Genomic DNA, 72,089 nt, shown 5'->3' on the forward strand with positions numbered 1-72,089 from the left:
GTTTGAGTTGATAAGGGGAATTATCAGTGAATCAACACATGAACTGAATAGTGATATGAACCTGCAAAAGTGAGTTGTAAACTTACAGATCAAAACTCTACTATTTTTTTTCAAATAATTGTAAATAGTTTGTATTGAAATCCTTTTAATCAAAGGTTAACTTAAAAGTCATTTGAAGGACTTAGTAGTCTATGTAAATAGTTTAGCAAGGTTACATTCTAAATGGAATAATCAAATTCCTTTGACAAGGTCACTCCTAATTGGGTGATTAAATCCTTTAACCAGGTCACATTTAACAGTGTGTATTGTAACCTTTAATAGGGTTGGCTCCTAACAAAGCTCACTTCAAAAGGGTGAAAAAGTGGTGACATATCACTAGTGGTTTTCCCCAAATTGGGTTTCCACGTAAAATCCTCATGTCAAATTTGAGTTGAATATTTTGTGGTGTTTTACATTCAACTAAGTTTGTTATCTTAGGACAGTGAAACTACTAGTAATTTTGTTTATCAATATTCAATAGAGACTAAGCTACAATAGGATAAGCATAATAGTGAATGATTAAATGTTTGATTGTTCAAATGGTACTTATGGACCTTGAATAATTGATTCACCCCCCCTCTCAGTTATCTAAACAATTCTAACACTTAGTTCAACTTGTCTAGCTCAAGTTAGTTTGCACTTAGTGTACATATATCTACTTGGTGTTTTTACTGCTTGATTACAACTTGATTCATACTTAGACTTTTTTTTTTCCTTGACTCAATTAATACTATGGCTCGATAGCAATGTTTATGACCATCATCTTCTATTCTCAATAATAACCTTTTTGTACTAATGACAATAATGCATGTGTATAGGAGTAATAATGAGGATGCAATTTTTTGAGGATTTCAACAAGATGAAGAAATATGGAAAATTCAATAGGAAAGGTAAAATCCTATGAACTGGGCCAACTTATGGCTTAGCTAGGTATAAGTAAGGGGTCTTGTAGTGTCTTTAGGCATGAGGAGGATGGGGTAGTGGTTATTCATTCTAGCTTGGAAAAGTGGATGAAGTGTAGATGCTAATTTTGAAGAGCTGGGGCTATGGCTTAGAAACCAGAGGAATACTTGGTGGACCTAAAGGTACAAGTGTGGATTCTTCTTGGTGTTCTTATCCAGGTGTGGATTTGGACTAGCTAGAATTGGCACGTGGTAACTGGATCTTGCAGAACTGGTATTGTAATTATTTTTTATATCTGGCACTAACTTAAAAGGTCTTACAAGCGAGCATAATGCATGTAATCAGTTATATCTATGAATAAAGAGTTGTGAATTGGTATCAAATATTGCATTGTTGTTGCTTGTTGTTAAGTCTCCATTGTGTGGTTATTTGCTGAGGTTTTGGACATCTCCTCTGGGGATTCTCCTACCTTACACTGCGTCAGATGCTCTCTATTCTGTTGGAATTACAATAGGAAAGGTAAACTTCTTTGGGTGGGGGGGGGGGGGTGGGGGTGAATCAACAGTTTAAAATTGGACCCATAAAACTTTCACCATACATCCATCTCATGCATTCAATGAGTAAACTAAAATAGCATGTAAAGTACATAAATCTAAATCATATAAGCAAATAAACATTCACACACACATAGCACCAGATATGATTACCCAAAAACCCTCCAAGTGAGAAGATAAAATTGGGGTGGGGATGACACCCACAAATCTTCACTACAGCAGTAATAAAGTGTATCCAATGAAGGTTACAATGTTTTGATCATGAGAGATGATCTACCATGTGAAAGGTCTACCCTGTTAAAGGCTCACAAAGACTGTTAGGTCTCACCTTGTTAGAGAATTTCAACACCCTGTTAGAAGTGTGCCTTGCTAAAGGACTTTAACTTACAACTAAGTAAGCACCTTGTTAAAGGATTTCAATATAGCCTATTAAGACTACTCTATTAAGAGATTTTGATTGGAATCACCTGTTAAAATGTCTTAGCTTTGATCCTACGGTTAGCACTTGATTGCTTGATAACAAATCACATCTAAACACTTGTCTTCTTGATCCTTCTTAATCAAATGTCTCTTTGTTGTATCATTTTCCTTTCATCTATTCTTCTCTAACTGATTCTACAATGTGCTCTCACTTCATAACTCTTAAACCACCATGAATGCTTTGTTTGTGAACTTCTCTATTCGCTCCTTCAACACCTTACACACTCATAAAGAGTTTAGGGTTTTTCCTTCTTAAGAAGACTTTGGTGACTTAGGGTTAGGTATGAATCTATGACTGAGATTCATCCATTTTGCCACGTAATCCTTCCCATTTTCTGATTGACTACATGTAATTGCATAGGAAATCCAACTTAAGATTTGTCCTTATCTCCAAAATATCATAATTCATCCTTAAGTCAGCTAAAAAAAGGTTTACATAGTTGTTTGTGCCATTACAAACAAATATGTCAAAATTGTCTTTCTTGGCATCTGAAGTCTCTGATGCTCAGCATACACTAATCTTTCTATTGTGACTCGACATCTATATCACTTGGCATCCACTGTTCACTAGGCTCCTAAATCACTTGACATACACTATCTGCTCACTACTTGAGTGAATCGGCACATGAGTGGCTCGACACTCACTATGAGCTCGACATGGTCTATGTTTTGCTTGTCATATAACACTTGTTTGATATGAACTAAGTAAATAGCTTAAGTGTGTTGACACTCACTTGTCAAAACCAATCTAAGATCAACAATCTCCCCCATTGACACGAGTGTCAAAAACACTTGAGTATACATTAACATCCTTAACCTCACAAGCATAACATATCTTAACTCGGCTTGTATATAAAACTTTCAAATTTTCAAAATTTTGCAATAACTTGGATACCTCAAAATTTGATAACTCCCCTTGAGTTGATATGTTTGTTCTAATACTCTTTGACTTCATACTTTATTTTCTGCTTGCTCCCCCTTAGCTTGATTTGTCTTGACTCTATCCTTTTTCTTACTCTCCATCTTTATTTCTCATAATTCTTATTCTCCCCCAAAATATTTCTTCCCCCCCTTTGTCTGATTCTCCCCCTTTTTCTTATTCTTTGCCTTTTTAACACTTATGTCAACAGGCTATACACTTATAGTGTGTTTGTCCAGAAAAGACTTATGGACATCCAATATTATCTTGAGAGTTGCATTCCAATTCTCATATGCTACATCCAATGACTTTATTTGGATAGCTAGCTCATCAACAAGGTGAACTAGACCATCTAAGGTAGAAGGATTGGGGTCTTTATTTATTAGGGTTTCAACATAGCCTAGCTCCTTGTGCAAAAGTCCATATGGGGGGTGAGATTTGCTTGGATGCTAGTTAGTTTGGCCCTTATGTTGGCCTCATCTACTGTCAATACAGCTAACTGACTCTAGGTTTCAAGCAATGACCTGAAATACTTCTCACTCTTACTTGGATTCATAGGCAACTTTGTACCTAATGCATTGATGTGGCTCTCCAAGCTCAAGATGTGACTTCTGGTCTCTTGGATGAAGAGTTAGGGATTGCTCAATTTAGTGTACAATGAGAATATGTTCTCAAGTACCTTCTTAATGTCCTCAACCTTAGTTGCCAATGCAACTTGTGTCAGTGCTATATCACTAGATATCTTTTTATTGACTTTGTTTTGAAACTTCTTTTTTGACCATTCTAATAATTTAGCATTAGTATCTAGGTCTTCATTACTAACCTTCTCTGCTATAGATCTGTCAGTTATTCCATTAGTGGCTTGGTCTCATTAGAAGTTGGCAAATTGAATGCATCCAAAAAGATGTCTTTTATATCTTGCAGTGCCTACTTCTTCCTGTGGTCCCTTCTAAGCATTTCTTGATGCTTTTTCCTTGCTAGGGCTTGTTGGAGGATGCACATATGTTCTATAGTCATGGTGTCATAGTCATATTTGGGTAAAATGATCTCCTCATCAAGGCTCACATCTCCATACTATATAACTTCTTCTGCCTTTGATGAACTTGGTCTCGGCATGGAGATTTGTAATGCAGTTGCATCTATGCTCAGCTTCTGAAGAGTTTGGGTGGAAGGAGTGCCAGATGCTGGTAAGGTTACCAAGGCTTGGATGGCAACTTGCTCCTTCACCTTAGGTGTTAATTCTGACTCTTCAGGTTTGTCCTGCTCTGCCACAATGACTTGACTTGCACCTTGATCTTGTGTTGTAGGTGTAGATGACTCTATCTGACCTATTTCATGTTGTTCTACAGTAACAACTTGTGATTCCATTATGCTCTTCTCTATTGTATCAACTTTGGCAATTGTATCAACCTTGATAGATGTATCATCTGATATTTGGAACCAAGGTTGTACATTAGTGACTATAGGGATGATAGAAGGTGGTTCTTGTGGATTCACCTTTTTCCTTTCAGTATCAATCACTATCTTTTGTAGTTCATCCACACTGACTAGTACATGATCATTACAAAGTTTTGTTTGTAATGTGGACTAATCTAATATCTTCTTAAAATATTCTTTATTAAGGGGATTGATGTTCTGTGCTATGACATCAAAAACATCCTTAATAGTTACTATTTCAATGTTCTCACTTGTGACATGTGGAGGATTGACACTCAACAATTGTGTGTCTTGCACACTCTATTCTTCATGCTACTCTTTCTCAGTTTTTGCCTTGTCATCTATTTGCATTCCTATTCCTTCCTCAAGTATGTCATCATTTTTATCATCTTCTTCATTATCCTCGACTTCTATGGGCTCTTCCTCACCTTCCTTTGTTGTAGTCAACCCATAAGTAAGTTTCCACATCTAAGTGATCTTCTTAACCACATCTTCAATATTATTTTGTAAAATGTCGAAGGCTCTGTATTTAGGTACAAATCTAACTGCATGTTTCTTTATAGCCTTAGCAATCTGTGCCTTTATTAGTTTAGGCATCACGTGTGCAAGTGAAGTTTCTCTAATTTGTCCCTCCAGATTTAGACAATAGTGCCATTTCTGCTCAACTCTATCATATAAATTCTTTGGCATAGAGTTGGCAAGTTCTAATGGGGTTGTCTTGAACTTTGCTATCATGGCATATATGGCTTCCTCCACTTGATTCTTCTCTACTTTACCCACTTTATCAAAATCTATATGTGAAAATCCTGATAAGTTTGCAGTATTTTTAACATTTTCACAATAATTTTCAAGATCTAAAAGAGGATTATGACTTACCACCTTAAATTGGTTGTTTTCATTTGACTATATTTTCTCTTCATCAGGCTTAGCTTGTGCCACATACTTCCTTCTTAGTTTCTTCTACACTGGACCTCCTTCCCCTACTGGTTTGGTCTTTTCTTTGGCCTTTTGAGCTATTGCACATGTACTAGCTCTTGTAGTAGTGCAGTAGGCTTGGCTTGGCTTGGTTTTGCAATTTTCTTAGCCCTTGCCATAGGTTGTGCCTTGGCCTTCCTCTTCTTTGTATCAGTGGGTGTAGGTACTTCCTTGGCTTCTTCTTCCTTAGCACCTTTAGCTACTTTAGGCTCCTCTTCTTCTGGCTGATCTTCACCCATACCATGAGTTAATGCAAGAGGTACTTATGCTTGAATGTCTTCTTCCTCTTCATCCTCTTCTTCCTACTTGACACCCTTTCTAAATTTGGCTTTCAACTTGTTCACTATCCTATCCTTCTTGATAACTGATGTAGTCTTCAGTTCCATTGTGATTTTGGAGTTTGCCAGTTCATAGTTTCCAAATACCTTTGCACTTTTGTCCACCTCTTCTACAAGTAATATAGTAATAGATATAGAGGCCTCATCCACATTTATTTCATAACCTAAGGGTCTCAACCATCTCACCCTTGGTGTAGCAGCTTGTACAAAAGTGTAGTCAACATACACTAGGAAACAAATGTCATCATAGTGTTTCTCTACTAGTGACATTTGTATTCTCAATCTCTTCTTCATTGACTGCTTGGAGTCTTCAAAATAAGTTGTCATTAGAGAATCAAAATTCTCACCTAATTGTTCAATAAATTCACCAATCTGCATTGCTACTGATCTTTTTTTTTCCATCCCATAGTGCCAAATGAAGGGAATGCCATTTGAAAATAAAAGAATATGCATATCAATATAGAACCAAATTTACATTGTGCACTCTTTGTCTTTCTGATTGCTCCAAGGTTCTCCATCAATTATTGCAATTGTAGTTCTATTAGATCATATTTATGATCTTTCTTAACAATCTTGTATCCTGTTGGTGTTTGAAAACGTTACCGATTTTCAATTACCCCGATGAGAACAAAACACATCTAGGGGCAGCTAACTCCCATTTTCAACATGCCCATTCAGACACCAGGCCAACTATAAGGCTTGACCCTTCTTCTTCTTCAGGCTCTACAAAACCTAGGCGGGTAGACCTATAGATTCTTTATATGGTACCAGTTGTCAAAGCATACACTGAATCTAATATGAAGCAGATAAAACCCTTATTTCTCCTGATAACTCATGAAATAACATCAATCTACAGTAGCTAAATGCAGATCTAGGAATCTCAGAAGCTGAGTGAGGGCATTCTATTATAGCTCTTCAACATGAAAGGGAAAAGCGTTGATTATTGATGTTGATGTTGAACAAATCATCAAACATGCAACTGATTAGTGCCTAATCCATTGTACAATTTCATGAATCCAAAACATACATCTGTGACATCAGGACATATTCTGTATACCCAGACATCAGATCTATCTAATGACCTTGTCATTTAGACATCAATGTTCATTCAGATCTCATTCTCACAAAATATCCTTCTCAACATAACTAGTAACCCTGTCAAACACATTAAGCATTTACTTGGCACTTTGTTCCAACAGCAAAATATATCAGGCATACAACCTGAAGGGGAAGCAAATTGATCTCAGCTCTTTGTTCCAAGACCACATAAGACTATAGATTATTGAGACAGGAGACGAGAACCAGAATGAAACTAATGAAATGCTGCTCATATGTACTCATTTTATTTGAAAATATACATTCAGATACATGAAATGAAAACATGAAAATACCAAACATATCAGAAATATCTGTACTATACTTCTTAATTGTTGTTCACATGAGAGAAATATGCTGAAGAAAATGGTGTCACAGTCATGGGAATGCAACTAGAACTAGATCCAAAACCTTGGTATCACAGTAATGTGCAGATTTTTCACCAAAAGACTGGAACCAACTGGTTTCTCAGTAACAAAAATTGGAACCCCTCAAATGGAAGAAAGAAAGAATAATATAGCAAGGAGATGAATTCTCAGATTGAAACTGAAACTTACATCTGTCCACTGGGAATTCAATCTTGTGCAACGGAAAACCTCTTTTATCTTTTTACCCATCTGATCTGATTTTCTGTTTCATCATTACACTCTAACTGATTGAAAAATATCTCTGTTCAAATGATGAAAGCCTTTTGATTCACTAAAATATGAACTGAATGAAATGCTAATGAAATTGAGATTAAACTGAATTGAAAAATCCCCAACTGCATTTTTACTGTGTTTTATCCATATTTAGCTCATTACCATGCTAGAAATCAAATTCGAACCTCTATACCTGAAAATAATTACAATTTGGGAACCTGAGAGAAAACTTGGTATAGCTTGAACACATTGATAGCTGTGCAATAAATGACTCCGGAATCAAAAAGTTTGTCTTCTCCCCATTTCGGCAATATATAATATCGCCTATCTGGCCTCTCGAAAACCTCTTGAAAGTCATTTTGAAAATGACTCCTCTACTAGAAATTCATGTCTGCACATCTTTGAATTTTAAAAATCCAAAAAATTTAAAATAATCTAATGTCTTAACATTAGAATTAAAACCCCATTCAATTTTTTTTTAAAAACTGATGTGCACTTTGCTTCATAAAATAATAAAGATTTATTTTCTATTACTTTCACATTTTCCCTATGCTTCCAAACTGTGGTCAACTTTTAGTTGACCGAGCACCACATGGTGCCTCTTGATTCATCCACCTCTGCTTCATCTACCACGTCAGCGCCGCTGGGACCTGTGCTATGTGTCAAAAATTTGCTTCCCCGCATTACTTATCGAGTGCGCACTTTGTTTTTGCGGGGAAGCGCCAACTGTCCAATCATGACACGTGTCACGATCTGGTCGCTTCTCGCTTGAACTGCTCATCCTTGCCATCTCTTCATCCACGGGACCCATGATGCCGCGTTGTGCCTAGGCGCATCCCCGCATTATTTAACTACCCTACATCTCTGTTTTGCGGGGAAGCACCATCCGTTCGATCTGCCATGTGGCGCGATCGTGTTCATCTCCTGCCACATCAGCAAACACGCTTCTTTGTTTAAAAATTTGCTTAGACCCCACGCTGATGTCACACCTCCAAGTGGCATCCACCAACACACGAGCCCACACACAGGAGCGCTGCCCTTCTAAAGAGCATTGTCTTAAGCTCACAATGCAATGGGAGTGCTTTACAATTTAAAACATAAGATTACTTCTCCATGGCAAATGTGGGATAAACTGCCTTCAATGTTTTTTCTCTGCATCCCATGGGTTTTAACCCTTCATCTGCTCTTCACACGCAGATCTTTCCTTTTTACATTGGGCATGGATGCACCTTTTAATACTGCTTGTGGCCCTTCTTAACATCTACAACTTCTTTGAAAATGCATTGACTTCATATATGAATGAATTTCCCATGAAAAATCAAACCTTGTTGTTCTTCATGTTAACCTAGCCGATTTTCTTACATTGCATTGATTGCCTTAACTGTTGTGAACTTCGCCTGTTCTCTCTTCTTAAAACAATAGCTCCCCACTGCCATTTTCAGTGTTGGATTTTCTATTGCATGGGCTGATCCCATTTCCAGCGTGGGAGTTCCTGTTTAATGTGGGCGCTCATCTCAACTGGGGCCTCTGTTCATGCATGGAACTGATTCCACAGGGCATGGACTTCTTGTTTTGACTGAAATGACTTCATTTTCACATAATGCCTTGCCTCCCTTGCTCTAATATGAATCTCTTCTAACATATGCAGTGGCTTTCTACTTCTCTTGGTCTGCATTTTTGTCCATAGCTGCTTTGTTGCTACTACATATGGATAAGATTCCTCACACAACTTTCGCCTCCGTTGTCTTCAATGGCGCTAGTCTTTACTTGATGTGCCTGCAACTTCTTCCTTTCCTTACTGTTGTATTCATGTAAGTCATAATATAATACTGATTTCTCCTCTTGAGAAAGTTGCTTAAAAAATCATCATGAGGTGATAAATTTATGACTTGTTTCATAATGACCAAACTGTTCCAAGATCTGGGCAAAAATTATAAGCAACAAGATACATTTTTTTAAAATTTGAAATTTGGCACCAAACATGCTCACGTATACATTTCCTCCAACTCCATTTTCTTTATATCAATCCTGAAAATGTATGTTTGTCACTACCACCTTCACCATATATATTAGATTTTATGGGCAGACCAAGTCAATCACTCGATAACTGACTTGCATGTTGAGTAGATAATAATAACACATTGATCTGGCAGTAGGGGCATTGGGATATAGAGGAAAACTTATATCTTCAGGTTCTCTTTTCTAGCAACACCCAAAACATTATTATTAGCTTTTGAACTTATGTCACTTCCAATCTTGTTCCAATCAATCTACAGAAATTAGGCGGGCCCAAAGTGGGCCCAGCTAAAAAAAATTTCATTTTCGAATGACTGAACTGGAAAACTCACCCATTCATCACCTGATACTTATTAAAACCAAGTTTGATCACTGAACCATCACTTGAAACTCATTTTATCACTGTTCTGCAAACTTGTCGACTTTGTGTCAGGAAGTACTTTGACTGCCCTTAAAAATTGACCCACATAACTGACCAGGCCTTGAGATTGAACATACTGATTCTTTGCTCTACATTCTTGTGCTCCGCCAAATCTTGTCTCATGACAAATTCTCAGTCAAAAGACATTTGCTGTCAAAGTAGCCTTCTCAGAATGACTTGCAAGTAAACACGTTAGAAAGCAACAAATAGGGTTCGAATTTGGCTTGGAAAACTAGGTAAATGAGCACATGGGGAAATGAAAATTGGTGCGTTGGCTCTTTGTCATGAGGACATTATGAATCTGCAATCTAGGCTCATGACGAATAACAGGACGCAAATGGCAATCAATCAAAGTGGGATACTCAGAATTTGCAGATTAAAAGCATTGACAAAAATATTTTTTACGAATGGAATTGACCTGGAAAAGTGTGCAGACAGATTCCTCACGACTTACAAATTGACACACTTATAGTACCTTTAGAGGACAACACAATGGTACAATCCATTTGATCTTGCCAATCACAAATTTCAAGTTATAATGCCACGAACAAGGGTACTGACAAATCTGCAAGTGCTGACACCAGTAAAACTTTAGAAATCTCGTTTGGAATCGCGTTTGAAAACATATCAAATGGATTTGTCAAAAGATGAAACCTGACACATAACAAGTCTCTGACATGTACAATGCAATGCAAAAAGAAATTCAAGATTTTTGTCAACTGGGTCAAAGTTATAGCACGTCAAACAGGGCCTCCTAGAATTAGGTGCTAAGTGCATCAATCATAAAAACAATAACTGACCAACTTTGATGAATTCAAAACCTAGTCAAATAGACTTGAAACAACTCAAAATCTAAAACATAGATTCTTAAGTATCGACACTAGACACTCTCAAAGTGGAAAGTCACAAAACCTTTCTGGGTGTGAGATATTCAAATGCAAACACAGCCTCCTGTCGTTGTTTGACACTAGGGCAGAATTGCAAATTTGACAAATGCTTGAAACAGAACTTCGCCAAATAGCTCCAAATGATGATTTATCTTCATGGAACAGGTAGATAGGCTGAATGGAAGGTGTTAGAAACATTAAACACCATTTATGCATTAACTCAATGGCGAGGTACATAGGCTTCACAAAGCATTTATAGGCCTGAATTTTTCAATAGTGCTCAAAATTGACCATGCAATTTTGAGCGCCAACATATCCAACATCCACAACTATACATGGCACACTATTTAATCTGCTAGATTGGTAAAATTTGTATGATATAACCCTTATAGAAAAGTCTATTAGAGGATTAATGATTGTGTCAATTGTCATGCCTCTCTTGTTCCATATAGCTCTAGTATTTTTCTCAATCACCTCCTTCAAACCACTTCTCAATGTCTTAGGCCAATCTAGGGTTGGGTAACCAACAACCCTATGGATTATCCTCTTAGTAATTTTGATAGGTCCATTGTCCAGCCATAATGAACCATCATGAATTTGGCTAAGCACTATCCTTATTCATTTTGTTTTAAACGCATTTGGAAAATCTAGGGCTCATGTCAACCCTTTCCTCTCAATGATTTTGAACTCTTCTTTCAACATGCCATTATCACAGAGTCTGCCATATGCTTCCCTAACCTCCATATCACCAATGCTTCCTATCTTATAGTTATAGCATTTTCTTACATCTTGCACCATTAACATGTCCGGAGGTATCATAGATAACGCTCTAGAAGGGTTTTTCTTATAAGTGATATTAGAAATAGCTTTTAAAATGGGTTACTTGACCTATTACTCAGTAATTGAATATTCAAAACTTCCTTTCCCTCTACATTCTTTGAACTTGATGCCATAATGTGACACTAGGGTTTACAAAAATTTAAACTGCATAGCTCAGCTCTTGATAAATACCTTATGAAATTTGATGAAATGGTGTGAAATCATTGTTGGAATCGTCTGCAACTGCTTTGAATGTGTTTTCTAGATTGCCTTCTTCTTTGCTGGCTCTTTCTCGAATTTGAAATGATGTGAAATGAGCTAAAATTGATCAGATACCCTTTGAAAACCCTAAAATAAATGTTGAGTGCTTACACAATTATAAGCTTAGCATCAAACAATTTTAGGCTCACTTGGTATCCATTAATTTTCCACTTACTCAATGTTCACTACGAGTTTGACATCAACTAGCTAGTCTTTTAGCTTGACATCTTCTAGCATTCCACTCGGCAGTCGTAGGAAGTATTTCATACTTGGCAATAACATGAAAAACTTAAAGATTTTTCTGGATTTCTATTAGCATCTTGCATCTTTATTCATGCTAATGTAATTTTTTCAGTATTAACTCCTTTTGGAACTGATGAATAATTTAACCTTAAGTTATCAGTCTCACATACCTCTTGATTGCCTAGTTTGATGAGGTGTGATCACCTAACCCATTGGGTGAAGTGATCCCTTCTCAATTTGATTTATTGCAATCATATTTCTTCTTCCATGTTTTGTTCATTTCATTTCTGACATTTTCAACATTTGTCTTGCCTTTGTCTTTATCAAATTCACAACTTGGTGCCTTTGACCTTGTTGGACAATATCTACTGATGTGACCAGTCTTAAAATGGCTAAAACATGTGGTTTGACTCAACCACCTCTTATAGTCACCTTTGAAGTGTGTCCTAATACAATTCTCAAGAACATGTCCATATTTTTGACAATAATGACAGTTAGACCTTGTATTATAATCCTAGTTATAAGAGTTTCCATTGTTCCTTACCTTTGTTTACCTATTTGATTACCAAATGGGTTTGGATTTGCATTCAAAAGCTCTATGCCCATACTTCTAATAGTTGTAGCCATATCCTTCAAATCTTTGTGTGTGCATGGTCTTGGTTCTCTATTCATGTGCCTAATGACCTTGCTTGTTGCATTCATGGCAGTGAACCATGCTCTTATGATTAACATTCTGATTTACAGTCTTGCTCCTACACACATTAGCTTTATTTCCTTTCTTACCACAATTATGACAAGTAGGTTTGGAGTTCTAAACTTTTTTGTTCCTTTCTTTAGCACTTTTGGATGACTCTCCTTCTTTAGTGCTTGTATATCCTAGTCCTGATGTATCACTATTAGATCTAGGGCATCTCAATAATTGCTCAAAGTATTTAATGGCTTCACTTGGTTTATTGAGAATTTAAAGAAATTCTTTTTCCTTTTTAGGTCACTCTACAATTGCTCATTCTGCAACTTCAATGTAGTTATCTCAATATCCTTGACATTCAGCTCATAGTTGGCATTCATTATTTGACTTAGAGTATTCAATTGCATGTTGGAAATCTTGATTAGTTTTGATGATTTCTCTTCTAGTCTATTGGCCAAAATTATTTTGTCTTCTTCAATCATTGCTTTGTCTTCCATGGCTTTCTTCTTCTATTTAGTCACTTCACATAGCAATATGACTTGTGATTCTTGCTCTAACTTGAGATTTTTGATTTCCTTAGCTTGGGCTCTATTCTTTTCCATTAGATTTGCAACTATTGCATCAAATTCATTGGAGTCTCCATTTTCAAATACCTTAGTAGTTTTTATCTCTCTGTATTGTGTGTCATTCTCCACAATAGCAATTTCCTTCCTTCTCTTCAAGGATTTCTTTAGTTCCTCTCTTGCTTCATTCAATTCACTTAGAATGAGATGTATTTCAATCTTCTGATTCTCAATAGTCTTTCCCAATTTGTAGAATTCCATTTCAAGATCTTTCCTCAAAGCTACAAATCTTCTCTTTCAAAGAACAAGGATCTGATATCAAATGTTGGAATTACAATAGGAAAGGTAAACTTCTAGGGGGGGTGAACTAGTAGTTTAAACTTGGACCCATAAAACTTTCACCATACATCCATCTCATGCACTCAATGAGTAAACTCAAATAACATGTAAAGCACATACATCTAAATCATGTAAGCAAGTAAACATTCACACACACATAATACCAGATATGAATACCTAGAAACCCTCTAAGTGAGAAGGTAAAATTGGGATGGGGATGACACACAAAAATCTTCACTACTATAGTAATAAAGTGTATCTAATGAAGGTTATGATATTTTGATAATGAGACATGATCTACCTTGTGAAAGGTCTTCCCTATTAAAGGCTTACAAAGACTCTTAGGTCTCACCTTGTTAGAGGGTTTCAACACCCTGTTAAAAATGTGCCTTGCTAAAGGACTTTCACTTACAACTAAGTAAGCACCCTTTTAAAGGATTTTGATACAGCCTATTAGGACTAGTTTGTTAAGAGATTTTGATTGAAATCACTTGTTAAAATGTCTCAACTTTGATCCTATGGGTAGCACTTGATTGCTTGATAATAGACCACCTCTAAACACTTGTCTTCTCAATCCTTCTTGATCAAATGTCTCTTTGTTGTATCCTTTTCCTTTCCTCTATTCTACTCTAACTAATTTTGCAATGTTGTTTCACTTCATAACTCTTAAGCCACCATGAATGCTCTATTTGCCAACTTCTCTCTTCACTCCTTCAACACCTTACACACTCATAAAGAGTTTAGGGTTTATCCTCCTTAAGAAGATTTTGGTGACTTAGGATTAAGTATGAATCTATGGCTAAGATTCATCCATTTTGCTACTTAATCCTTCCCATTTCCTGATTGGCTACATGTAATTGCATAGAGAATCCAACTTAAGATTTGTCCTTATCTCTAAAATATCATAATTCATCCTTAAGTTAGCTCAAAAATGATTTACATAGTTGTTTGTTCCATTACAAAAAAATATGTCAAAACTATCTTACTCGGCATCTAAAGTCTCTGATGCTCAGCATACACTAATCTTTTTGTTGTAACTTGACATCTGTATCACTCAACATCCACTGTTCACTTGGCTCTTGTATCACTCAACATACACTATCTGCTCAGCACTTGAGTGACTCGGCACATGAGTGGCTTGGCTCTCACTATAAACTCGGTATGGTCTATGTTTTGCTTGGCATATACGACTTGTTTGGCATGAACTAAGTAAATAGCTTAAGTGTGTGGACACACTTGTAAAAACCAATCTGAGATCAACAGGTTCATTAATTATATATATTTTCTTATTCTTCTTAAATTTTTCCCTAATATAGGCAACATCACATGGAAGAAAGATATGCATAGAAATTTAGATTAGAAAATATTATGTCATGCAAGACAATAAAATTTTCAAAGAAATTATTTGAAGTTATTTGAATACCTTTCAAGATGATATACATAATCAATATAGAATTCCAAGAGGGTTGGTTGAGAAGTATGATGACTCTATTTGCTTCATGGTGGAGACAAGCGATTGTTTAGTGGAAGCAATTATACTTGGCACATATTGGATCATGCCAATGGGTTATGAAGTTGATCCTAATTTGTTGGAGACCTATGTACAAAGTTTTTTTGGTCAATTAGTTGATCCAAATAAGGAGAGGTTTAGCACATTTAAAGAAAAATATCAAAAGGTTAACTTTTAACTGTACATACTAGCAAGAAAGGTAAGAATAATAGTTGAGGAAATGGAAGAAAGATTCAACTTAACCAAGGAAAGGAGCTTGTAAATCATAAAAATATTTGATGTTATAGAGGATCCTATTATTGTTGAGAAGGGTACTACAAAGGACACCATTGATGTTGATGCACCATTAATAAACACTACACCCATTGTATCATCTTCAAAGTGTGTACCAAAAAGTAGCCACACTTCTCTAAACCATTACACTTGAGAATACCCATGATGAAGAGCATCCCAAGAGGCAACTTATAGCTCTCTATCTATGACCTACAAATAGAAATATTGTGGCTCTCAAATTAACCAAGCTATGCAACCCTTGCAAGGTGCACCATACAACAAGAGATTCAAAGTTAAGAGCAAGGATGCTAGTATCCAAGAATCCAAGATGAATGCTATGCAACACAAGCTAAAATAAGATTATATGCAAGATGCAAGCTAAGATAATAAAACATTAAGAGTTACAATCCTTCCTACTTAAGCTATGTGATCTACTCCAGAGCATAAAAAAAGCTAAGCTAAGTATGCCATAATGCATATAGATTGAGAGCTAAGCTAAAATGCAAGAGTGCAAGAATTATCCACGTCTTTAGAGCTCCAAAAGCACCTAGAATTCCTACAACATAATGTTGGTGAAAATCATAAATTTCTAAGAACGAGGAGAGAGCCCTCTCTTTTGAAGATAAATGAACGGTTGAGATTAAGAGGCAAGAGAGGTCTAATCAAGGATGAAGAATACATCTTGAGTGATCCATGTACACAAGCATCTCACCTAATCAAGTTCAACGATTGACTTTTAAGAGGAAAAATATGTGTGGAGGAAAATAAAGATTCCTCTCACATAGAAAAGTCTGCCCCTCGTGTAAGAGAATAAGTCTTTTATTTTATTTTTAAAATAAGAATAATGCTTTATGTGCACACACTTAGGATACGTGGGAATTGGAGAATTTTATTTAATTAAAAGGGAGACAGTTCTTTCAATTAAATAAAAGACTTAGGATATGGTGGCCAAACCATAGGTTATAATAAAAAATAATATTTTTGAGGATTTGATAAAAAATAAGCAAGGGATGAATTATGCAAAAATGCTAAAAAGGGGGCTCATAGTCTAGATGATCATTTTTTGGGTATGATTACATTTTCCCCTCTTTAACTAATGTGTGATTGATCTAGGAACACATTATGTCAAATAATGAAGAAGCCAAGCAAGCAAAAGATAAAGAGATCTAACTCCAAAGGACAACACATAGAGAGATAGTAGATCCTGAATGCACAGTCAGTTAGCAGCATAAATGAGCATGAGGAGAAAGAAAAATACAATGCCAATACCCAAGATGAGCACTAATATGTCAAGACAAGTAGCCAAATGAAGAAAATGAATCAAGAGCACATGGAAAGGTCAAGCATGTGCTCTTGAGAATTAGATAGCCATAGCAGAAAAAGCAATTTGCATTGATGATAGAATATTATTGCCCCCTCGGGATTGAAATCAAAATGAGATAGAGGAGATGCAAAAATGAGTTGGATTTAGATCAAACAAAGATAAATCAAAGTCCATAATGAAAAACACGTAATTAAGACCAAAGAGTGACCAACAAGTGATGAAGATATGCCCCAATTTGACTAAGTTTGACCATAAAGATAAAGCATGAGCATTAGGTCAAAGCAAAAGGAAAAATGAAATGAAATGAATGAGAAGATTAGAAGAGCTTAGAAATGAAGAAGACTAGAAGAAATGATGATTGCCCCAACAAGATTTGAATATTAGGCCTTAAAAGGCCAACCAACTGAATAGAAGAAGTTAGAATTTTAAAATGCAATTTTGATCATCAAGGTGAACCCAATTTTTGATTTTGATCCGGATCTAGGATGTCAAAATCAGGTAGGGATGTAATTTTTGCACAAATTTGAGGAGTTCAAAAATTAGGTCAAAATAGGGTCAAAAGGGTATATAAGGAGTCTAAGGGGTCATTTTCAAATCATTTATCTTATTTTATTTTTGAAAGCTTAGAGAATATATATATAGAGAGAGAGAGAGAGGTGAGAGAGAGAGAGAATGATGGCCCAAAGAGGAGTTCCCATTGAGATGCATTGATTTGAGCATAGCCAGTTGAACAATGGGCCTCTACAGTACAGTCCACCAGTAAGTATCTGACATTTGAGCACTTTTGTTGAGATATTTTGAGAATTTTAGCATGTTGTCCTAGGGTTTTAGTAGGTTTTTGAAAAATATCATGCAATACTTTAGAAAGTATCCTATCATAGTTAGGAATTCTATCTCACAATAGTTCTAGTGTATAGATTGTATTGTATCCCTTCTATGAGCTTTATCATATTGGACCCACCCATATGTCGTACGATATTAGGCAAAGTATCACACCAATAGAAAGTATCACATTGGTATAATAGAAAGTATCGTATGATACTTGTTCAACCACTAAATGAGTGTTATGTAAAAAATAAATTGTTCGTCAGTTTTAAGTCTTACTTTCTTGCTCAAGTATCTAGGTGGAGATGTTTTTAGTTTCATTTTGATGCTCATTTGACAAGTATTGATATGTTTGTTTGTTTTTTCTATGTAGGATGTATTTTCAACACTATTTATTATAGCACCCGAGTGGTAGGACTAAGACTTGTGCATCAATTGGATAATGCCGAGAGAGCCATATTGAGACCCATGGGCTTTAATGGTTTATTGTGGTTGCCTCATATTCAGGAAAACCATGTATTATTGACAACATTAGCTAAGAGGTTGCATACCGAGCACAAGACCTTTTGTATTCCCACTAGAGAGGCTAAAATTACACTAGAGGACATGTACTGCATCCTATAAATGTCATGCCATGGAGACCCAGTGAGTTGAGTTGAGCATATTCAGTTGTCATGTTTACTTAGTTTTATTGGATATCAGTGCTGACATAGAGATTGTGTATCACAAGTGTAATTTGATTAGTCTCTAATAGATGGAAGGGCAACATTATGTGAAGTATTTAGGAATTTCACCATCCCATATAAGCACATAGGCTGGGAGAAAATGATAGCACAATATGAAGACTAGTTTTCAGTGGCATGCATTGTGTGCTCCCTCATTGCACATGCACTATCACTAATAGGAGCTAGAAGGGCTTCCTATACAGATGGGGCAGATTGGTGATAGATCTCATGGGGAGACCAAGGTGGATGGCTTCAGATCTAGCTATATTAGTAGACATGTACCACAAGTTGCATGAGATCATGCATATGGAGGGAAAGAGTTGGGGACATGGAGCTATTTTAGTATAGGAGTGGGCATGGTCATGGGACCATATTGTAGTGATCTGACTGGGATTACAACCATGAGAGGCGGTACCTATATATCTATAGATACTTAGGGTTTATAGCCTAACCATACAATGGAGATGTATCCTTCTATAGGCATGTATTGGATGAGTTGGCCTCTTTTGAGTGGAGACCCTATGTGGGTTGCGAGGGATAGTAGGAGGCACAGGATGAACTAGGATACATTTTCTATAGCAAGCCTCTGTTAGGTAGGTGCATAGGGATAATGGAGTGGTTTGTGATTAGTTGTGTATGGCAACAGTTTGGTTGAAGGAAGAGAGTGCCCACAAAATGATGACCTATGCCAAGTTTTGTGAGGAGGAGAGTATGAGTTGGTTATTGATGTTGAGTTATATAGAGTGTCTTCATGAGACACAACAACTACAATTAATAGCCTAGAAGTATCTCCCAACTCAGACAGATGTAGGCATTTCTCTAGACTACTTGAGAGAGATGAAGAGGAGGTCATTACCATGCTTCATAGTGCTAGATGCCTTTCTAGGGGACAAGGAAAAAGGTGGGGATGATGGGGATGGAAGAGATGGAGGGAGAGACAAGCCTAGTGGCTCTAGGGGGCCATTCTACAACTAGACTAGGTCAAGGAGTAGAGTTAGAGCAAAGGAGGAGGATGAGGATGAGCCTACAAATAAGGAGAGGTTGGTTAGATGACCACTGGTGGAGAGACAACAAAAGAGACAAGAGAAAACGTATGATCCACCTACACCATCTAGGGGAGAGAATCCTATAGAGTAGAGGATCAAAGCATTAGAGATAGAGCTTCAACAGGCACACACTACCATTGTTGTGCGGGACAAACAACTCATAGATGAGCATGCTCATTGTGAGGACTTGAGGAGAGAGAGGGATGTAGTGAGACGAGAGGCAAAGAACTACATAGTAAGAGAAACATACTTCTATGCATCATATAGAATTGTTGTGCCTCTACGATAGGGATTGTCAAATTACTTCGAGTGAGTGGGGAGATCAAAAGGAGAGGTGTAACCACTACATAGGGTCTAGGTCTACCGTAGGCTCTATGTCCTTGTGGCAGTTTTGATGTGTCATTTTGAGAGACATGTATCCAAATTTTGTATCAATCTTTTGTACTTGTCTCTTTTATATGCTCATGTGATGGATATTTTTCTATGTTTTAGCACTGATGTTTGTGTTTCCATGTGATATTGATATGTATGCTCATGTTTATGTTTGTTCTTCTTATGTTCATTTGCTCATGGATGTATTGATTGTCTCTCTCTCATATGTTTAGCTCTATGTTATGATATGGACTCATTATTTGAAAGTTTAGAACTTGGATAGATTAGATATGATGATGAGATTAACCCCTTGTGATGATAAGAATTAAACATGTATTGAGTTGATAAGACCGAAAAAGAGCGAATGACATGTTTGAGAAGAAGCAAGAGGAAATGAATGCAGTTAGCTAACATGTTAAAGGGTTGTCTCTATTATGTCCCTAAAAGGCTATGTCTCTAGTGTTGGAACTTGCTTAAAATGGCTATTTTATCTTCACACTCTTGGTCTTTCCATCTTCTTGGTCTATGTCAACATTCTAGGACCTTCTTTTGGTTGAAATGGTTACCTTTAATTCTTGATTACACTCTTTGATTGGGAAAGTTGTTCACTTGTCTTCTCACTTTCTCTATCTACTTGGCTATTTGGATTCTTACCTAGCTCTTGACTCAAGTTGCTATGGTAATAAATTACTTAGAGACTTTGCTTGACAATTCAAATTAATTTATCTCTACCACCTTGACAAGCGAACACTTTACCTCTCCAGTTTGGACATCAAGTTAGCCTACGTCACATTATTAGCTTTTTCTAGTCTCCTTCATCCTTGACTTTTTATCTACCACTATGGACTCCAAACCTTTTTAATTCCAAACCTCAACTAAGTCTAGATGATTGTGAGTTCCTATAGGCTGCTCAAGAGTTTGAAGACCTATATGTTGAATATACAGAGCTATAAGAGAAAAATGATCCTACTTACTTTCATCTCACTAAGTACATAATGGGAATGCACTCTAAATTTGAAAAAATGATAGAGGAGAATATAACATCATTACATGAATCTTCCTTAAGGCCTTTACATGAATGTGAGTCATCTTCTTTAAGGTCATTAGCTTATTCAAGGTCTACATATTCTACTCTTAAGACATCGATTGTTTTCATCTAAAGACCTCTCTAGAGAACAAGCATGCAATACCTCCTTTGAACCTATGCCAACATTTCATGATGGACCTATCTTTGACCAAGATGAGAATGACAAAAATGATCCTAGACATACTTTTGAGATAAATTTTACTCCTTTGGGATATTTATATGATATGGTGCTTAAGACCTTAGTTACAAACAAGATCATAACTTTACCAAACTCTAGACCTTATGAACCTAAGATAAAACCTCCATGGTAGAATGGAAACCACTATTACAACAACCATAGAAACAAAGGTCATAAAACTAAAGATTGCATGGAGTTGAAACATAAAGTCCAAGATCTTATTGATGATGGGATTATTGATGTTGTAACCCCTAATTACTCATGTGACAAGGATACTTCTCTTGAGCAAAAGATCGTATTGATGAACCTATGTCTAGTGACGGTCTCCCTGACACTCTTACTTCTTCCAACACACATGAAGCTCCTAAAACTTCAAATTTTCCAACATGCCTCCATGAAAAAAATCTAATGCTTTCCACATGTGTATCCTTCATGGATACCTCTAAAAGAAACTCAAGATAATCTTCACTTGGCTGCAAATCTTTTCCATGATACTAAGACTAAAGATCCTCAACTTTCATGTGACAATATGCCTACTCTAGTTAGTCCTTGATTACCTCATCAAAATCCTATCATGCAAACTCCACATTCTCTCTTGTCCTTAAAAGTGGCTCCATCTTAAGAGGAATCTTTAAAAGCTAAAGCTACAAGTGTTTAGAAGGATCATGATCAAACACCCTTTATCTCCTTCAAGATGTCACCTCTGCATATCCTATGTCTTATTCACCTCCTAAGTATGATGAAGACACTACTTCCATTACTTCCATTGAGCTTTTTGAAAATCATGAGAAGACCACTAAGCATATGCTACCCAAAGAAAATTTTCAAGATCAAAGTATGCCCTCTTTCATTTAAAAACTTTTCTCAAGCTTCAAGCACTCCCATAAAAGATGTTTCTCTTATCAAAGCTACTCATAAATCTATTGATGGTCTTAGTCATGTTGCTCACTCTAAAGATGTTGATATCCCTACTCACTATCCATTTGAATCTCCTAAGTCTATCCTTGGTCCTTATCCATCAAAGCTAAAGCCTTTAAACCTCCCTTCCATATTGGAACCTTATGCTTCTCCATCTCCTACTTCCACTCCTATCTCACCCCCCACTTCTCTTATTATACCAAAAGATCAATAAAGTCACTCATCCTTGAACTCTACGTATCTACCTTTCCATCCAAACCAAATATATCAACTCTATTCATCCATAAGTCCTAAGTCTTTTGGAAGCAATTTGGATGATCAACTTAAGAATATATAAAAGAATACATTGAAAATTGAAGATCACTATGTCCTATCTAATCGACATGTGAATGCAAAGAAATAAACAATATTCAAGAGACCACAAAGGTCCACTAACCAAAGAGCTAAATCAAAGCAAATATGAGTTCCTAAGTCCATTATCAAAGATATGCATTCTAAAGCATTCGAAGAAAAATAAAACTCAAAAGTTATATGGATTCCCAAGTCCCTTTTGGAAGAATTGAATCTTGAAAACAAATCAAAGTTGACATTCAAGCTTTCAAAGTTGAATATTGATGATATATAATATAAAATTATGAATTATTAGACAATGGAAATCAATGTTGATACAAATAAATCAATTGTGGTTAAATTCATATGCAAAAAAAATAATATGGTCATTATATTTAGTAAAAAAAACTTTATACATAACATGTAAACAAATTAAAGATAGAAAATAAATACAAAAGTAGCATCAACAAAAATTATACCAAAGTTTTAATAGTTATAAAAACACTCAGTTGCTAGAACTAAAATAGTTAGCTCTATTCCACATTAGTTGTAGGGACAATTAGCTTTGTTCTACCTTGGCTATAGGAGCACTGGAATCTATTTTTCCTTGGTTGAAGAAATAATCATCTCTATTCTACCTTCACTACAAGAAAAGTTAGATATGTTATGCCTTGGCTCTAGGAACAATCATTTATGTTCTTCCTTAGTTGTAGGAATAGTAAGACATATCTACAAAATATACAAGATAAATATGATAGCTAGAAGATGATAAGAAATAACAATAAGATAACAAGAAAATTGGTAAAATACTCTCTAAAGTTTAAGTAGATTCCATATGAAAGAATGAAATATAGATAATGGATCAACCAAGACTACTAAAAGAAACATCTTCAGGTATTCACAATGAAAGGTGACAAGGAAATATTAAGTTTATTAAAGCTACATCAAAATCATCATGATGTCATATTTACAACCAATACAAAGATAACAACAATAATGATAATTGACAAGACATATATAATGTCAAAACATATGTTGAAGACATCAAAATATACATACATCACTATTTAAGCTATGTACAACTCTAGGGAAAAAAAAAAAAAATCTCCATCATAAGACAAATTATGATACAAAAAATTTTTGCTCTCAAGGGAAAACTCCTTGGCATTTTAAAAATTCAAAATGATAAGGCTTTGAGAACACATCAAGAAAACTTAGCTTGTGATATAAGACTAATAGATTTGAGCTAAAATAATTACAAACAACATGTTTATGAGAGACAATCAAGTTAAAAGAGATTGTGAGTAGGAAATAACTTGAAGATAAAATTATCCTACATGATTGGAACATGAAACTACATGATTAATACTATATTTTTGTGGTAGGTGCTTTGGTGAAAAAAAGGTAAGATGTCCTATCAAAAAAATGGCAATAATAGATGCCATCAAGAGATAGTTAAAATAATTTTAGTATCATAAGAATTATAAGGGACTATCTTGTATGATTGGTGAGTAAGACAACAAAATACAATTTTGTGATCAACTAATGAGATCACTATCATAGTAGGAATTAAAAACATCATTAAATGAGAGGGACATGACCATTTTACAATGTAAAAAAAAAAAGATACTAATGTCCCACAACAACAATAATTTGCATCTTATGAGTGCCATATCTTTGGAGGAGTTTGAGATGACTATTTTCTAGATGAAAAAAGGTAAAGCTCCTGGTCCAGATGGCTTTCCGATTAAGTTCTTTCAGGAATTTTGGGATATTATCAAGATAGATTTACTGGAAGTTGTTCAAGAATCCCAGAAGAATAAGCAAATGCTCCGGGCCCTGAACTCTACCTTCCTTGCTCTCATTCCCAAAGGGGAAGGGGTTGATCGGATAAGTCAATTTCACCCTATCTCTCTTTGTAATGTTGTTTATAAAGTTATATCTAAGTTGATTGTTGATAGGTTAAAAAAGTGGTTTCCACTACTAATTTATGAGGAACAAGGCAGTTTTATGGCAGGCTGCTAGATCTTGGATGGGGTGGTAGTGGCTATTGAGACTATTCATTCTATGGCCAACTCTAAAGATAAGGCTATGTTCATCAAGCTGGATATGGCTAAGGCTCATGACAGAGTTCGTTGGTCATTCCTCCAAAAGGTTCTAGGAGCCTTTGGTTTTGTGGAGGAATGGATCTGTTGGGTTATGAGTTGTGTGAATTCAACTTCTTTCTCAGTTCTGATTAATGGGGAGCACTCTGATCTTTTTGGTGCCTCTCTGAGCTTACGGCAAGGCGACCCCCTCTCTCCTTACTTGTTTCTTCTTTTGGTGGAAGGTTTGGGATGACTGATAAAAAGGAATGTGGAAGGGGGCTTCATCCAGGGATGGCAATGGGGTGGAGGCCTTCTTGCGCAATCACACTTAGAGTTTGTAGATGATACGAATTTGATGGGCATGGCTACCATTCAAAAGGCTTCCAATATACGCAAGGTGCTGAATGTTTATCTTGCTGTTTCAGGCCAATTAATTACTGAAGGCAAGTCTTCCATTTTTTTCTTCAACACTCCGCAATCTATTCAGAGGAGAGTTGCTCATATTCTCAGATTCCAAATTGGGAGTCTTCCATTGCTCTACCTTGGGATTCCTATCTCAAGTGGTAGGCAGTCAAGGGATTCTTGGCAGGGCATTCTAGAAAAGTTTCATGTCAAAGGCACTCATTGGACCCACCATTGGTTATCCTTTGCTGGTAGGGTCTAGCTACTCCAATCTGTGGTTTAGGCTCTTCCTCTCTATAAGAACATGATTCAGGTGGCACCAAAGAGTTTTGTTAGGGACCTAGACTCCTTAGCAAGATAATTTTTATGGGCTGGCAATCTATCTTCAACTAAGTGGAGCCTTATCAACTGGGAGGTTGTGTGTAGCCCAAAATAGTTTGGTGGTCTTGGATTACGACAATTAGTGCTAACTAGTACTGCTCTAGCTACCAAATTGTATTGGCAATGGTGTGTGGTACAGGATCGGGTATGGGCCAAAATTTTGACTCAAAAGTACTTTCCAGGGATCCCCCAAAAAGATATCCCTAGGTATAGCTTGAATGGGAAAGGTTCAGTGATTTGGAATACTCTCAAGAAAGGTGTTGTACTCATTAAGGGTGGCCTATTCTAGATCTGCAAGGGTGGGTTAGAGGCTCACTTTTGGCATGATTCTTGGGATGGCTACCCTCCCATGATTGTTCAATATCCTCATTTGAGTATATTGTCCCAAAGGTTTTGTGAAGCTGGTTGGTCTAGGGTGAGCATCTTTAAGTCATTTTCCCTTCAGGGGCAATTGGTGGAGGCAAGATGGAAGAACCCAGAGGAATGGCCTATTTTCGATTTGGAAGTGGAGTGTGCAGAGCTCCAGTATATATTTTTTGGCCAAAACTGTAGTGCCCTTATGGATGATGATGTGTTGGCTTGGTCCCCTAATCCCAAGGGGGCTTACACTATTTCTTCTAGGTATCAAGAGTTGCTCTCCCAAAAAATTGTGGGGGGGGGAGGTTCAGTGGTGGAAGAAAGTTTGGAATAAGTTTTCTTGGCCAAAGTGTAATTGCTTCATTTGGACTTTGGTCTGGAATAGATGCTTGACTTGGGACAATATCCGGAAGAGGGGATTTTCTAGCCCTTCAAGGTGTGTTCTTTGTAGTAGTGGGGATGAAGACTCTCCACATTTTTTCTTTTGTTGTCCTTTCACCCTTCAACTATGGCATTTCTAGTGGGATGTTTGGAAGCACCCATGCACTCATGCCTCATCCTTGGCAGGGTTTTGGATGATTCTAGGGAGGCCCCCTTCCTCAGCTCCCTTCTTGTAGGATGTTTGGTATGCTGGACCTATCTTTTTTCTATGGCAAGTATGGTTGGAAATGAATTGAAGAATCTTTCAAGGGGGAAAATTGGGGATTCAACAGGTTTGGCTTAGAATTTTGAGAATGATTCAAGATACTGTCATAGATAAGAGTGAGGTTGTGTTGCCGCTTGAGAAAGGTGATGCTAAGATGGTTGATAGGTTTGGAATATAAGGGATATCTCTGACCTCAACTTTTGTCAAGAGAGGCAGACGTGCGAAGCAAAAAGTTCAAAGGATGGGGAGATGGATGCCCCCTCCTATTGGTTTTTTGAAAATTAATATGGATGGCTCTTCCAAGGGAAATCCAGGTCTAGCTGGGATAGGTAGGATTGGGAGGGATTCTTTTGGATCAGTGGTTTTTATTTTATTAGCTAACAAGGGGTTGCAGACTGTTAATAGGATGGAAGGTTTGGCTATCTTATATGCTTTGAAGCGGGCTTATGCTCTAGTGTGGCGTAAGGTGATTTGTGAATCTAACTCACAGGGTCTAGTTAATCTTCTCCTTGAGAGGAAGATTTTAGATATTAGCTGGCAATTTTTTGTGATAGTAAACAAATTTTACAGGTTAGCTCTTTGATGGATTCTATGTCTTATGCCCATATTCCAAGGAAATGGAATAGGGAGGTTGATAGTTTGGAAAAATGGGTGTCTGGGAATATAGATGGTGGGAAGATTGATGAATGGGAGCAGATGCCCTGCGAGTTATGTCAAGACTTAGAGAGGATTCTTGCAGAGGATGTAAGTGGAGTTAGGGAAGGATGATCTAGTTCTTGTCTTTTTAGTGGTCGTTGGTGGTTTCTGGGGCTTTGGCCCTTTGCTGTGTTGTAATTTCTTGTTCTAAAGTTCAATAAAGTTTTTACCCCTCTTTTTTCAAACAATAATCACAAAAGTTCAAAGAAACAAATTTTTTTCCTTGGATGCAAGAGTAATGCTATGAAGCTAGGTAGTAGAGTACTACATAAAATAACCATACATGAAAAGAGAGGCAATGAAGTATTATATGTTTAGGAGAATGTGCTTAAACTCTTAAAGTTTTTTGTGAGCTCGCTAGAGTTTTTTCAATTTGAATTGATTTATAGAAGTTCTTTTTCAAGCTATGAAGTTTTACCTACATGCAAGATATAGCTACCAAATTGAAAATTGAATGAAGCAAGTTAGGTCTATTTTATAATTAAACATACAATTGTCAATGGTTTTAATTTTAAAGAGAAAATTATTTTGAAATCATCTAACCAATCAAAATTTTATAGGTTCTTGACTAATCACAAACCACTACAACTTATTTCACAATCTCACTATGCCTTAATGAGTACAAACAACAATCAAGGGATTTACGATTCACTAGGCCCATAAGAGATATTTTAGATACCCCAAAAACAACATTTAAAATAGCTTGAAACACCTCAAACACACAAGTTTCATTAATTGATATCCTCTTCATATAATTAAGTCTATCCTATTATAGCCCTTACTAGTGACAAAGTCGTGTTTAACTTATCATGAATATCTCAATCCCATAAACCAAATAAGGTTTTAGATACCCATTAAGTCTTTATAAAATATATTTTAAAATCAGTGTGGGTTACTTTGGATAAACAAATTCAAAATTGAATTGTTCATCTACTACACCAGGCCTACAAGAACAACAAATGATGTATTTTTTCTATAACATTTGACCAACACTTATATACAATATGTAAAACCATTTTTAGTGCCCATTTGGGCTTTACATCGCATAATAGGATTTGATTATGTAGGGTTAGTGCAATTTCACATATCACTTTCTAACAATTGTAATAGTGAAGTCCCTTAACAAGATAGATTCTAATAGTTTCTTAGTGTAAATCCTCTAACAAGATGGTATTTAAATAGAATGTTTAAAGTCCTCTATCAAGGCTGCTCTTGGTAGGGAAAAGGTCCCAATGGATTTAAAGGCAAATTCCTTATCTAGGTCGCACCTAATAATTATTTTGTAACCCTTAATAGGATAAACTCTCAATAAGGTGTATTCCAAAAGAGTACAAATTTAGTGGGTACTAACTCCCAAATTTGGTTTCTATGAGATCAATATGGTGTTGACATTGTGGGATTGATTACTTATGGATGCATGTTTTGAAAATTATATTTATATTAGTTATTGTTGAATGTTTTGGTGTACAAAGTTCAAAGAAATTGAAATCAATGAATTTTTTGATTACTAGTTCACCTCTCCCCTCTTAGTAATCAAACCTATATTAACATGTCCATAAATTGTGATTCAAAGTGTTAATTTCTAATAATTGACTTTATATAGGGATATGCAATTTGAAAGATCACTACCGCTCAAGCTTTAGTTAAAGTTAGTAATCACCTTCCTTGACCATTTTAAGACTAGTTAAAAGATGTAAAAAACCCTAAAATCATCAAATCTCTAAAATGTCAGTAATGTGAAATGGTGTTCCAAAAATAGGAAGTAAAGTATTTTACTTAATAGAAATATTGTGGATTCACAATAAATACCCTCTTTTTTTCCTCTTGGCCTAATGAAGACCCCCTTTTATTCCTTTTATTTTTTAAGTGTCGGAGTCATCATAATTGATCTTGTTGGGTTTTTAGTTTGTTAGATTGCAAGCCTATGCACTTTTGATAATTGGAACTAGAGTAGGTTAGTAGATCTATTTATTGTTTCTTTATGTCTTTCTTCTTTTCCTTTCCTTTATTTTTTCCTTGGTTTATTTTCTCTTATTTTAGGGAATCAGAATTTTTAATTATTTTCTTGGACTTTTAGGGTTTTGGGGTCCCTAGGCCCCCCACGATGCCCCAAAGTCTATAATTCCTTACTCCTCACCTGTGTTGAATGCACTAATGAGACATCAAAATTATCAAGAGTTCTCACACTCCTAACATCTCGATGACTATGATAATGTGAAGCTCATAGGGTGATGTCAACTAACGCTACCTTGTCCACAAACCTTCAAAAGTGCTAAGAAGAAAGTTTTTGTTCACTTTTGTGATTAGACCATATTTGGATCTCTTGGTGACTTATTTTCAACAACTCAACCTACTACGTTTTCCTTTTCTGCTAACTGTTATAAAACTTTTCTTCACTTACCTTATCACCTAGATGATCTTTTTGGGATTCTCAGCATAGAGTTTTCTTGCTTTCACCCTTCTTTGAGGTACGGTCTTGACGCAAGCAAAGAGATGAATAACTAGGGCCAAAGGCTCACCAAACTATCCAAACCACCCTGCAAGAGTTAACACAATGGAAGCAAACACAAGGAACAACACCAAGGAGAGAGAGAACAAGAATATCTTTATTGATTCATCAAATATTCAACATACATGCCCAGTTGTAAGGCCTTCTAGGTTACGACCAATTACAATACATTCATATATAAAGATCCAATAGCAAATTCACACCTTTAGTTTTGCTCTAAAATCGTCTTCCTAAAACTTGCCTAACTCTAAGCCTAAACACTCTATTTATACTTGCCAAAATGGCTTACAGATCATTCTAGAACATTACATAAGAGGAAGGCTGACCCAACAACAGTCTGGACTCATCCCAAGAAAAGATCTTAACATAAATGTCACGAACAAAATAAATCTCGCAAGTCGGCTCGTAGAAATCACGTCCAAATACTGGCACTCGACATACACTGGATAACTGGGCACATGAAGGAACACTCAGCATACACTGAGTAACTCGACACATGAAGAAACACTCGGCATACACTGAGTAACTCGGCACATGAAGAGTCACTTGGCATACATTGGGTAACTTGGCACATGAAGGAAACTGGATTGCTAGGCACATGAAGAAAATTGGATTGCTAGGCACATGAAGCAAACTGGATTGCTAGGCACATGAAGGAACTATTAGGCACATGAAGGACTTTTAGGCACATGAAGGAACTACTAGGCACATGAAGGAACTGCAAAATGAACAAAATGAGCAGGATAACAAGGCAACCCAGGATGCTCCTGCATCAGACAACCGAGGTTAAAAGAAACGATTCTCCTGAATCATTAAGATGTCCCAACCTAAGTTGAGTCCAACTCAAATTGAGAAATCCATGAAGCATCTTCAATAGGTATGTTCTTCCACTTTACCAAATATTCATACTAATCTTTTTCTCTTGTGCTCTTGCCAACTCTTTGATCCAATATCTGTTCAACTTCTTTAATCTGCTTCTTAGGATAATCATCTGATACAACAACTTCATCCTCTGACTCATGATACTTATACAAATCAACAATATTGAATATAGGAGATATATCCATGTCATCAGGTAACTCAACTTCATAAGCATTACCACTGTCAAACTTCTTCAAGATCTTACAAGGTCCAAATTTCTTCATCTTCAGCTTACTGAATGTTCCAAATAGGAATCTTCCTTTCTTAAGATGAACCATCATGTCATCACCAACTTGAAAATCATGGTGTCTTCTAGACTGATCAACATTCTCCTTATACTTATTATTACTTTGTTCCAACCTCAACTTCACTTCCCTATGCAAAGACTTCATAAAATCAACAAATTCTTCTCCTGCAACACTTTTCTTTTATTCACTAGAAACATCTCTCAAATTTGATATACCTCTAGGATGCATTCTAGTAACAATATCAAAAGGTGTCTTCCCTGTACTCCTATTCATAGAATTGTTATATGCAAATTCAGCTTGTGCCAATACCATCTCCCAATTACTCGACTTATTCCCAACCAAACATCTTAGCAAATTTCCTAAGCTTCTATTCACCACCTTTTTTTTTCCATCTATTTGTGGATGGAATGTAGAACTAAACTTCAATTTAGTACCCGTCTTCTTCCACAAAGTCTTCCAAAAATAACCAACAAACTTACTATCTCTGCTAGAAATAATGCTTCTTGGTAATCCATGCAATCTTACAATCTCTTTAAAGAAAAGTTTAGCAACATGCTTAGCATCTAATGTCTTCTTACATGGTATGAAATGAGCCATCTTAGAAAATTTGTCCACTACAACAAATATGGAATCATACCCTTTCACTGTCTTAGGCAATCCGAGAACAAAATCCATACTAATGTCAGTCCAAGGTTTCTTAGGAACAGTAATAGGTGTATGCAAACCAATATTTTGACTCACTCCTTTTGCAACTTGACAAAATTTACAACTCTTTATAAAATTTTGAACATCCTTATACATTAGTGGCCAATAATAATTCTCTTTTAACAAACTCAATGTCTTATTAATTCCAAAATATCCAACTAATCCACCACTATGCTTTTCCTTAATAAGATTCAACCTCATAGGACTTCTAGGAATACACAACTGAATACCTTTGAACAACATACCTTCTTGAATGAAATATTCATCATACTTACTTATGTGGTCTATCAGATTTGGTGCTCTGCACTCTCTCCATGCCTCAGAAAAATTAGGATTAGCATCATATAACTCTTTCATCTCATCAAAACCAAGAACTTAAACCTTCATTTTAGGAAACAAAAAGCATCTTCTACTTAATGCATCAACAACTTTGTTAGTGACTCCACTCTTATGCTTAATGAAAAATGTAAAACTCTGCAAGTACTCAACCGACTTCATATGTCTCTGATTCAATTTCTATTGACTTCCCAAGTATTGTAAAGCTTTATGATCAGTATACAACACAAACTCCTTAGGCATCAAATAATGTCTCCACTTCTTCAATGCTTGAACAATAGCATAAAACTCTTGATCATACACAAAATATTTCCTTTTAGCATCATTTAACTTTTCACTAAAGAAAGTAATAGGCTTACCTTCTTGACTTAATACAACTCCTATTGCATTACCACTTGCATCACATTCAAATTGAAATACTTTGTTGAAATCAGGCAAAGCCAATACAGGCAATTCAACAACCTTTTGTTTCAAAGTCTCAAAACTCTTATTAGATCCACGTGTCCACTTGAATTCCTTTTTATCTCCCCTCATTGTCTCAGTCATAGCATTGCAAATAGCACTGAATTTTTTTATAAACTTTCTGTAAAAACTAGCCAAACCATGAAATGATCTTACCTCACTCACATTCTCAGGTGTAGGCCATTCCAAAATTGCTTTAACCTTCTCTGGATCCATCTTCAAACCATCAGCTGAAATCACAAATCCCAGATACACAATCTCCTCTTGCATAAAAGAACACTTTTTCAGATTAATCAACAACTTTTCCTCTTTCAACCTCTATAATACTTGTCTAATATGCTCAAGATGTTCTTCCTTAGTTTTACTGAATATTAGAATATCATCCAAATAAACAATCACAAACTTACCCAAGAATCTTTTCAGTACTTCATTCATCAACCTCATGAAAGTACTAGGTGTATTAGTCAAACCAAAAGGCATAACCAACCATTCATACAAACCTTTTTTTCTCTTGAGAGCGGTCTTCCATTCATCACCTTCTCTAATTCTGATCTGATGATAGCCACTCTTCAAATCAATCTTGGTAAAATACTTTGCTCCACTCAAACAATCCATTATGTCATCCATCCTTGGCATAGGAAACCTATATTTCACTGTTATCTTGTTAATGGCTCTAGAATCAGTACACATTCTCTATTCTCCATTCTTTTTGGGTGCTAATATAGTAGGTACAACACATGGACTCAAGCTTTCTCTGATCGAACCTTTTTGCAACAACTCGTGCACTTGTTTGTTAAGTTCTTCATTCTCTGCAAGTGTCAATCTATATGGTGCTTTGTTTGGCAAACTAGCTCCAGGAATCAAATTCATACAATGACTTATACTTCTTACTGGAGTTAAACCATTAGGAATATCATCAGCAATAATGTCTTTATACTCATTCAACAATTTTGTAATTTCTACTAGTACTCGGCTATCACTATCTGTTGTCACTCGGTTATTACTAGCTTCTGCTACTCGGCCAATACTACCAACACTTGGTCCTCTAGGAACTATGAAAAAATAGACTTGATTCTTTTTCATTTCCTTTTCAAATTGTTTCCCATTAACCATGCAAATTTTTATAGCAATACAATTAACCTCATTTGGACTTTCAATCAAAGGTAGCAATGTTTGTTTCTTCCCATTTACCCAAAGAGTATATTGATTCAATCTTCCATCATGTACATCATATCTATCATATTGCCAAGGTCTACCCAACAAAATATGACAACAATCCATGGGCATAATATCTCAGAAAACTTCATCAAAGTAATGTCCAATTTTGAACTTCACAAGGCATTGCTCACTTACCAATATCTTATGCTCATCTTTGATCCATGAAACATGATAGGGTTTGGGATGTTTCAGCCTTTGCAACTGCAACTTTGTAACCAAATCCTCTAATGCCATATTTGTAGAACTTCCACTATCAATGATCACTTTGCAGCATTTTCCAGCCATCTTACATCTTGTCTTGAAAAGACTTGTCCTTCAAACAGGTTCCTCATCACTTCCTTTATTACATAGGGTTCTTCTCACCATCAGATTTTCTCCAGCCTTAGGTCCACTTGGTGAACTCTCAATATCTTCTTGAATCACAACATTTCTATTATTCTGCCCACTTTCAGAGGATCTACATTCAAAAGATCTATGCCCTTCTTTGCCACATCTAAAACAATTACCATGAAATCCACCTCTAGAATAAGGATTACTTCTTCCTTGATAAGAATTAGTGCCTCCTCGGTAAGAATTACCACTTTTCCAATTGGTCTTGCCTTTGTCATCATTCTTCCATTCATATTTTCCTTTATCCTACACAAAACTTTCAGATCTCCCACCTTCACCATAAGATCTACATCTGCCTCTCTAGAATCTGTCACCTCTACCTCTTTGTCTTTGTTCATGCTTCTTTGTCAAGATCTCTTCAGCTTTCAAGGCATATTGATATGCTTCTTCTACACTTTCCAGCTTCACAAAACTTATTTCATCTTGAATTCTAGATCTTAATCCATTAATGTACCTTGCAATTTTCTCAACGTCATCATCCACATGTCCAAATCTAATGTCCAATCTATATAATTCCTCAGTATATTCTTTCACAGTCATGTCCTTTTGTTTCAAATTTTACATCTTTCTCAACAAGATAACTTGGTAATCAGTAGGGAGGAATTTTTTCTTTACCTTGCTCACCATCTTTGGCGAAGTTCTAATCTTCTACTTTCCTCTCCTTTGTCTATCAGTTTGCAAGTGCTCCCACCATAGTGATGCATGACCTTTCAGCCTAGTGACTGCAATCTTCACGTTTCTATTATCAGGAGTGTTTTCATACTCAAAGAACTTCTCCATATCAGAGATCCAATCCAACATTGGTGTCCAATTTTCCATCATAAGGAACAACTTCTACAACAGGCTTTGAATTTGCCCTAGACAATACTTACAACAATCTTTCCTCATCTTGATCTTCTTCAGGTTTTGGATTATGGTTTGGTGTTGTTGCTTCATCATCACTTACATCATCAAGATGTGCTCCTCTCCTCTGGGTTGTCTCCATAGCATCTAATCTGGGTGCAATTTGTCTCAAATGATCCAATATAGCATCATCAGCATTTCTTCTACCACGAACCATCTTTACAAATTAGGTTCCTGCAACATCATAACCCTTTGCAAGTTATAGATCAAATCCGCATATTTGCCACCCTACAACCAAATCCAAATCAGGGTTCTACACGATCCAATGTCCACAAGGATGAACCTTAAGCTCTGATACCAACTGATGTAGACAAAGATATGAATAACTAGGGCCAAAGGCTCACCCAACTATCCAAACCACCCTACAAGAGTTAACACAATGGAAGAAAACACAAGGAAAAAAACCAAAGAGAGAGAGAACAAGAATATCTTTATTGATTCATCAAATATTTAGCATACATGCCCAACTGTAAGGTCTTCTGGGTTCCGACCAATTACAATACATTCATATAAAAAGATCCAATAGCAAATTCACACCTTTAGTTCTACTTTAAAATCCTCTTCCTAAAACTTGCCTAACTCTAAGCCTAAACACTCTATTTATACTTGTCAAAATGGCTTATAGATCATTCTAGAACATTACATAAGAGGAAGGCCGACCCAACAATAGTTTGGACTCATCCCAAGAAAAGATCTTAACATAAATGTCATGAACAAAATAAATCTCACAAGTCAGCCTGTAAAAATCACGTCCAAATACTAGCACTCAACATACACTGGATAACTCGGCACATGAAGGAACACTCGACAAAGTAACTCGGCACATGAAGAAACACTCAGCATGCACTGAGTAACTTGACACATGAAGAGTCACTCAGCATACACTGGGTAACTCGGCATATGAAGGAATTGCTATAGTAACTCGGCACATGAAGGAAACTAGATTGCTAGGCACATGAAGAAAATTGGATTGCTAGGCACATGAAGGAATTGCTAGGCACATGAAGGACTGCTAGGCACATGAAGGAACTACTAGGCATATGAAGGACTGTTAGGCACATGAAGGAACTACTAGGCACATGAAGGAACTGCAAAATGAACAAAATGAGCAGGATAACAAGGAAACCCAGGATGCTCTTGCATTAGGTCTTGTCACTTCTAGTTTTTGTTTTTCATTTTTTGCCCTAGTTTGCAAGTCTTTTAGTTTTAGTTCTCATTTTTATTTAGCAATTTTTGTTATACTCTAGTATATTTAGATTAATTTTTTTTAGGTTTATATCCTTCTAGGTCGACTTTATTTTTCTTTTTCCTTGAAACTCGAGGAAACCCTAATCATTTGGCTTTCACAACCCAACAACTTGAATTTCATGTACCACCATACCAAGGCAGAGAGCCTTAGAGGGATAAATTTGCACATCGAGAGTGTTGGGGTTTTAATACCCCTCAACCTTAAAAATGGAAGAGGATGTTAAAACCCTAACCCCCAAGTCCATCAAATTGTTATTGAGGGCTTATTTTGGGGAGTTAAACTCCAAAGGCCCAAAATAGTCATTTGATCCCAAATCTCCAAAATCCCACACCTTTCCACATAGAGAAAACACATTGCAAATTAGGGATTTTTAGTCCCAATACTAATTTAGAATTTTGAACTACAAATCCCTATATCTCAAAAAAATCTAGAGAAGGGCATTTTCATAGGGTTTTAACAGGTTTTTTCTAATTATTTTCTTCTACTTTTTAGTTGGTTAGTATTTTCTTTAAAGTAATGTATTTGGACATTATTGTCATGTGTCCCTTCTAAATGAAAATTTTGAGTTATGACAACTATACTACTAATGAAGTATTGATACCAAAGTTATCATTCCTCAAGCAAAATCATTAATCTCCATAAGGCGGTTGATGGATCGTAATGAGTATCTGAAGAGGGTAAGTGAAAATTATAGAAAATCCTTAGACCTCACAACCATAGTGTTCTTAGGATTAGTAAATGTAGTGGGACATCCAATGCCCATCATCTCTCCTAACTTGTTTATGACACTTGTAGAGCAATGTGTGCTAGAAGAAAGAGTGACCAAGAATAGAAATTGAAACGGTCTTAGAAATATTACCTAATACCATTGAAAGAGTCTTCCACATAATCCTTGTAGATGCGTACTATCTTATTTCTATCAAGGTCAAAAAGAAATATTTTGATGACACCCCAAAATGTATGACATTATCAATATGAATTTCCTTACATACCCTAGGAAGCCAAAGTTGATGGACATAATGGATTTTCACAAGGCATACTTTCAAGAATACATGTAGTTGTACATTATACTATTGATCAATATTTGGTCTCCCATTGGAAAAACAACTAGAGCCCTTGATGATTTTCATTATTTAGAAGATTAGAAGAAGAAATATCAAAGTTGACTATGGTAATATTAGTGACAACAACTTGGATGAACCACTACAAGTTGTTAAGATCAACCTCAAATTCTATATGACAAGTTATTGTATATCTGCTTTTTGTAAGGGCTGAGTATCCAAACCAAGGAAGAAAGGAAAGCTCATTTATAAGAATACTTATTGATGCAAGAGTCTCTTGGGATCAAAGCAATCTTGCATCCACAAAAAATATTTTGCATTCACTTTTTTTATTTTTGCAAATTTTCCAGTATATTAATAATTTCAATTATCCTTCATTTGATTGAGTTGGCACTTAAGATGTTTGGAGTATGATCTATACCTAGTTTGGTTCATATTCATAGGTTCAAAGCTCATTTCGTTCTTTCCTTCTAGAGTTATGTTTCATCTTCTCTTGGGTATCATGTTATTGCTAGTTTCATGTCCATTGATGCATTTTGATCTTGCGATGAAAATCTATGTTCATGGTTCATTGGTGGTGCATTTCTGGGATCATGTGAGGACGTAAACCCATGATCAAATTCTTTCAAACATGTTATGTCATCTATTCATTTATTCCCTATTATTTGGGACTGAACCTAATTATTGTGATACATTTCTTATTCTAGAGAAATATTTTAGATCTTAAGGTCGACTTACATGTCGTGTTGCCTATATATTATATTATCATGTAGATCTTAAGGGGCGGTAGTAAGCAATTAGGGTACTGAAGAATTAAATATCATTGTAATTAGATCTAAGGTCTCTGACTGGAAATTATAAGAAAGAAGACATATATGAGCCTGACACATAAGAAGTTCAGTTGTCACACCTATGTACATATGTTTATCTATTAATAAATGTTGATCTTCTTAGTTTTTTCTAAATTATTGTCATTTCCATTGTGTTTACTCTTTTTGCATGATTGGATTTATCTCTTCAAGTTCTCTTCAGTGGGGGATTCTGTCACACCCATACATAGTGTAGCCTCAATTAAGGAAGAAAGAGAAGTTTAAGGACACTAAATGAGAGTAACACATTGTTAATGATGAATTTTTAATCACAATTTTTCACTCCATTAAGTGAGATTGTGTAAAAAGGATGTCTAAAGAAGTACTAGCCAAAATTAAGATGTTAGTTGCATACTACATCTAGTTTAGGAGTTTAACATTTATCAAGGTGGAAAATAATGAATCCCAAGAAGGTTGTTGGAAAGACTCAGGTTGAGTATTGGGAGTGAATCAATAACTTAAACAATTTACCACTCAGCTCTACAAATCTCAAATATAAACTTTTATATTCACCTATATTGATATCTATTTTGACTTTTATCAATAAGTGTTGTAATATTAACCGATAAAAAAAAACTTACAAATTAATGAATATATAACACATAAACATTCAAACACTTAAAATAATATTTTGTGTCACAAAAAACATTTGGTTAGAGGGGAAAATTCATCCGGTTAGAGAATACACAGTTAAGGGATTTCATAATTGTTGCTAAACTATAATGAATAAATCAATGAGAAATTTTTATTTATTTTTTATCGATAAATGGCCAAGGCCATGATATTATATTATTACTAATAAAATAATTACAATAGCATTCCACTATTCAAACAAGCACTGGTAGGAAAGAATAGGGAAATAAAACCTCCAATCTAGCTTAGGACCTCAGTCCTATATTATTACAACATAAAAGGGGCATACCCCAGTCAGGTAATCCTATCCATTACATTAAAATAATTGAGTACATTGATAATCATATACATCACTTTGAGGAGCCATCATCGCAAGGATTCCAATATTTCCTTTTTTTGAAGCATAGAGCCCAAATGCATTCATCCCTGTTTGACTTTCTTGCAACCAAACTGGTTAGTAATAAATGTTAAGATAAAATTCCTACAAAGGCAAGAGAATACATAAATCCTAAAAGTAATAAAGAAGGACCATAGTTGCTGCAATAAGATCTCCTCTATACATCAGAATCTTAAAACTAAAAATGCCTTACCAAATTGGTCAGTAAAGAGAGATTATATGTCAAAACAAAATCAAGCCAGTCACAAAACTAATAAATGGATTAAAATTCAAATGCTCACTTTCCATAAGCACTACCGAAGCTATCCATAACCAATTTCATTTCATACTCTAGCCATCACCCCAAAACTACATGCCCAACTTTAGATGCCAATATATAACAACTTTACCCAATAGTAACATATGCATCGTGGGAGAAAATATCAGTGAAAATCAAAAGCACTAACCACCATCCATAATGAATTCCACTATTTAAACCAATAAATGAGAATTTACTGAGGATAGCTTAGTAGAGAAAATCTCAATGTAACCCATCCCCGATAATATCCAAATACTGGTCAATTGCATAATACCAACCTTAAAATGCAATCATAGGGAAAACCTCCAAACCAAGAACATTCAATACTAAATCTAATTCTATAAAGTTAACTGATAAAGGAGCTCGAGAAGCATATTGAGTAAAGTGGCCTAGAAATCCATAATCCACAATCAAATAGCTATGAGCATATCAAAGCTAAGTACTTCACTAAAATGGGAATTCATGAAAAAACAACCCACCTTACTTCCATATAACTAAAATAGAATGAAATGATTCATAAATATTTTAAAGAGTAAACACAGTAAGCCTTTAATGAAAATTCCAGTCAAGCCTTGAACTGGATCTACAAATAAGAATTGAAGGATCACTAACAAAGACAAACAAAATAGCTATGCACCATCCATCAAAATATCACTAGTTCTAATCAGATTCTCCGAAGAGCCAATCAAAACTGACACCCTAAAACATATGATTTGCTATAGATAACAGGGCATCACACTACACTCCTAAAAATCCTACTTTGAATTAGCCAGTCTAAATAGATTCCAAACAGGTTGTGAAGCTATACTAACATCTTATACCATTTCGACATACCCTCCCATAACCCTACCAAAAAAACCCTCAATTGATCATAACTCAGACAAACCAAAATGAATTTAGGGTTTATCACTATAGAAAATTGAAATAGAGCTCCTTGGAATAATGCAATCGAATGTTAGGAAGTATTGCATATACGATAAACAACTCCTCGAGGAATTTATTACCATTCGAGGATTCAAATATGCATAATCATTCATTGTTCTACATACAGAGCATCCATGCATCGAATCATCGAAATTCTATATAAACCTAATTTAAACACATGAATAATTAAAAGGAGCATTCATAAGAGTAGCTATCATAAGGATGACTAAATTAAGCAAACAACATATGATAAGAATCCTTAAAGTTAATATTGCACCAAATCCTTTTGTGATTGAAAAGAATAAACCATAAAAATAAATAGAGTATAAAAACCTAAATACTAAAAAGCCCTGTAGGCATCCATGAACATATCTAATCCAATGGATTAGTAAAATCTAGTAAGCTTCATATATATTTCAGAGTAATATATATACATGATGTTTAAATGAGATCGTTACTTCATGCTTATATGTCTTTGAACTACTGGACAATCAAATAGAGTTTATAATAAGAGAATCCTTATATAGCTATTAGTCCTAAATATCATTACAGACCAACATTGAAGAGGTTGCCTATCGGCTACCAAAGTACTAACCCTATACTAACAGAGCAAAAACCCAAAAAGCCATCAGAGGCAGCACCATTACTTCCAATACACCATTATTACTTCTAGAATATCATTAGGCTATTTCACAAAATAGTTTGGCAGAAATTCAAAGTCGACTTTGGCCCTACTGGTTTTTTTCGCATTCAGAGTGCAAAAATTTAGGGCATCGAGGTTGTCGAATACCACCCCCAATTGGATGTACGCATTGGACAAATGGAGATAATTAATTAACCAATCCCTGGTTTCATCCACAATAATCCCTCTCCAGTGAAGCAGAAAATGGATGCTAGCTTCCATTTTTGGCCACTCACGATACAAAGCAAGGCTCTCACAAATTACCAGTGATGGATGCTGATATGCAGTTTCTAGATCTGGGGAACCCAAAGGCAGCTTCATATACTTTTTTGGCAAAGGAATCTGAAGTTTTCCATCAATGCTATGAACTGCTTGTTCCAAACCCTTTTGCCATGTCAGAACCAATAAGTCACGGCAAAGTCTAATAATGTCTCCTGCCTCCACCTTAGCTCTGGCCAGAGATCCAATGAAGGACCCGATAATGTCACTGTTAATCCTCCATGAATATTGGTAGTCGAATATCCCTTCCCCAATAACTTTTCTAATGGTGATCTGAGTCATGTCATCAACCAGGTTGAGAATTCTATTCCATCTCTCTGATTTTACATTCCCACATAACGCAATGGTTCGATTTTCGGACGCATGAAACACATAGATATTTGAATCCATATCCAGGGAAAGAGATTGGAAAGTGAAAGAGATAGCATCTAACACTTAGTTAAAAGGCAAAGGAAGCGCCTAGAAGTAGCCTAACATGATGCTACCAAATGATGTCATCGAAAAGACTAAGCATGCACTGGCCCTAGCCGCTAAATGATTATGTCATGGGATAAAAGTTAGAGCCAACCATGATTACAAGGATAACTGAAAGCCATCCTAATTCATGATGGTGAAGAGATGAGCTAATAGTATTAAAGATAAAATAGCCATATTTTGAAGATAGGATAGCATATGTTAATATATCTCTACTGAAGCATGCCCGAGAAGTAGATAGAAAACGATACAAAGAAGTGATACAATTAATCAATAAAAGGAGTCTAAATATTTATGTAAATATAAGAATTTATTTATAGATAAGAGTATAGTTGTGTGTGTGTGTGTGTGTGTGTGTGTGTGCGTGCGTGTGTGCGTGCGTGCGTGCGTGTGCGTGTGCGTGTGTGTGTGTGTGTGTGTACATGTATATTATACACACACACACACACACACACACACACACATATACTTTTGAAAAATGAATGATAAATTAATAGGAGCAAAGAACAAAACAACAAGTAAGCTAAGTACCAAGATTATCTTGGCGAAGATCAACCATCTTTGAGGAGCAAGGAATTGACTCCATCCAACCCCATATTTGCTAAATGGTCCGCTTTCTAATTCCCTTCCCTAAAAATATGACAGATCCTGCTATCTTCAAGCTTATCCAACAAAGCAAGGACTTCTTCTAACTGAGAATTGAGTACCCAATTAGGAGTAGATCATTTTTTGATAGCATTTAAGACAATCTATGAGTCAAATCAATGAGAAATTTGACCTATGAATGCTTTCTCTTAAATCTTGTTAGACCTTATTCTTCTTTGTTCCTTTCCTAATTTTTGCTTTATTTTCTTTGTTGATATCTACTTGTTCATACCACATGCTATGTATCTTTATACATTCATTACCACTCTTCTACCCTTTTTTTTAAAATCTCCTTTGATTTCCTCTTATAGTATCTACCTGACCTAATTAGGGTTTCTTTAATCTTCCATGGGTCATTTATATTTGCACCAATATAACTTTTCCAGTAATCATATCCTTTTTATCGATAATTGTCTCTTTGTTTAGATAGCTCCTTTCTCTTTTCCAATAATGGCTTTGATATATCTTAAACATGATTTTCTAGCAATGACAACCTTAATCAAAATCATCCTTAATAACATGTAGAGGATTTTTTCAAGTAACAATACCCCCCTTTGTCATTGATGGAAAAACCTTTTTATCATCATTCTTCACTGCTCTACCTTTGATTCAGCTTGTCCAATCTATATATTCTTTTTTGTGTTCTTCATTTCTCATCTCTTGCTTTTTTAATACTCTCTCCCTCATTTTTCTTCATCTCCCTCCTTCGACGGTAGTTCCAAAGGTCATAAAAAATTGTGTTCAGTAGGGCATTAGTTAGTTTCTTCTCCCTCTAGAATATTTCTATGCCTGTTCTCTATATTTACCAAAACTATTTTTCATTGCTTCTTCGATTGGTTGGTTGCAGTGATATAACTCTTAACCATTTATTACTTTATCGTTAATATCTTCACTATCATCATTTTCTATTGTGCTCAGCAGGTCACTCATTGATTGTATCTATTTCTACACGATATCTGTTGCCCCACTTTTATTTTCTATTTTATTGGCAAAAGTGAGTTCTGCATGTTCAGATGAAGTCAGTCTTGTTCCTGGGAATGTTTGAGTCTAGGTCTAGATTCCTAAGGCTAGGTGGTCTATATCAGATTTTCCCAAAATGCCTTCTTTATCTACAAAGTTGGGCAGGTTGTTGGTTTTTCTTGTAAATTTTTGGGTAAGTATAATGCCCAATCTGATAGAGATCAATTTTCACTTGTTGTAGATGAAACATACTCACTATTTTGTTCCCATGCTCTTGAAGGTTCTCTAAAATTCACATGTCTTTACAACACTAGCTCAAGACATATCAATGGTTGATAAAATAAGCATTGGTAAAAAATCTCATGTTGCCTTCTCCACGATGGGTTTTCAAACCATGAAGGCAATTTTCCACAAGGGCTCACTTGATGGCATACCTAGATAAAAATATTCAAAAGGCACAAATTCTAAGGAAAATTGTTGTTTGAATCTGAGATCAAACCCCTAAACATAATCTAGATTCACTACTGCTCAAGTACAAAGCCTCGGTGGAAAACCTTAGTCTGTCTTCTCCTTGGCGGGTTTCCAACCCATGAAGATGATTTTTTGACTATGCAGAGAAATTAGGTCAACATGTAAAATTTGGCTCCCATGCTGAATCTAGCACATGTTAAGATGATATTGGATTGAAACAAACTATTTTAGGAAGTTGATATGGCTAGGATCTTACTATGGAAGATTTGCATCAACAGAGTATCCCAAGGGAAACTTTCTGAAACTAAAAGGAAAACAAAAAAGTAAATAATGGGTTAATGGAAAGTTACAGTTACATCCAACAGAATAGTGAAAAGACTTTTAAATGTCTGTTGAATCTTTGCATTTACTCTTTAATGGGTATTTCCTTAAATTTTACTTGTGTGGCATGAATTTTGAAGTTCAACGGATGAATTGAAGTCCTTGCATTAAAACACACAAGTAGTTGAATGATTTACCTTGTTTCCTTGATTTCTCATTTTATCAGTACATGTAGCTTTTGAAGGCCAACAATTGTAGTGTTCGTTGTCTTATTCACTTTTTGATTCAAAATCTCAATCATAAGCTATGACTACTAAGTTCTTCAATTTTGATGGTTTAATTGGGATTAACTCTTAACTGCAAGATTCACAGTCATGTCCCTCTACTTCTATGATATGGTAGATTTCTAAAAGAAGGTAAAATCTTAAAGCATCCATCCCATCACTGAGAAGCTTCAAGGGTGTGGTTTGGTCAAAGCTATTGGTTTCCCAGTTACAATTCAAGCCCCATAACTCATTTATGAATGTATCCACCATTACAATCTAGAAACCAAATAGATAGTTCTGCCTGATGACACCGTATTGATTTCAATCGACAAGAAAATGGTAGTGAATTGCCATCGTGTGTTGAAATGGGAGGAGTTTTCTGACCTAATGGTTGGTGGGGCCGTTTCACAATTCTTGGCAAAGAAGATGATCTGCAAGAAGGAGATCATGTCAACTTGGTTCCAGAAGCCATGGAGTGACAAGAGCAAAGTTGCCAAAACTTTGTTTGGAACCAACCTCAAACCAGATATAATTGACATTTTGGTTCTTTTGCACAGATTGAGAGGTGAAGTAGAAGCCCTAATTTTTTTTGAACAATACTTCTTATTGGTTCAAGTTATATGCTCAGATAGACAATATATTGATTGGGCACAAGAGGTAAGTGAGATTTTGTCTAATGCTCTCCAAGTGGCCAAGTTTTACAATTCATTTTATATGTCTTCATTCCTAATTTATATGTTGGCATCTTTGTAATTATGGCCCAGTCTTCCATGCTTAGATGACTTCCTTGATGATATCAAGTGCTATGAATTTTATCCATGTCTCTAACTACATAATAGTTATGTAGATTATGTAAAAGTGAATGACGTGTTTACTATGAAAAATTGTAGGGAATTACAAGGGTGCCTAGAAAGGAGATTCTCCCTTGAAGCCATTGCCACCATCAATCAATTTGGTTGTTATTTTATTTAGTTCTTATTTTTTTCTTGCCTGTGTCTTGCAACTTTTGATGGATTTCCTCTAAAGCTGCCAAGATATCTGAATGATATGATGGTTTTGGTAGAGATCATTCAATAAGCTTTGCAAGTGAATGTCCTAAGCAAATGTCTGAAGAAGAAAGGGTACGAGTTCCTGATGAAGCTTGGAGCATTCAGTTATGACATCCAGTCTGATGCCAAGAATATGATGAAGGCTTTCACAAATAAGTACAAGCTAGACACATATGAGGTCTTGAGACCTATGTTTGATCCCAACAGATATGCTAAGGATCTTCTACAGATTGGAGGTGTAATAAAGCATGTCAACACAATTAAAGACTACTAGGCTGACTACAAGGATGAATTCAAAAGTCATGATTGAGCTTTTGCAAGATTGACAGTAGATCAATTTAAGCTAGACAAAGTAAATATAGATGTGGATGGAGTTAAGGATGATGGTCAAAATGTGTATAGCACAACTTATTTGACCAAGTTAAAGAACACTCCTATAAGCTTTGAATCATTTAGAGACATCGCAAATGACCTAGATGTGATGATGGCAAGAATCTATAAGAAGACTAGGAAGTGGGTCAAGTGGACTACAACATAGAAGAAAAGAAGTCGAGTTGGGTCAAGTGAACTAATCATAGAAGAAAAGAAGTAGAGTTGTGTTTGCTCAGTCCACCTTAGATGTAGCTACAACATCATCTTCCCCTTCTAGCACTTCAATCACAATTCCATCACTCACTCAAGGCCCAACTCAACTAGCTGGTGGAGGTGACCAACCTCCTGAAAAAATATCCCATTAAACAAAACTTGTCAAGATGGTTTAGTGTGTGTGATTGGAATAGAGATAAAAGCTGAGAACAAGGCAGAAAAGCCAAAATACACTATGGTTCCAGTTGTTCTGCAACCCCAAGGTATTCCAATTCCATCTACAAGTTCAACTCTACTCTTGCCAAGGAGTGCCCAAATACAAGTAGTTGACCTTGGAGATGGCGAGAGCAGCGAGAGTGAATCCACAAAGCTAGATGAAGCGTCAAAGGAGACATCCGAAGCAAAGTAGATCCCTTAAGCTCTAAAATTCATTTCTCCTACTTCAGGAAATTCTTTCTCCTCATCTTCGAAGGCCTTGACTCCAGCTAAGAGAAATATGTTTAGTGTGGACACGCTAGGGACTGCCTCCAAATTAATTGGCACCGAGTCATGGCTCAAAAATACATTGGACAGAAAAAGGAAGAGGATAGAAGATGGGGCTCTAAACAAAGAGACTCTGTCTCTAGCCATCTACTCTGGGTTGACATTGAGAAAAGTGAAGAAGTTGAAGACCTTGTCTATCCTCGACTGAGATCTGGATATGAGACACCTAACTATGGAGATCGCCAAGCCCACTAAAGAAGGTAGGATTAAGGACCTAACTACAACTAATTTCCAACTACAGCCTTTGGATTTGGGAGAAGTTAGGTATGATACCAAAGTAGGCTTATGGAGAGTGACTAATGAAGTGATAGAAGAAGAACTTGAAGATCTCAAGTTTGCCAAGGTCATATTGAAAGCAAAGATCCACAAGCTCAATTGCTTCATCAGGTAATTAGTTGCCCCATTAGTGAGCATTTCAGGAATCCCACCTACCAACGATCCCACAGCTATAAACATTTAGGTCATCATCTCTCTGCTTCAAGAGGACAAGCATTTTGGGCAAATTGGCAAGAGTTGGAGTGAGAAACTGAAGTCTGAAGGACTTGTAGTTATAGATCAACTCAACATTGCAGTATTGAGGCTTGAGATAGAAAAAGATAACATCTTAGCTAACCGGGCAACTTTAGCAACTAAAAAGGAAAAATGTAAAGATTGTGTCTCTCTCCTGCATATGATCATCCAAATGAAAGCCAAAGAAGTAGCTAAAGCCAATATTCTATAGAAAGGAGATGAGCCTTTGTTTGAATGACAACAAAGCTTACAATTTAAAGTGAACATGATCTCTTCAGTGGAAGAAGGGCTATAGAAGACAAAAAGTAAAGTTAAAGAGAAGCAAGATAAGGATTTCAAGTTGTTGAAAGGCCTACACACCGACTCCCAAACAAGTGGACAAGGGAAAGGATTAGTAGGAGTCATTGTTATGCAAAAGACTTTCTCTAGTTACTTGGATAAGTTAACAGAGAGATCTACTAGCTATCCGAATAGAGTGTCAGATCTCCAATGCCTCAACAGATGCATACATGTGGTGACAAAAGAAATGCAGGAGTGGTTGAGTGCAATCAAGGACTTGGCCAAAGAACACTCCAAGTGGCTTATTTGAAACACCAACATCTACATCAATAAACATTAGGAGCTCATTCCAATCATCATTGTTGCTAAGGCCCATAAGGAAAAATTAGAAAAGGGGTAAAAAATGAAATAATGTTTTTGAGGCTCTTTTGTATTATGATATGAAATTATAACTGATAATTGGCTTCTTTCCATTTGTCATTTTTGAGAAGAAGAACCGATTTAGTTCCTTTTTGTAATGGTTCATCTCAGAATCCTATATGTACTCAATGGAAAGATTAATGAAAGGTTGGCTAAATTTTGGTGTGAAATGCTTTAGATTGCAGAGATGAATTGAATGTGTTTTGTATCAATTATTGTAAGAATTTTCCTTAGGGAAAAATTCACCCAAGACCAAGGAACTCAAACACAAGCACAAAATAGACCTGAGTATGATCAGAATAACTGTATAGTATTCAATTCAATGTACAAGTACGCAGGAGTGCCTGTATATAAAGGCCTCTGAGATGCATCTAGAATGCCTAGGAATCAACATCATGATAAGTCATACAACTAGGCACATGTCCACTAGATATGGGTTATCCTCCATTAAGCACGGAAGTAAGTGTGATGATGAGAGGATAAGCCTACAATGGTGTAGCATGCAAATTTATGTTGTAGACACAATTTGCTAAATTAGGAGTGCGAATAACTATGTTGTCTACATGAAAACTCAGTGAATGATGCAAACTTCAGTGTTGTAGACACCATGTGTTGAATTAGAGTTGTGCACTTTTGTGTTGTCAACATGACAACTCATAAAAGTACGCAAACTCCTAAGTGTCTCAAAAAATAAATAATAAAATAATGAAAAATAATAAAGTAATGCACTAACCTAAGAAAACTTAAGTAAAGTGTAAATAGTAAATATCTATTTACACCAACCACCCCCCTTAAGTGCAACTTAGGGGAATGCACTTAAGCTCACAAATGAATAATGGGTCCTAACTATGAGGCCATGTTAGGTACCCATTTACAAAGTAATGCTCTACATACAATGATGCAATGCAATCTCTCATAAAGTGGAGAAAGAGGGAAAACCCTCCTCCAAAAAGAGAGATAAGTACAATAAAGAAGATGAGAGAGAAGAAGACCTTAGATAAGGAAAATATTCCTCCCAGAAGAAGGAGAAGAGAGAAGTCAAGGGACTCCCCTTTCTACAATATCCCGTACCCCCAAGAGATCTCGCAAATGAATATACTTGACCTCAGTGAAGGGTTTGGTGAAGATATCGATGACCTACTCTGCTATAGGACAATAATGTAGTGCAATGATCTAGTCATGTATTAGCTCTTTGATGTAGTGCATATGAACCTCGATGTGCTTGGTCTACTGATGTTGAACTAGATGCTTAGAGATCTCAATAGCACTTTGATTGTCGCAATGAATAATTGTAGCTTTAGTTAGATCAAATCCAAACTCCTTCAGGATGTGCTATAACCAAAGAGCCTCTTTAGCTACATTGACAACTCCTCGATACTCAGCCTCTGTGGAAGAAAGAGCAACATTATTTTTCTTCTTACTTTGCCAACAAATAGGGCTAGAACCAAGGTGAAATATATAACTTGAATTAGACTTGCGAGAATCTAGGTCCCCTGCATAGTCTAAGTATGTGTATCCAACCAGCTAAAGTCTTGTACCTACTGAATAATGTATCCCATGTGTATCTGTACCTTTTATGTAGTGAAAAATGTTCTTGGTGACCTTCCAATGAAGCTCATGTGGTTCTTGCATAAAGCATGAAACCATGCCAACTGCAAAAGCTATATCAGGGTGTGTATGTGTCAAGTAGATAAAGCTCCCAACTAACTATCTATATAATGTAGCATCAACAATTGGAGTGGAACATTAGCCTCTAGCTTGAAACTTGGTAGAAAGGGAGTAGGAGTAGGCTTGTAGTCACTCATGTGAAATCAAGAAAGCAAGTCAAGAGCATACTTGGGTTGAAAAAGTGAAATCCCTGTTGAAGACTGTGTGATCTCAATGCCAAGGAAGTAATGTAGCAAACCCAAGTCTGTCATAGAAAATATGTCCTATAGAGAGGTCTTGACACTAGCAATGATGGATGAAGTGCTCCCTGTAATGATCAAGTCATCTACATGAAGCACTAGTATCAAATGTGAGTCATCCTTCTCAAAAATGTAGACATTCAAATCAGAATGACACCTGGTGAATCCTGTTGAGAGTAGGAAGGAATTCATTTTGGCATACCAAGCTCGAGGAGCTTGCTTAAGACCATAAATAGACTTCTTCAATATGTAAACCATAGTAAAGTCTTGTATGAACCCCTATGGCTACTCCATATAAATCTCTTCGTGAAGATCACCATTCAAAAAAGTGCTCTTTACATCCATCTGGTGTACAACCCAACTATGAGCTATAGCAATAGCTAGTGTCAGGTGAATGGAGTTCATCTTGGCGACTGGTGCAAAAGCCTCTATATAGTCAATACCTAGAACCTATGAGAAACCTTTGGCAACTAGTCTAGCCTTATGCTTATTAACACTTCCATTCACTACAAATTTGGTTTGATAGATCCACTTACATTAAACCACCTTTCTTCCCTTAGGAAGGGGAACTAAGTCCCAAGTGTTGTTTTTCATCAAAGAGTTATATTCATCCTCCATAGTCTTGTCCCATTCTCGAATCCCTAATGCTTCCTTAAATGATTGTGGATCTGAATCAATGGCTATATAGGCATTTGGAAATGACTTGTGCTATGACCTTTTCCTCCGAGTGTCTAAAGGATTTCCCACCAATGAACTTGTTGCATCAAGGGTTTGCTATGCCCAACAAGGTTTAGTGGAAGAAGAAGGAATGTCCTCAACTATTTGTGGACCCTATGAAGGTGGTGTCCTATGAGTCAAAGTTGAAGGAATATCATCTTCTGAGTCACTGTCATCACCATGATCATTGTCCATGAAGGAGGAAGAAGGAGGAGTTGAAGAAGCCAAACTTGGACAAGTTTCTTCAAAGTGAACACTCCTCTCATAAAATATTTCATGTGTCTCTAGATCCATTAGTTTGTATGCCTTGAGATGGTCAGGATATCCAACAAATATACATGGTTTTCTTTGTGGTTCTAATGCCTTTTGATTTTGTGGAGGTATCCTTGCCCATGCTAGACAACCAAAAACTTTGAAGTGCTTTACACTTGGTTTTCGTCCACACCATGCCTCAAAAGGTGTTATTCCATCTAAGGCCTTATGGGGACTTCTGGTTTGGATGTAGTTGGCACAACACATGGCTTCTGCTCAAAACACTTGATCTAGAGACTTATGTTGAAGCATACAAGTGGTCATTTCTTTAGGGTTCTATTCTTTCTTTAGTGACACCGTTCCACTGTGGCGTGTATGCAATTGAATGTTGAAGATCAATACCCTCATGAGTGCAAAAGTCTATAAGCCTGGAGTTGACATATTCCCTGCCATTATCTATTCATAGAATTTTGATGGCTTTTCTTGGCTTTTCTCAACTTGAGCTTTAAGGGAAATGAAGTTATCAAATACTTCACTCTTATGAGCAAGAAAAAAGACCCAAGTGTACCGTGAAAAGTCATCAATAAAGGTTAGAAAATAGTGGGCCTTACCAAATGATGGTACTGGAAATGGGCTAGCTACATCACTATGAACTAATTCAGGAACAACAGTTGCCTTCCAAGACTTCCCCTTGTCATATTTCTCTTCGGGATGCTTGCCTGCTTCACAACTTGGACATACACCCTCTGAATATTTGACTTGCGGTAGACCAATGACCATATCCTTGCTACTAAGTTGTTGAAGGTAGTGATAATTGAGATGTCCAAATCTCTCATGCCATTGTTTACTTTGTGTATTTGAATGAGTCAACAAGGCAAGGGAAGTGGACTTAGGCACAAAATGTGATAAAGAATAAAGTCTTGTCTCATGATTAGCCTTTCCAACTACCACCATAGAATCATCTTGGAGATTTTTCACCACAACTGTATCAGGGCGAAACTCTACTTTGTTGCCATATCCATAGTGAGTTATCTGATAGATGGAGAGAAGGTTGGTGCTAAGGTTAGGAACATGTAGAACATCCCTAAAGACACCATTTTCTAACTCAACATTTCCTTTACCTTCTACTTCCACTTGAGTATCATTGCCCACATAGATGTAAGGTACATTTGATGGTTTCAAAGAGGAAAAATGCTCCCTTGAAGCACCCATATGATGTGTTGCTCCTGAATCAAGAACCCATTCATCAACATTATTTATACTTGCTACCAAAGCTTGTCCCTTACCCTTTGAAGTGGATGAAGATCCCTTGTCCTTATATGCATTTGGTACATCAATTTTGTGTTTCCTCATTATGTTGACCAATTCATCAATCTGCTTATCCTTGCACTCATATTCATCATGACCATTCTTCTTCCAATAGGAAGAAGTTTTCTTCTTCTTTTTGTTGGAATTGTTCCCCTTTTGGTTATTTTTTGAAGAAGACTTTCCTTGTTGTGAAGAAGATTGTTGAGTGGAAGAAGATTGATTTGAGGAAGATTTTTGTTTTGAGGAGGATTGTTGTGTGTCATCTTGTGGCTTAGCCTTCCACTGCTTTTGCTTCTTGTTGGAGTTTTTACCACTTGAATTACCTTCATTAGCTACCAAGGCTTTTCTCTTGGAAGACTTGAGAATTCCCATACTTGCTAGATTGTCATGTTCTAGGATCAACATTTTTGAAAATTTCTTGAATGAAGGCTCAACATAGGCACTACCCATTGTTAATTTGTGTGTATTATAACTAGAAACAAAAGGAGCATATTGAGGTGGAAGATGAGTCATGATGTGTTTGATCATCTTTCCATCCTTGTTGGGTTCACCACAATCCTTAAGTTGTGCCCTATACATGTCTACTTGGATAAGATAGTCTTTGATGGTGTTGAAATTCCTAGGATCCAACTTGAGAAGTTTGTCCTCTATGGTGTAAGCCATGTCTTCATCTACTGTCCCATACAATGCTTCAAGTTTAGCCCATACCTCTATTGGATTAGTAAGCTTCCTAATGTGAAATTTGATAGTATCAGAGATATTTTTCAACAAGGTTCTTAGGGCCATCTCTTATTTGGATTCCCAGTCTTCTTTATGAGCTTCATCAACATCACCAAGAGGTTTCTTTGCTACACCAGTTACATAACGCACTAAACCTTTTTCTACCAATGCTTCCTTAATGTTTTCTTTCTAAGTAGCATAATCATGTGGAGTTAACTTTAAAAAAGAACCCATAATACAAGAGCACAAGATCAAGAGACACAATACACAGTACACCCCCCCCCCCCCCCCCCCCCCCCTTCACTCAATCAAAAAAATCCCACCACAAATGAATGATTTTGGCACTTTATAGTGCGTTTACAATAGGCCACTTGTCAAAATGGACAAAGTGGGCTTCTAATTTTGCTAATTATAACCTCTGTATAGAGTACAAATATGGAATTTTACAAAGTAACTAAAAAATACAACAATTGTGAAGCAATACAATGCAAAACAGGACCTATTTCTGAAAGTGGTATTTTTGTCCACACAAGCCTACAATTTGATTGCAGATCTGAAAAGTAGACAAAAAAATGCACTTTCAAAAAAAAGAACTTGAAAAGGAGTCCAAATGAGTTTGTATGATGTGTTTGAAGTTGCAAAATGTAGGATTGGATAGGTATAGTCACCAAAAAAATGCTATTTCTGACAAATTTGTGCACCAAAACCAGAAAAGAGCTACACCACTGAAATGTTCAAGAAATTCTACCAAAAAAAAAAAAATTACACCTGATTTGGAGTTTGGATGACTGAGTTATGACTTCTCATAATTGGGCTGCCAAATCAAAACTACATTTGAAGAGGGGTCTAGAGAGGAAAACACTATGTTAAATTTGATGGTCAAATGACCGTTATAGCAGTTCAAAATTGCCCTGGAATGATGGTTAGATGGCCATTAAATTTAGGCTAGCAATTTGCTAATGTCAGCGAAAATGTAGGTCCTTGCTAACATGGAGATGATCTCACTTGTATGACTAATGACATCATCTGTATGACACTTGTACAAAATGTCTAACAGAGTATGACGTGTACTATTGAGTTGGCAGTATGGATCCACACTGGTTGTACAACATGCTGATATATTGTTGGTGATGTGTCCACCTATGTGGTCTATTGTATAGGGGTTGACTATGCAACCACATGTCCTTTGGCACTAACATAGGTTGTTGTGAGCTGCTGACTGGTTGTCCACCAGTCTGCGGACTGTATATGCTGATGTGGGGTTAATAGATTCCACGTGGCAGGAGGCTATTTAGTCGCGTGTCTACTTGAGAGATTGCTACATGTCCATAGTGCAGGGGGTTGGAGATTGAATTCGCGACTGCTAGAAAGTTTAGAAAGTGCTGTTGGAATTTAGAAGGTGACGTGCAAGTTTCTTAGTTGGGAATAGATTGCAGTCGTCGGGAAAAAAATTTCGCCGTATTGGAAGTATGGAGGTTTAGTCCCACATTGTTGGTGGGATTGACCTCAAAATAGTTTGAAACACAAAGCTCGCACACTATAAAGTAAAATGAGCTGCTACTGATGTAGTGGGCACTTCGGAGAATGTTGAGATGTTTGACTAGTGGGGTAATGTGTAGCCCTTTGCCAAAAAAATTGAGTGGTCATTGAATTGTGATTAATGCCTACAAAATAATAAATGGAATACTTTGCAGAATATTCTTTGCGCAAGTCCAGCGTGTGACTACTTGGTGCTTGTGCAAAAAAAAAACCTCTACATGCCCAACTAGGCTAAAATTTTGAAAATGCAAAAATAATAGCAGATCTAAAAAATAAATTAGCAGATCAAATAAAAGACCATACCCAGCTTGCAAATTGGGCCTTCGAGTTTTGATTTGCAAAAAAATGTTGCCTCGCGATCAAATTTTACCTAGGGTAGGCAAATTTATAGTTGATTTTTGCCAAATTGTCGCTTTAGACGCAATGGTAAGGTTTGCTTTAGCTCTACATGCTCCCAATCATTGCAGATGCTTCAAATCTGAATTAGGTCCCTTTGAGAGATGAAGCAACAAGGTCTCCAATGGCTTTGTGATGAGAATCTCCCTCAGCTCAGATACCATGTAAGAATTTTCCTTAGGAAAAAATTCATCCAAGACCAAGGAACTCAAACACAAGCACAAAATAAACCAGAGTATGATCATAATAACTATATAGTATTTAATTCAATATATAGGTACACTAGGAGTGCCTGTATAAAAAGGCCTCTGAGATGAATCTAGCATGCCTAGAAATCAACATCATGATAAATCATACAACCAAGCACATGTCCACTAGATATGGGTTATCCTCCATTAAGCACAGAAGTAAGTGTGATGATGAGAGGATAAGCCTACAATGGTGTAGCACACAAATTTATGTTGTAGACACCATGTGCTAAGTTAGGAGTGGGAATAATTGTGTTGTCTACATGACAACTCAGTGAATGATGCAAACATCAGTGTTGTAGACACCATGTGCTGAATTAGAGTTGCACACTTTTGTGTTGTCAACATGACAACTTATAAAGGTATGTAAACTCCTAAGTATCTCACAAAATAATTAATAAACTAATGCAAAATAATAAAATAATGCACTAACCTAAGTAAACTTAGGTAAAGTGTAAATAATAAATATCTATTTACACCAACAATTATTTATTATTCCATTGTATGTGTTAGCTAGAAATGTCTCTTTGAGCTTAATTGAGCTAATGAATAAATAGAGCTTTGTTCCCCTATTTTAATATAACAAATTGAAGATAATCATAGTATTGTTAGAGGTTAAAAGAGATTCTTTCCAGTGTCATTTCTTAAGCTATTTCCTTGCTTTTTGGAGTTAAAAGCATTCTGTTAAGCATCTAATTTATATAAATAGAATTCATTACTGCATGGTCAAATTTTGTGGGTTCATAAGATGTATGGATTCACAAATTTGGTTAGTTTTAAGACCCAGATTCTAGCCTGAGTTAGTTCCTGTCTAGGCCTAACTTGGTTTTCCTCTATTGTTCTCTGGTCAAGAACAAACCCCATTTTAGAATTAGGAGCAAACAAATTCATTGCAAATCACAAATTCAAGGGAGTTGTACCTATAAATTCATAGGGAAATTAGTCATTCAGTTATGGTTTCCAAACTGTTGTAATCAGTCATTGTTCATAAGCAATGGGCATTTAAAGAGTTGATAGAAAGGAACAATCTGTTTACTAACAATATCCATAATTACAACCATCATACATGATTCCTCAATTGTTGTATTAACTCTTGTAAATATCTTCTTTGAAATCTCAATTGCTTTAGTCAATGAATCCTTTATATCTTCTAGTCTCTTTGATAATGTCTTGTGACTTCTATTAATTGCTTTGTTCCTCTACCAGTGTGTAAAATTGGTTGTATTTTCTCTCTCAATTCTACTTTAAGATTATTATTATTATTGATTGTGTAGTGCCTACCCCTAGTTTGCATTTTGTTATTTTTGCCGAACTCTTTTAGGCCAGTTTTATGCTTGATGATTAGTAGTATTGTTTTGAGATTATCAGATATTGTTTTAGATTCAGTTGATTTATGATGAGACTACTTGGTACTCTATACTTCATGTATGCATGATGATTATTGTAGTGTTTTCAGTTATTGATGATGATTAGTTAGATGGATTATCATGTGATTTCTTATGGATACTTACCCCATATTGCATGTGTATGATGTGTGTGTATGTTTTCTTTATGTATGGCATTTCTGATGTGGTTAAGGAAGGGAGTCGTAGTCACTTGCTAATCGGGATCTACACGATGCACCACTTCTTGCTATTGTTTGTTTAGTTTAAAATATTGTGTTTGTACATGCATGGATTTTATGTAGATTACAGGTACAAGGTATCAACTTCCTTGAATTGCTAGGATGAGCGTACCCTATTGCATTATCTCAATGGTAAGAAAGGGGAGATAAATTCTTAAGTCCATATCCTAAACCTTTAAACCATTTGTCTTAGAAAATTAGGACAAGTATTTGAGTTATTTACCTTCTGAATGCATCGGATGACGTTAATTTGTGATTATAACCCTTTAGTTTGATTTGTATGTGTTTTTCTATGATGGATTTTCATATTTTGTTTTATGAGTCCTTGGTAGTTTTTCTATTAATTAAGTCAAATTAAATAATTAAATTAAAGATTTAATTTAATGAAAAATTATTATGATATTTTAATATTTAATTAATTGAGAAATTAATTAAATAAAAAGAATTAAATTTAATGATGAAAGTTATAAGAATAATTTTAGAATGTGATAATATTTATGTAATTTAATAATAATATATTTAGAGTTCATTTTTAAATAAATGCTAAATACTATTATTATTTAAGTTAATAAATATTTTATCATTAAACGTTTGAAAATAATTTTAGAAGTGGGAAAAGAAATCAATTTATTAAATTTTTTATGATTGCATGATGCGTGCATGAGATTAAATTTAATAAATTAATTAAAAGAGAAGTCAAGTGAAATTTAAATAAAGTTTTTTTTATAATTCAACAAAAGTGCATGGAAAAAATAAAGAAAAGTTTATTTAGAGTTGAAGTTGGTGAGCAAGGAGTTCTCTCGAGGGAACGCACAATTAGTGCCTTGATTTTAGGAGAGAACTCCATATCACAATTTGGGGGTTGGAACTTTGGAAGAGGAAGGAATTTTTGAAAAGGAGAAGGTTTTGAGAGGAGGAATTTCTCTACAATTTTCTTGGGCATAGCGATTAGAATCAGTGTTCAAGTAGATGCTTGTGATTATTCGCTAAATTTATTATGGTCTTTCTTTCCTGTCTTCTTTGTGTCTGTCGAATGGTTTTTTGAAGAATTCTTGTGACGAATGTTTTTATATTGTGAAATTTTGATATGCATGTTGATTCTTTCTGTGTGCATAGAGATCAAGAAAAAAAAACTCAATTAGAAACCCTCGTTCCATAGATTAAAGAATTAGAATTTAATTTGGGAAGGGTTTGAAATAAAAAAAAATTGTAAATTAGAAATTTGAATAGTTAGATGTATTTTTCCTATCAGACTAAAATTTTAAATATTATTAAAAAATAATATAATTTAAAAATATTATTATGGGGTTTTGTTTTTTAAAAAAATTTAATAAAAAATAATAATAAAATATTTTAAGGGAGGGGGCGTGGCTATTAAACCCCACTCCCCAACCCCTGGCCGCGGCCTTAAAGGCTGCGCGCGGTAGGTAATACTGTTGAACAACAGTATGACAACAATAATACCTGTAGTCGTAGGGTGACAAGCCGACGAGCCTCTAAAAATGCGTTTTGTATTTTTTTAAAATAAAAATTTATTTTATTATTTTATTATAAATTTAATTATTAAATTTATTATTATTATTAATTTTTATTAATAATGTTATTAATAAAATATATTATTAGTTATTAATTTAATAATAATTTTTATTAATAATGTTATTAATAAAATATTATTAATTAATAATTTAATTAATTAATGAATTGTAAATTATAGTTATTTTTTAAATTAATTATTAATAATTTGATTCACAATTTTGTTAATTATTAATAATTAATAATTAATAATGTATTGATGTGGTTTCCTTCATAATTTTTGGTTGAATTTAATTAAATGTTGTTTAATTAAATATTATGGAATTAGGATTAAACTTATTCATGATACCATTGTTTAGATTAATAAAAATAAATATTACTTATTAAAATAAATTATTTATTAAAACATTAAATGACAAATTGTGGATTATCTCATAAGATAAGGGTATCTATACATTTTAGTCCAAACATAAGAATTAGGTTATATAGTTAAGGGTTAAAATGTAAATTTTGTTACTTGAAATGTACATTGAAATGAAAACTAAAATCTTACTATAAATTGAAACTATGTGCTTTCAAGACTAAACCAACCTACGACCAACACTGTTGTTTGTTTGATATTGTGCTCTAGGTTTGGGTTGATCTAGCTTTGACCAATCTTAGGATGTTACCAGAGGCTTTGGGATTTTGTGATTATGATGATATGATGTTTTGTTTTTGATCTTTCTAAACCCAACCATGGTAATATGTTTAGTATACTCTATGATGGGATGTATTTACTATTTGTTATTCCTTTCCAGTCTTCTTGTGTGAAGTTGAGGTGTATGTTTATGAGATGCCTGACTTAACCATTTTTGAGTCTCGATCAATTGTATTTGGATTGCTTTCCAGATGCTTTTTATAGGGCTGAAGTGTTTGGTATTATTTGGTTCTTTGATGATGTCATGTTATGACTTATTTGACTTAACCATTTTGAGTCTTCGATCAATATTTTTGGGATGCTTTCCAGTTGCTCGTAGAGAGTTGATGTGTTATTGTGAATTATCTTTTGATGCTTTCTAGTCACTTGTATAGACTGACGTGATTTTATATGATTATTTGATTTGTGATTTTATGAGCCTAGGGTAGGTTATCTATATGTAATGTTAGGAAGTGGCTTGAAATGGGGGCCGGGGCCCTAAGTGGCTACCAGGGTAACCCATTGTAATCTATTTAATAAGTGAAAATACTACACTAAATAGGAATAAAATGAACCTAATAAGAGTCTTTGTATGTTCTCGCCCATGCCTCGAGTGCTAGTACAGACTAGGATGGGAGTAGAGAGAATGCTTGGTTGTGACCTTGCATTTGTAGTATGCCTTGTTAGTACGAGAGGATACTAGCAGCTGCATAGGGATCACTAGGGGGTCAGGGTCTTGAGAGATTGCTAGGGTAACTCTAGCATGATTCATGCGATGACACTTGCCCGCTTACATAGTAGGTTTCCTACGTGTCCTTGTGTGCCTCTAGGTCTAGATATCAATATATCTTAGAACCTTTGAGTTAGATTGCTTTTAGGATTTCCTAGACTTAAAGAGTACTTTTGATATTTGATTTGATATCCTATTTGGGAATTGAGACTATCTCCTCAGTGTGGTGGGAGTGGGCCATTTAGGTTCCATGCAGTTGGGTGATAGTACTTTTTACTCTTACCATTTAGATCCGTCCATTACTACTATGACTGAAGTTTCCTTGTTTGCATTTCCTTTCATTCTATCTTTGTATCATTATGATGGATGATTATATCTTATGATGGATGTTTATATCTTTTATGATGGATGGTTTCATTTATGGTATTGTACTTTATATCATGGAACCAAGGAGAATGATGTAGTTCTATTTTTATAAATGTATATTCTTTTAGCCTTTCACACCCTGTGACATGTACAGTGGATGATTGAGCATTCCGAATTTTATTGCCAAGTGGCATTCAAAAAAAATTTATATTATTTAAATGGACATTGGACTTTTTAATTAATCATTCATATGGATGTGGTATTTGTTAGACTTAGTATTAATTAAATTAAATGTGACTCAACATCTTGGGATCCTTAAGGAATGTAATTTGTTATGTTTGCTTATGTATGATTGTATGTCATTACTTTCGCTACTTTATGTTTGATGTGTATGTTATTCTTCTTGTTGAAAAAAAAAAAATGTTGGAAAACTTAGAATAAATTTAGGTTATTTCTTTTGGATCCCTTGGTGGGGCATTACATATTGTGTTCACAAATGATTTTAACTATTCTATACTTGATTTAGTTTCATCTACTATAGTTGCCAGTAGTAATCTTGAGAATGTCTAAACGATCTTTCTCATGATCTTGTTCTTTCGTCTACCCCTTAATTGTTTATCTTTGGCTATTTTCTCTTTATATTTCTCCACATGCACTAGTTATTCCATGTAATGCATCTTAGTGAGATCTTCCTTTAAAATTATAAATTCAAGTTTCTCATCCAAGTTTTCCTCTTCATTAGATTCTAAATCTATTTTCCTCTTTTCTTGTGTTATTTCAATCATTGTCATATTTTGTAGAGTCCTTGCAACTTGTATTTCCTCAGATTCTTTTGTTTGTTTCATATAAATTTCTGTAACTTTTACGTATTTCTCAATTATTACTACTTCTAGTATTTCATTGATAGTTGATGCTTTATGAGTAGAGTGTGCCTCCTATTTTGTTCTAATATATGCAACTATAACTTCCAATATATTTTATTTCTCAAATCATTACTTGTAACATAGTTAGATTCATCCTAAATTTTAATAGATTGACTCTCTTGCCCTTCATCAAACCTTATTGAGGTGTCTCCTATTTATAAATATATGTGCTCACCTTATTCCATTTTCTCATTCAATTTATACATGTCACCAATTTGTACTGATTCATCTAATTCTTCTTCTGACTTTTCTGTATTAAAGATTATTTTCCACATCTACAATGCTTCTTCTTCTACTTCCCATAGTCTTGCCAATATCTTGGTAGACTTGTACTTTGTAGCAATTCTATTTTCAGTTTTCTTCATTAGTGAATCAATTTATTCCATGCTAGTTCCTAGATTTGTGAAAATCAAGGTCCTTTCTCTTCTTAGTTTTTCTTGTTATGCAGCTTCATCCCTATCTTGGAGTGATTTTGTCAAGTAGTTCCCCAGGAATATTTTATATTAATTCACTTTGAAATCTTTGGAACTTGTGAAGATGAAATATTATTGCATATTCTATTATTTTCTTATCTTCTTTTTTCCATAACCTATACTTGATTTCATGTATATGTCTAATAATTCCATATTCTCTTATTCCTTCTGCTGAATTAATAGTTGTCTTTAGAACTATTATTCTTGGTTGTTCTTTCTAATTTTTATTTTTTTTGTCTTTGTATTCTTGTACTTTCTCCTATTGTAGATCAAATTCTTGTGTTTCTACTTGTTGTGGATTACACTATTATGGATCTTATTTTCTTTAACAGTGCCTATTCTTCTTCAACTTCTTTATCAGTAGATTATATCTATTTAGCTAGCTTAGTCTTAATCTTGGCATATATCTCCAAAAAATTTGTTTATTTTTGCCTTCTCATTTTACTACTACTTTCTTCTTTTTATTTCTTTTCTTTCAATGTTATTCTTCTATAAACTTCTTCATAGGTTCCAAATTGACTGACTTCCATGTCCTTAGGTTAACCCAACAATTGCCTAGTAATCATTATTAATTCATTTTCATTTGTTTCATATACAAACAATTGTAGCCATGATGTTTGTGGTTCTATTGCTTTATTTATAGACGAATGTGTGCTAACCATAATACATATGTCTCTCTTATATTTCTCAACAATATGAGGTGTTATTTGATACCTTCCATATACTTTTGCTTTAAATTCTTTAAAGTAATACCACATTAATATATTTTAACTCTTCCTAATTATTTAGTATACTTATTTGGTGTATGAATGGTTCACCTACTATCCAATTTACTCTACCAATACCTAGAAAATAGTTTTGTAGATAGAAAAATACACATAACAATAATGGTCCAAACTTCAATCCTTATTTCCTGATTTTTATTAGATTCATCATTAGTTGGTTCCTCACCATCTCTGCTAAGTCATATATGTTTCCTTTAGTAATGATCTCATGTGTAAATTGTAGTGCTCCACTTGATTTATGATCTTTTTGGTTTGCTTGATAAATCTTGTACCCAATACCCATTTTGTAATTTTCATTTGCTTGTCTAAAATGGTGCTCATAGAAAAAGTTTTTTGATCTTGCTTATGCCTCACTAAACCTTCAATTTCTATTTCAGGGTCTAGTTCTTTCACATTTTATTCCATTAGTTGATAATCTAGTGATTGCATAACTAATTTCCTTTGTGATCTCAATTTTCTTATCTCCTTCTAGCCAAATGCAGTCTCCATGTATTTGACTCAATACACACCTAATCCATTATGCTTCAAAATTATTTGGCATGTGCATAATATATGTTAGTCCTTTTGTTTTGAGATGTCCATACTCTTCAATTAACATTCCATCCTCTTTATATAATTCCTTGTAGGTTGTACTTGTTTCTTCATCACCAATCTCAATCTATTTACATTGAATATATGATTTAACATCCTCTGTCAATAATACTTTGCATGGTATCCAAGATAGTGCTCCAATACCATTCACTTTTGTCACTTTCATAAAATTTAGATGATACTCAAGTTTATCTTCTTGTGATCTATTGATTAATACAACTTTCTCAACCATTATAACTATTACACACTCCTCAAGATATTTTGAGCCTCTGGGGCTTACAACTCAATCAACTCACCAAAATCCTTTTAGTGAAATGTATTGGTGTAGTATGTGGTAATATGTTCTCAAACTTGTTCATGCAGTAGATTTCTAGAATGTGACTTTCTTATGATAGGTTTTGTTATATATATAGTGACAAGGTGCACAATGACTATTGTACTAGAACATTAATTACATGTTGACATTGTTTATTTTGCATTGATAGTAACACAAGTTCATCAATAATGCTTTTCCAATACTTCCAAGGTCAACTTTTCATTTAATGTTTATTGCATCTATTTGTGCTAAAATTATTTTTTTCTCACTTATATCCCAAGGATTGATTAATGATTTCAATGAAATTTTGGGTCCCTAAGCAATTACTTTCTTAGTTGGTGGATGAATTCCCTACGCCATCAAACATAGGGTCTTTCATTCATGTTACAATGTCTTCTTTATATATCCATATCTTCTTTATTTCTTCTCTGAGTTCTTAATTTATAATTATTTTTCCTTTGTCATCCTTTTTATTATCGATATCAAATCAATATCTATAGTTATAGGTGATATGACCAAACATTGAACAAATATAACATGGTAGTGCAAACAGTCTCCAAGATTTTGTATTTCCTTTTTTATATTCAGTTGTCATATTTCCTAATTTCCCACATTGAAAACATATAACAAGGTTTTTATCCTTCTTTCTCCGATAACATACAAATTTCCTCATTGTTAGTGTTTTGGTTTGCAATCTTCAACTTTGTGTCCATAGTGATTACATTTGTAGCAATGTCCATAGAGTTTTTTCTTAGATATTATACTAGTAGTTTTAGATCTACACTCATAGGATTTATGACCATACATGTTACAATTATAGCAATAACCATTGAAATATTTGCTTCGATGAGAACTTACTTGTTTACTTTTACAAACATTTATAGTGCAAGCATACTTTCCATAATTATAGCAAGCAGGCTTAGGGTTTCTTACCTTGTATATCACTCAATTCTTTAGAAGCTTGCTATCCATATTTTTACGATTCCTTAATTTCCACTATGTTTCTATTGATATATCCTAAGTTGGTAGTGTCACCAGGTTTCCTCTATTTTAAAAAAATTGTTCAACAATTTTCTGCATGCTTTGTTCAAACTTTGTAAGTCTTGCATTGAATTCCTTTTCAACTTCTAGATTGTTCCTCAACTCTCCATTCTCCTGCTTTAACTTATGATTTTTTTCTTGTAGTTGTAGGTTCCTGTCACCTATTCTTTCTATTAGTTTAATTTGTGCATGGATATCTTTCTGTTGTCTTTCTAGCATGAAATATTTTTTTTGTGATTGTTTCTTCATCCCTTTTTTATGTTTCAAGAGATGCTTTAAAACTAGAAATCCTCATTCTTTTCGATACTTTTGTCAGCCATAAGGCTTGGATTTCATGTTCTTTCTTCATTTGATTGAGTTCTTCAAGTAGTTCATTGTTCTTTTTCAATAGGTCAATGATAGAAGCATCAACTTCCTTAGAGTTTATACTACTTTCTGATAGTTTATCCAAGCTATCAAGGTTCATTTGTAGTCTTTTTGTTAGCTCCCGCCTTTTTGAAAATGATGTTTTTAGCTTGTACTTTAGACCATGGATCCATTCATTAATATCCTCTAATTTTTTCTGATACCTATAACCTTCCATTCTCCCCAATATACTCTAAGTTGTTAAACTTTCCTTTTAGAGAACCAATGCTCTAATGCCAATTATTAGAAAGACTTAGGTCAAGTATTGACGCAAGGAAGGGGGGAAAAACTAGGGCTAAAGGCTCACCCAGCTATCCAAACCACCCTGCAAGAGTTAACACAACAAAAGATAACACAAAGAACATCAACCAAAGGAGGAAGAAGAGTGAAATACATTTATTGATTCTTTAAATATTCAACATACATGCCTAGCTATAAGGTCTTTTGGGTTACAACCAAATACAAATAAATTTAAATTCAAAGATCGAACAATAAATTCATACTTTCCAATTTTTCTCTCTGCAATCCTCTTCCCAAAACTCTTTAACTCTAAGCCTAAACACTCTATATATACTTGCCAAAATGACTTATAAATCATTCTAGAACATTACATAAGAGGAAGGCTGACCCAACAATGGTCTGGACACATCCTAAGAGAAGATCTTAACATAAATATTGCGATCGAAATAAATCCTGCAAGTCGGCTTGCAAAAGTCATGTCCAAATGTTGACACTTGGCATAAATAGGAAAACTCGGCACATGAAGGGCCACTTAGCATACACTGGGTAACTCGGTAGCAACTGGAACTCGATAACAATTGGAAACTCAGTAGCAACTAGAACTTAGTACGATTTGGAACTCGATAGAAATTGGAACTCGATAACAACTAGAAACTAGAACTTGGTAATAACTAGAACTCGACAACAAGTGGCTCTCGGTAGTAACTGGAACGCGGTAGCAACTAGTAGAATGAACAAAAAATGTAGGATTACTAGGAAACCCAGGATGCTCTTGCATTAGACAACCAAGGTTGGAAGAAATGACTCTCCTGAATCGTTGAGATGTCACAACTTGTGTTGAATCCAACTCAGATTGAGAAATCCACGAAGCATATTCAATAGATCCATTCTTCCACTTCACCAAATATTCATAGTAATCTTTTCCTCTTGTGCTCTTGCCAACTCTCTGATCCAATACCTATTCAACTTCTTCAATCTACTTCTTAGGATAATCATCCAATACAATAACTTCATCATCTGACTCATGATACTTATATAGATCAGCAACATTGAATAGAGGAGATATATCTATGTCATCAGGTAACTCAACTTCATAAGCATTTCCACTATCAAACTTCTTCAAGATCTTACAAGGTCCAAACTTCTTCATCTTCAGCTTACTGTATGTTCCAACAAGAAATCTTCCTTTCTTCAAATGAACCATCACCTCATCACCAACTTGAAAATCATGATGTCTTTTAAACTTATTTGCATTCTCTTTATACTTCTAATTACTTTGTTCCAACCTCAACTTCACTTCCTTATGCAAAGATTCCATAAAATCAAAAAATTCTTCTCTTGCAGCACTTCTCTTCTCTTCACCAGCAACATCCTTCAAATCTGATACTCCTCTAGGCTTCATTCCAATACCAATCTCAAAAGGTGTCTTCCCTGTACTCATATTCACAAAATTATTATATGCAAATTCAGCTTGTGACAATACCATCTCCCAATTACTTGGCTTATACCCAACCAAACATCTCAGCAAATTACCCAAGCTTCTATTCACAACCTTTGTTTGTCCATCTGTCTACGGATGGAATGTAGAACAAAACTTCAACTCAGTACCTATCTTCTTCCACAAAATCTTCCAAAATAACCAACAAACTTACTATCTCTGTTAGAAATAATACTTCTTGGTAATCCATGCAATCTCACAATCTCTATAAAGAAAAGTTCAGCAACATGCTCTACATCTGATGTCTTCTTACATGGTATGAAATGAGCCATTTTAAAAAATTTGTCTACTACAACAAATATGAAATCATACCCCTTCATTGTCTTAGGTAATCCAAGAACAAAATCCATATTGATGTCACTCCAAGGTTTCTCAGGAATAGTAATAGGTGTATACAAACCAGTATTTTGACTTACTCCTTTTGCAATTTGACAAACTCCACAATTCTTTACAAATTTTTGAACATCCTTATACATTTGTGGCCAATAATACTTCTCTTTCAGCAAACTCCATGTCTTATCAATTCCAAAATGTCCAACCAATCCACCACTATGCTTTTCCTTAATTAGATTCAACCTCATAGAACCTCTAGGAATACACAACTAAATGCCTTTGAACAACATACCTTCTTGAATGAAATACTAATCATACTTACTTATGTGATCTGTCAGAATTGGTGCTTTGCACTCTCTCCATGCCTTAAAAAATCAAGATCAACACCATACAACTCTTTCATTTCATCAAAACCAAGAACTTCAACCTTCATTTCAATCAACAAAGAACATCTTCTACTCAATGCATCAACAACTCTATTAGTAACTCCACTCTTATGCTTAATAACAAATGTGAAACTCTACAAGTACTCAGCCCACTTCATATGTCTTTGATTCAATTTATGTTGACTTCTCAAGTATTGTAAAGCTTTATGCTTAGTATACAACACAAACTCCTTAGGAATCAAATAATGTCTCCACTTCTTCAAGGCTTGAACAATAGCATAAAACTCTTGATCATACACAAAATACTTCCTTTTAGCATCATTCAACTTTTCACTAAAGAAAGCAACAGGTTTACCTTCTTGACTTAATATAGCTCCTATTGCATTACCACTTGCATTACATTCAACTTGAAATACTTTGTTGAAATCAGGCAAAGCCAACATAGGTAATTCAACAACCTTTTGTTTCAAAGTCTCAAAACTCTTATCAGCTCTATGTGTCCACTTGAATTCCTTTGTATCTCCCCTCATCGTCTCAATCATAGCACTACAGACAGAACTAAAATTCCTTATAAACTTTTTGTAAAAACTAGCCAAACCATGAAATGATCTTACCTCACCTATTCTCAAGTGTAGGCCATTCCAAAATAGCTTTAACCTTCTCTGGATCCATCTTCAATCCATTAGTTGAAATCACAAATCCCAAATACATAATCTCCTCTTGCATAAAAGAACACCTTTTCAGGTTAATCAACAACTTTTTCTCTTTCAACCTCTTTAATACCTATCTAATATGCTCAAGATGTTCTTCCTTAGTCTTATTGAATATCAAAATATCATCCAAATAAATAATCACAAACTTACCCAAAAATCTTTTCAGAACTTCATTCATCAACCTTATGAAAGTACTAGGTGCATTAGTCAAACCAAAAGGCATAGCCAACCATTTGTACAAACCATCTTTTGTCTTGAAAGCAGTCTTCTATTCATCACCTTCTCTAATTTTGATCTGATGATAGCCACTCTTCAAATCAATCTTGGTAAAATACTTTTCTCCACTCAAAAAATCCATTATGTCATCCATCCTTGGCATAGGAAACCTATATTTCACTGTTATCTTGTTAATAGCTCTAGAATTAGTACACATTCTCCATTCTCCATTCTTTTTAGGTGCTAATACAATAGGTACATTGCATGGACTCAAGCTTTCTTTGATCAAACCTTTCTGCAATAGCTCATGCACTTATCTGTTAAGTTCTTCATTTTTTGTAGGTGTCAATCTATATGGTGCTTTGTTTGGAAAACTAGCTCCAGGAATTAGATCCATACAATGAATTATGATTCTCATTGGAGGTAAACCATCAAGAATATCTTCAACAACAATATCCTTATACTCATTTAGTAATTCTGTGATTTCTACTGGTATTCAGCTATCACTATCTGTTGTCATTCGATCTTTACCAGCTTCTAGTACTCGGTCATTACGACCAACACTCAGTCCTCTAGGAACTATGGCAAAATAGACTTGATTCTTCTTCACTTCCTTTTCAAAATGTTTCCCCTTAACCATGCAAACTTTTATTGTAGTGCAATTAACCTCAACTGGACTTTCAATCAAAGGCAACAATATTTGCTTCTTCCCATTCACCCAAAGAGTATGTTGATTCAGTCTTCCATCATGTACAACATATCTATCATATTGCCAATGTCTACCCAATAGAATATGACAACAATCCATAGGCATAAAATCACACAAAACTTTATCAAAGTAATGTCCAATCTTGAACTTCATAAGGCATTACCCACTTACCACTATCTTATGCTCATCTTTGATCCATGGAACATGATAGGGTTTAGGATGCTTCAGCCTCAACAATTGCAACTTTGTAACCAACTCTTTTGATGCCAATTTTTAGAACTTTCACTGTCAATGATCACTTTGTAGCATTTTCCAGCCATCTTACATCTTGTCTTGAAAAGACTTCTCCTTAAAACAGGTTCCTCATCACTTCCCTTATTACATAAGGTTCTTCTCACCATCGGATTTTCTCTAGCCTCAGGTCCACTCAGTGAACTCTCATTATCTCCTTGAATCACAACATTTCTGTTACCTTGCCCACTTTCAGAGGATCTACATTCAAAAGATCTATGTCCCTCTTTACCACATCTGAAACAATTACCATGAAATCCACCCCTGGAATAAGAATTACCTCTTCCTCAATAAGAATTAGTACCTCCTTGGTAATAATTACCACTTTTCCATTTAGTCTTTCCTTTTTCATCATTCTTCCATTCAGATTTCCCTTTCTTCTACACAAAAAATTTAGATCTGCCACCTTCACCGCAAGATCTACCTCTACCTCTATGGAATCTACCACCTCTACCTCTTTTTCTTTGTTCATGCTTCTTTGCTAAGATCTCCTCAATTTTCAAGGCATATTGATATGCTTCTTCAACACTTTCCATCTTCACAAAAATTATTTCATCTTGAATTCCAAATCTCAATCCATTTATGTACCTTGCAATTTTTTCAACATCATCATCCACATGTCCAAATCTGATGTCCAATATATAGAATTCCTCGGTATACTCTTTCACAGTCATGTCCTTTTGTTTCAAATTTTGCATCTTTCTCAACAAGCTAACTTGGTAATTAGTAGGAAGGAATTTGTTCTTTACCTTGCTCACCATCTTTGGCCAAGTTTTGATTTTCTCCTTTCCTCTCCTTTGTCTATCAGTTTGCATATGTTTCCATCACAGTGATGCATGACCTTTCAACCTAGTGACTGCAATCTTCACCTTTCCATTATCAAGAGTGTTTTCATACTCAAAGAACTTCTCCATATCTAAGATCCAATCCAACACAACATTGGTATCCAATTTTCCATCATAAGGAACAAATTCTACAACAAGCTTTGAATTTTCCCTAGACAACACTCACAATAATCTTTCCTCATCTTGATCTTCTTTAGGTTCTGGATTATGGTTTGGTGTTGCTGCTTCATCATCACTTCCATCATCAAGATGTACTCCTCTCCTTTGGGCTATCTCCACAACATCTAATCTGGCTGTAATTTGTCTTAATTGATCCAATATAACATTATTAGCATTATTTCCTCTACCACGAACCATCTTTACAAATCAGGTTCCTGCAAGATCATAACCCTCTGCAAGTTATAGCTCAAATCCATAGATCTGTAACCCTACAACCCAATTCACTCAAGGTTCTACATGATCCAATCGCCACAAGGATGAACCTCAAGCTCTGGTACCACCTGATACATGGAAGGGGGAAAAAAACTAGGGCCAAAGGCTCACCTAGCTATCCAAACCACCCTGCAAGAGTTAACACAACGAAAGCAAACACAAAGAACAACAACCAAAGGAGGAAGAAGAGTGAAATACATTTCTTGATTCTTCAAATATTCAACATACATGCCTAGCTATAAGGCCTTCTGGATTATGACTAAAATACAAATACATTCACATTCAAAGATCCAACAACAAATTTGTACTTTCTAGTTCTGCTCTCTACAATCCTCTCCCCAAAACTCCTTAACTCTAAGCCTAAACACTCTATATATACTTGTTAAAACAACTTACAGATCATTCTAGAGAATTACATAAGAGGAAGGCCGACCCAACAATGGTCTAGACACATCCCAAGAGATCTTAACATAAATATTGCGATCAAAATAGATCTTGCAAGTCAGCTCATAGAAACCACGTCTAAATGCTGACACTTAGCATAAATAGGAAAACTTGACACATGAAGGGTCACTTGGCATACACTAGGTAACTCGATAGCAATTGGAACTCAGTAACAACTAAAAACTCAGTAGCAACTAGAACTCAATAGAAACTGGAACTCAGTAACAATTGGAAACTAGAACTTGGTAATAACTAGAACTCGACAACAACTAGCACTTGACAATAACTGGAACTTAGTAACAACTTGCAGAATGAACAAAAAGTGTAGGATTACCAAGAAACCCAGGATGCTCCTGCATCAAGTACTGGGGGGTGAATCGGTACCTCATCATCTCTACAAATCTCAAACTTAATTTTTTTTATATTCACCTATACTGATATTTGTTTTGACTTTTACCAATAAATGTTGTAATATTAACTCATAACAAATAACTTGCAAATTAATGAACATGCAACACACATACATTCAAATACTTAACACAATATTTCGTCTCATAGAAAACCCTTGGTTAGAGGGAAAAATTAAGGTACCCACAACTAATCACCACGGTAATAAGGTGCTCAATTAAGAGCTTACATAAATATCAATTTTTGAATGACCTCACCTTGTTAGGAATGACTAATACCTTGTTAGGAGCATTGAAATTCTTATCAAAGACTACTTTGTTAAGATATTTTATCCCACTTATATAGTGCTCACCTTATTAAAGAATTTACAATAAGTTCTTAAATATAACTTCTAAGTCTAGTTAGAGATTACCAGGTTAAGGGATTTCATAATCTTGTTGCTAAATTATAAGGAATAAATCAACAAGAAATTTGACTTGTGAATACTTTCTCCTAAAGCTTGTTAGAGCTTGTTCTGTTGTGTTCCTTTCGTGATTTCTACTTTGTTGTCTTCATCGATATCTACTTGTTCATACCATGTGTTATATACCTTCATACATTCATGACCACTTTTCTACTCTCTTACTTATGATCTCATTTGATTTTCTCTTATAATGTCTACCTAACCTAACTAGGGTTTCTCAATTCTTCCATAGGTCATTTATATTTGTGCTAATAAAACTTTCCCAATAACCATATCCTTTATATTGATAACCATTTCTTTGTTCTGATAACTCCTATCTCTATTCTAATAATGGCTTTGATATATCGTAATCATGATTTTCTAATAATGACAAACTTAATCAAAATCATCTTTAATAACATGTAGAGGATTTTGTCAAGTAATAAAGCTATCAAGACATAGCTTAGAAACAATTATCCATATGGAGTTGAGCAAAGTGTTAGAATACACCCATTAACAAATAGTCAAGAAGCACATACAATGTTGGGAATTCTCAATATCAATTAGACTCCACTTAATCCAAGATATCAAGTTTTGCAATTCAGTTTGCTATGTGTGGGATGATTGTCCCTTGATGGAGTTTAAGGTGACCAAACCCATGTTTGATCCAATCAGAACCTTTAACAAGATTAGAGGTTCATTTTATAGGGACCAGATGCATCTAAAGGATTACTAAAGGAATTTTATTGATGCTAATGAAGTCAAGATATGAGACTACTTCTGCCTATCCCTCAACCTTGCACAAAATATTCCTTAGGTTCCAATACCATCTAAGGTCTAGGAAAAGGATTTTGGGAATGTTCTGGATCCTTTGTACAATCACAACAAAGTATAAAACAAGGGCCATACTGAATGCTCATTAGGTGGTAATGATAAAAGATGATCAAATTAAGTAGAAGGCCATACATGCAGTGGAGCTAACCACCAAGTGAATACAAAGGCAATTTACAGTGGGTGTCCTCCCAAAGAGGGAAAATGTGGATCCTCCATCAAAGGTGGATAAGAAAAAGGACTAAAAGTGAATATTTTGGATTTCAGAGAAGTTGCCCTTTTTCCCAAGGACTGCTTATGGGCACGAACAAAAAAAAAAACATGTTGGAGGATAGAGGAGATCAAAGGGGAATAAAGGGTCTTAAT

The sequence above is a fragment of the Cupressus sempervirens genome, chromosome 9, assembly GCF_028749045.1.
Source record: "Cupressus sempervirens isolate cs-2001-9-10 chromosome 9, ASM2874904v1, whole genome shotgun sequence".
Classification (NCBI taxonomy): domain Eukaryota; kingdom Viridiplantae; phylum Streptophyta; class Pinopsida; order Cupressales; family Cupressaceae; genus Cupressus; species Cupressus sempervirens.